The 72,089-nt window shown below is 39.6% G+C and overlaps 4 protein-coding genes, 1 long non-coding RNA gene and 1 pseudogene across 5 annotated transcripts; 4 read left to right on the forward strand and 2 right to left on the reverse strand.

The window, feature by feature from the left end:
- Nucleotides 1-9,306: 9,306 nt before the first annotated feature.
- Nucleotides 9,307-10,017, forward strand: LOC136244822 (uncharacterized). The gene has a single exon (XM_066036370.1). The coding sequence runs from the start codon at nucleotides 9,307-9,309 to the stop codon at nucleotides 10,015-10,017; it is 711 nt and encodes a 236-aa protein (XP_065892442.1).
- Nucleotides 10,018-14,703: 4,686 nt separating this feature from the next.
- LOC136244823 (uncharacterized) lies at nucleotides 14,704-17,906 on the reverse strand. The gene is made up of 2 exons (XM_066036371.1): nucleotides 17,852-17,906; nucleotides 14,704-15,902 (listed from the first exon to the last, which is right to left on the reverse strand). The coding sequence occupies exons 1-2, from the start codon at nucleotides 17,904-17,906 to the stop codon at nucleotides 14,704-14,706; spliced, it is 1,254 nt and encodes a 417-aa protein (XP_065892443.1).
- Nucleotides 17,907-32,176: 14,270 nt separating this feature from the next.
- Nucleotides 32,177-32,686, forward strand: LOC136244824 (uncharacterized). Its single transcript, XM_066036372.1, has one exon. The coding sequence runs from the start codon at nucleotides 32,177-32,179 to the stop codon at nucleotides 32,684-32,686; it is 510 nt and encodes a 169-aa protein (XP_065892444.1).
- Nucleotides 32,687-38,529: 5,843 nt separating this feature from the next.
- Nucleotides 38,530-39,871, reverse strand: LOC136244825 (uncharacterized). Its single transcript, XM_066036374.1, has 2 exons — nucleotides 39,114-39,871; nucleotides 38,530-38,996 (listed from the first exon to the last, which is right to left on the reverse strand). The coding sequence occupies exons 1-2, from the start codon at nucleotides 39,712-39,714 to the stop codon at nucleotides 38,530-38,532; spliced, it is 1,068 nt and encodes a 355-aa protein (XP_065892446.1). The 5' UTR covers nucleotides 39,715-39,871.
- A 4,010-nt stretch (nucleotides 39,872-43,881) lies between these two features.
- On the forward strand, nucleotides 43,882-46,165 carry LOC136244555 (uncharacterized). The gene is made up of 2 exons (XR_010695422.1): nucleotides 43,882-45,754; nucleotides 45,810-46,165. It is a non-coding gene; the product is annotated as an uncharacterized lncRNA (long non-coding RNA).
- Nucleotides 46,166-61,420: 15,255 nt separating this feature from the next.
- On the forward strand, nucleotides 61,421-64,658 carry LOC136244547 (zinc finger SWIM domain-containing protein 3-like; annotated as a pseudogene).
- Nucleotides 64,659-72,089: the final 7,431 nt, after the last annotated feature.

Below are 72,089 nucleotides of genomic sequence, written 5' to 3' on the forward strand. Positions count from 1 at the left end.
ATAGAAAGTCCTTGCAGTAGTACAGAAGAATTGGATTACAAACCACTGAATTATGATTTGAAAGGCAACTATGTGTAGCAAATGCGAGATCAAGATACTCTAATAGAACAGTCACCCTAATAAAGCATTCAGCTGCATTTATAACTTACTCAATTATATTACATTGCAAGTTATTCTGTAGGGAATTCAACTACAAGCAAGTCACTCTGTAGTCAGATCAGCCAGAAGAAGGTACCTAATAGAGAGTTCAGCTACAAAGAAACCATCATGTAGAGAGTTCAGCTCAAACAAATTGCCCTGTAGAGAGATCAGCTAGAAGAAGTTACCTTGTAAAGAGTTCAGTTACAAAGAAACAATCATGCAAAGAGTTCAGCTGCAAACAAATCACCCAGTAGAAAGTTCCGCTATGAACAGATCACACTGTAGAGAGTTCAGTTAGAAACAAGTCATCTTGTAGAAAGATCAGCTAGAAGTCACCTTGTAGAGAGTTCAGCTACAAAAAAAACCACCATGTAAGAGAGTTCTGCTGCAAACAAATCACCTGTAGAGAGTTCAACTAGGAACAAGTCACTCTGTACAGAGATCAGCTAGAAACAAGTCACCCTGTAGAGAATTCAGCTACAAACAAATCGCCCTGTAGAGAGTTCAGTTACAAAGAAACCACCATGTAGAGAGTTCAGCTGCAAAAAATCAATCACTCTGTAGAGAATTCAGCTAGAAGAAGTCACCTTGTAGAGAGTTCAGCTGCAAATAAATCACCCTGTAGAGAATTCAGCTACAAACAAATCACCCTGTAGAAAGATCAGCTAGAAGAAGTTACCTTGTAGAGAGTTCAGCTACAAAGAAACCACCATGTAGAGAGTTCAGCTACAAACAAATCACCTGTAGAGAGTTCAGGTAAAAACAAGTCACCCTGTAGAGAGATCAGCCAGAAACAAGTCACCCTGTAGAGATTTCAGCTAGAAGAAGTCACATTGTAGAGAGTTCAGCTACAAAGAAACTACCATGTAGAGAGTTCAGCTGCAAACAAACACCCTGTAGAGAACTCAGCTACAAACAAATCGCCCTGTAAATAGATAAGCTAGAAGAAGTTACCTTGTAGGGAGTTCAGCTACAAACAAATCACCCTGTAGAGAGTTCAGCTACAAAGAAATCATCATGTAGAGAGTTCAGCTGCAAACAAATCATCCTGTAGAGAGTTCAGTTATGAAAAGATCACCCTGTAGAGAGTTCAGCTAGAAGAAGTCACCTTTTAGAGAGTTCAGCTACAAAGCTACCACCATGTAGAGAGTTCAGCTGCAAAAAAAATCAATCATTCTGTAGAGAGTTTAGCTAGAAGAAGTTACCTTGCAGAGAGTTCAGCTGCAAATAAATCACCCTGTAGAGAATTCAGCTACAAACAAATCACCCTGTAGAAAGATCAGCTAGAAGAAGTTACCTTGTAGAGAGTTCAGCTACAAAGAAACCACGATATAGAGAGTTCAGCTGCAAACAAATCACCTGTAGAGAGTTCAGCTAGAAACAAGTCACCCTGTAGAGAGATCAGCTAGAAACAAGTCACCCTGTAGAAAGTTCAGTTAGAAGAAGTCACATTGTAGAGAGTTCAGCTACAATGAAACTCCCATGTAGAGAGTTCAGCTGCAAACAAATCACCCTGTAGACTGCAAACAAATCACCCTGTAGAGAACTCAGCTACAAACAAATATGCCCTGTAAAAAGATCAGCTAGAAGAAGTTACCTTGTAGAGAGTTCAGTTACAATGAAACCACTGTGTAGAGAGTTCAGCTACAAACAAATCACCTGTAGAGAGTTCAGCTAGAAACAAGTCACCCTGTAGAGAGTTCAGCTACAAAGAAATCATCATGTAGAGAGTTCAGCTGCAAACAAATCATCCTGTAGAGAGTTCAGCTAAGAAAAGATCACCCTGTAGAGAGTTCAGCTAGAAGAAGTCACCTTTTAGAGAGTTCAGCTACAAAGCAACCACCATGTATAGAGTTCAGCTGCAAACACATCACCCTGTAGAGAATTCAGCTACAAACAAATCGCCCTGTAGAGAGACCAGCTAGAAACAAGTCACCCTGTAGACAGATCAGCTAGAAGAAGTTACCTTGTAGAGAGTTCAGCTGCAAACAAATCATCCTGTAGAGAATTCAACTACAAACAGATAACCCTGCAGAGAGTTCAGTTAGAGTCAAGTCACCCTGTAGAGAGAATCCTGTAAAGATGTCATCTACGTACAAGCAGATCACCCTGTAGAGAGTTCAGCTACATTTCAAGTCACCCAGTAGAGAGATCAGCTGCAAATTATCCTGTGGGGATTAATTGACATGTAATAAATATATGCTCTCTTTTTATATTATGAACTCTTGATATATGCATTATATATATAATTTGTATATTTACTGATAAAATCAGAATGAGTTAAAGTATTTATAAAATCTGCTTCATCTTTTTCTTTATCCTGTGGTAAAGAAAAATATATAGGTTAAAAAGCCCCACAGCTGGCCATAGGCCGGCTTTGGGGTATACAAATACAAAAAGAAGTGAAATCTAATCAAAAACAGCCAAGCTGTAAAAAAAGGAGTGCGACCCTTGAAAAGGCTATGGTGAAAAAAGATGTGAAATCCAAGGTGGAGGCCAAGAAATGGCTGTGATGGTAGGTTAATGGTAAAAATTTTAATAACGACAATTCAGGTGAATTTGGTGCCGCTTGGTCAATTGGCACAAAATTCACCTGAATTGTCGTTATTAAAATTTTTACCATTAACCTACCATCACAGCCATTTCTTGGCCGCCACCTTGGATTTCACATCTTTTTTCACCATAGCCTTTTCAAGGGCCGCACTCCTTTTTTTACAGCTTGGCTGTTTTTGATTAGATAGTACTGTACAAAAAATTCCTAAAACGTGTTCAGACATTGATAAAAAAAATGCCAGATGTCTGACCATTATTTCAGGCTCTGGTACTGTACACATAGGAGCTCGCATGCACACACGCATGAACACACACTCACACATATGTACACGTAGTTAGGCGTGTGCACACACACGCTCACTCACACGTAGATGTGTGCACACACACCTCACTCACTGATTAAATAGAAACTCAATCAATTCTGTACTTCAGTACATTTTGAAGATTAAGTGATTGTATGAGCCTGTGCTATCACTAACATGCGAGCTAGCAAATTGCGATCTGCTTTTAAGGTTACCTGTTTCCCAGTTTTTGTGCTAACAACTGACTTTGATGCTAATGATGAAAAATTGCCCAGATTCAACTTTTTGATAGGTTCAAACAGGCCAGTTTTGGGTTGCACAATTCGTTCTGGGATGGAAGTTTTAAACCGTTCATCGCCCACAGTGTATGCATTAAGCAAATGATCAGTAACAGTTTCAGTGGCAACTGTGCCTGATGAAATCATTATGTCATTGCTGCAGTGGGTTGTGCCTGAACCACTAAGGGTCTCTTCATTGATGTCACTATTGTCAAAACACAAACTTACTCTGGATGATGTGTACTAGCTAGCAATGCATGTTATTATTTTCAAAGGGCTATATACATGACTAGCTAAACTTAAGTTTTTTCGTAATTTTACAACAGTGGGTTTTGACCAACCTTTTTTGCCACCTAAGGTTTTTACTATACGGTAGCTTGGGATGGGTCAAAAGCTACAAGTTTGAAAATTTTTACCATAATTTATATTAACATGTCTAGTGGCATGTAAGTTTCTCCTAGCCACTTTGGATGGAACTACGATCAGTAATGGGTCTAAGAATTGATCTCGGAATTGATGGTGTAAAAGGTGTCCTTATCCCAAAAGATTCCACAACTAGTGGAATGAAATGATCTCCTCTTAAAAGCTATTACTCTAAACACTGAGTTCAGGAGCAGAGACTTGTTCACAAATGATCTGTAGCCGAATCTGCAAGAATCCTACATGTTAGTATAAACCTAATTTTGCAGTAGCTACCTATAGAATGCAGGAGTTATATTTGATCATGATTATCAACATGGCTATCCTGCCTATTTTGGTGTCTCTGTCTGCAGTACTACTCAGTCTGCATATAATTTCCTTTTCTGCTTCCTGTGCTGCCCATGGGGTGGTTGCTACAGCTGGATAGGTGGCTAAGGATACTCCTGAAGCATCTAACTCCTATGGAAAAGCAGCTAAAGAAAATTCTGAAATTTTAACTAGCAAACTGATGTGGACATGGTGTGGCCGGCTAATAGTTTTACTCAATAGTGCCTCACTCTGCTGCTGGCATTTACACCAGATACCTATCAGTTACAAGCTTTCTTGCACCTTTTCATTTGGAAACAACTGGCCTAGTGCCTGTCTATAAGATGCTAAAAGACATACTGCAATTTATAGTTGATTTTATTCTGCAAAGTTACAGGGAAAGTGTTAGCTAAGACTTCTTAGTATATTGATAATTGGAAAGCTGTTTTTCAAAGTGATAGCATTGTACACAGTTCTCCTTCACTATACCAGCAACAAAGAAAAGCTGCACATTACATACATAGGTAATCAACAAATGCTAGCAAACCAACCGATAGCAGCAGACCAACAAGCATCAACATCATCACCACCTGCTTACATCGAGATACCAATATCCAACAATGCTCGTAAATATGGTATGGTTTCATCAAGTGAAATCAATAGACGTGGGTTAGTGGATCCAGACATCATTGTTGCCAAATATAAACATTACCATGTTGAAAGTAAAGTGTCAATACTTGCACAACTACTGGCCCAGAAGTCCTACTTTGGCGATGCTATACTAGGTAGATACACTGTTGGGGGATGTAAAGAAGACCTTGCTCTTCCCATAGTGGAATTAAATCAATTGAAGGGAGGATTTTTCAATTGTTTCCTGAGTATTGGCTGGACCCCATCAAGTTTAAGAAGACATGGACTGCTTGCTCATACTCCATTGGCCAACGCTGCAAACGGAAGTGAAACCACGTGTAAAACTATATATGTCACTACAATATTCAATAAGTTATTTATCATTGTATGTATTAATGTTTAAATCGTTAACGTTTATTATCATTGTATGTATTAATGTTTAATACACAATTACTGCATTATTGTTTATGTATGGCGGTGATTCTGCTTAACTTACCATTTGATGTTCTTTCGCTCTTCACAAATAGTGGTCTCTTTAATGGCCGCTGTAAAGCCATAATCTCACTTTTGACATCCGTTGTTTTCCAAACTCACCAGGTGCTCACAAAAACTATTCCTTCCCGTTAATTAGAAAAGTTCACGTAAGCTCTTTTAGAATGTTCTTTAGCGTGTGAAATGTTTCAACTGCCTGGTGTCAACACACGTTAAGCCTGCCATTTCTGTGATGCCTGCCAGTTTGGTTGTAATGACAATGCCTGCTAGTTTACCAGGGACAATGCCAGTCAGTATTTTTAGCAGCAACTGTCGAGAACTAGTAACTATGACATCAATATAATTATTATTAGATATTATGTAATGTGGTATCATGTGTATGTATGTTCTTGTTAGTGCGCTTCATGATAAGTGAGAACATGTGTAACGGCACATTGTAGTTCGCGAGTGGAGTATTCCATACACCTAACCTCTCAGCCCAACATCAACAGGAACTACAGCAAGAGGAGCAAATTGCTGGAAACACTGATGCCAGCGAACAGCAAGTAGTACTGCAAAGCAATCTAGAGACTGAAGAGCACACAGAACCTGATGATGGTGTCACCACTCCAACCCTAGTGAGTAATGATGTATTGTCGTACACACATGTTGTACATAATGTGGGTCTGTCTGTGACTCGGTTACCCAAGCTAACTCTTCCTACCTTTAGCGGGGATCCCCTTCACTTTCAAACATTTTGGGACTCGTTTGAAGCAGCTGTACATAATAACAATGAGGGGTTGACTGGGGTACAGAAATTTCACTATTTAAAGGCACATTTGTTGGGTGATGCAGCACAAGTCATTGACAACTTCCCTTTGACTGACATGAATTACCTTCACTCTATGGCTTTGCTGAAGACAGGTTTGGGCAGCCATATAAGTTAGTCAATGCACACATGGATGCGTTAATGAACCTTCCCAAGCCTGTCAATAACTTGGCTAGTCTTCAAGGGTTCTGTCTCCTGAAGACTGCCATTTCTACTGTCTTGGCAGGTCCAATCAGTGTTGAAGGAAATATTCCACAGCAAAAATAGTGTTCCAATACTACATATTCTAACCCCATCTTTATTCAGTATTGGAACAACTATTTAAAAAAACTCCCTATAACAAAACAAAATGAACCTGAAATCTATAAATGACTCTAATGTTATTCACTATTGGGGACTGTGGTCTGTTTTTGTTTGAGCCAAGGTAGAATTTTTGGACTATTAGTTCCAACACCAAAACATAGACGGAATAAATACAGTCAGTATTTGTGTATGAATTATGCTGCGTTCTCTTCGATGAAGGTGCACAGTGCTCCTTCATCTCTCAGGACCTGGCAGACATACTTTGCCTAAAGGCAACCTATACAGAACGGATCTCCCTGTCCTCCTTCGGAAACACCGTATCTGCTACTAGATCCTTACAAGTAGCCAGTATTTCAGTGCACACACAAGACCAGAGTGCCATACCAATGTCAGTCTTGGTAGTACCCAAACTTGCAGCCCCACTACAGAACTCTGTACGTATGGAAAAAGGAACATGCCTTACTTGAAAGACCTGAAACTAGCCCACCCTGTTACCGAGGATGACAACTTTGAGATCAATATTCTTGTGGGGACTGACTACTATTGGACGTTCGTCCAAGACCACATCATTCGTGGCAATTAGGCATGAGGCTATTATGCTCCAAAAATTGAGCATTATGCTTTTGAGCAGTGCTCAAAAAATCACCTATTATGCTTTTGAGAATTGCCCATTATTCCCAAAATTATGCCACCATAATTGGCTAATAATGCCAGTTTATTGCTGTATCAGACCATTTTCATTGATGTTTAAGCTTCAAATAGTCTTGAATTCTTTAGCTGGTTGCTGTATTAGAGAATTTCATTTCAATATGACTGCTTTATTAGAGTAAATAATATTCAATGACTGTTCTATTAGAGTTTCTGACTGCTCTATTAGAGTATCTCGATGCAATCTGCAGATTTTCCTATTGTTAAAGCTTTATAATCACCTCAAAATGCTAGCATAATTCCTGATTTCCACACATACCTATTATGCCCGAAATTATGCCAGCATAATCGCCGCATCCCTAGTGGCAATGGCCCTACTGCAGTCCAGTCTCGCTTGGGTCACTTACTCTCTGCCCCTCTGTTACATTCATCTGCAGCGGTATCCCTTGTTCATGTCAACTTTACTGCTATGGACAAACAGGACCTGGACGCTTTCTGGACGACTGAAGCAGGTGGAATCTCCTCCAGCACAATGGATACTGATGATTCCTTCATGAAGGCCTACATGCAGAGCAGTATTAAACGCCAGCCTGATGGAGCCTTATCACTTAAGTTCCCATGGAAAGAGGATCATCCTCCTCTGTCCTCGAACTTCTCCATCTGTGCAAAGTGCACCAGATGTTTGGCTCAGCGGTTAGCCAAAACCCCAGAATTGCTGCAAATGTATGGCAAAATTCTTTCTGACCAGGAAAAGAAAGGGTTTATTGAAAAGGTGAATGACTTCAAAACTCACCTGGCACACTACATACCTCATAGACCGGTTAGGAAAGATTCAGATACCACACCTATCAGAATCGTTTACGACTGCAGTTGCAAACAGTCATCCCAGCATCCTAGTTTAAACGATTGCCTTCTCATTGGCCCGCCTTTCCTTAACCACCTCTGTGCCATACTTTTGCACTTTCGTCTTTATGTGCATGCTGTCTCTGCTGACATCGAGAAAGTATTTCTCCATGTTCAACTCGATGAATCAGACAGAGATTGCACTCGCTTCCTTTGGCTTTCTAACCCACAAGATCCGAGTAGCCCTTTCCAGCCTTACCATTTCAAGGTTGTCTTATTTGGTGCTAGCTGTTCACCATTCATGCCCAATGCAGCAATCACATTTCACTTACAGCAGCATCCATCACCAGTATCCACCAGCATCTTGAGGAGACTATATGTTGACAATGTTGTCTCAGGCTGTGACACCGAGCAAGAGCCCCTCCAATTCTTCCTAGAGTCCTGATCACTGATGAACATATCTAAATTTAATCTACGTACTTGGGCTTCTAACAGTCAATCTTTGAGGGACTTAGCTAAACAGCACAATGTTGCTGATGAGAAGAGATTGTTAAAGTTCTTGGATTGTGCTGGAATGTCAAACTCGATCGACTAGCTATGTAAACAGCAGCGCCATATGCCTTTGGGCTGGCATCAGCAAAGACATGTAAGATAGTAGGGGAAGGTTCTCCCATTCAGAGCATAGGAATATACAGTCGTGGGAAATGCTGTTGTAAGGCAACTGAGATGTCCGCTACAACGGAAGCCCACTTGAGCTGGTAGGTTTCGTTCAATTCAGTGTCCCAAGCTGCATACATTGTCTTGCCAAAAATCTTGAAGTAGTAGCTTGGCTGTTATAGTCACTGGAGTGATTAGGCCTAGAGGGTCAAAGATTGATGAGATGTAGTGGAGAATATCACGCTTTGTTACTGGAGTGGTGGTAGTAGTCTCAGGCTTGGAGCAGAAATCTCGTGTAGCTCCACTAAAACAACACACTCTACCCAGGCTGGAGCTCATGGCCGCAGTCATAGCAGCTCGCCTAAGTTCCTTTGTGGTGGACTCACTCACCCACAACACCGTCATTCACTAATGGTCAGATCCCCTATTTAAGCAGCATCAGGACAAGTCAAATTCATCAGATGATGGTGACCAGACACTACAAACCCAAAGTGGAGAGAAGACCTGCTCGTAAAGCGGCAATCCGGGGGAGACAAGTAAAAGAATGGACACAAACCTTAGGTGCCCCCCCCCCCCCCCCGAGGATGTTGAGAACTAGTAACTATGACATCAATATAATTATTATTAGATATTATGTAATGTGATATCACATGTATGTTCTTGTTAGTGCGCTTCATGATAACTGAGAACACAATTGTAGTTCGCGAGTGGAGTAGTCCATACCAAATCGTTCATAGCGGAACCTAGCTAGTGCTTCGAACTATCTATCACAGCAACATCTATGTAGAGACAGCTCACGTGAACTAAGGACTTCCTGAACTGCATTAATTAGTACTTTGGACACTGATTGTGTTGTATGATTTTGTGTATTGACTATTGTGGTCAGCCTGAAGATTCCGCCATTTTGGCCAGGTGACCCACAGATATGGTTTTGTCAAGTAGAGGCTCAGTTTTCTATCGTGGAATCAACCAACAGAGAACAATGTTTGATTACATCGTAGAATCACTTTCGCCTAAAGTCGCCACTGAAGTACTTGATTTGCTACTGAATTTACCTATGATAAATCCATTAACCGTGTTGAAAGAGCAACTTATTAAGCGTACGGCAGCATCAGAGCAATGCTGGATGCAACAGTTACTCAGCTTGGAGGACCTTGGAGACTGTAAGCCCACGCAAGTGTTACGTAGAATGCAGCAATTACTCGGAGATACACCTGGACTCATTGATAGTTCTTTTCTCCGCGAATTATTCCTGCAATACCTTCCAGCTAATGTGCGAATGGTCCTCGCCAATGCTAGTGATACTGTTCCACTCAATGAATTAGCCCAACTGGCTGATAGAATTGTGGAGGTAGCCACTCCTTCTGTCTCTGCAGTCAAGGTATCCCCAAACATCAATGAACTGGAAAAACTTCATCAAGATGTTGCTGAACTCAAACAGTTACTAACCTCACAGCATGGCGGTCGTTATTGCTCACCCAGCCCAGCTCCTCGCCAATCCTCTGGTGATAACATATGTTTGGAAACAAAGCACAGAAATGTAGACCACCTTGCACCTATTCGGGAAACAGCTCGGCCGGTCACTAGTGGTGACGAGTGCCGGCCCACAACCAAGTCACCTATTTTATGTTGTTGACAGTTCTTCAGGCTTACACTTTCTAGTGGATACAGGAGCAGAAGTCAGTGTCATTCCGCCGTCAAACACTGAACGCCGACATCCACAGGCTGGTTTTTTCCTACAAGCAGTTAACAACATTACGACTTACGGTTACCAATCACTCACCCTAGATTTAGGATTACAGTGAACATTCAGATGGATTTTTATTGTTGCTAATGTCAAGAACCCAATACTGGGTGAGATTTTTTTGCGAAACTACAGTTTACTTGTTGACCTGAAGCACCATAGACTTTCTGATGGCTTGACATTACTGAAAGTCCAAGTCAGGATTCATCACCAAGTCCTACAGTTTTCTCTACCCAACCTACTAACGAATTTCAGGATTCATCGCCAAGTCCTACAGTTTTCTCTACCCAACCCACTAACGAATTTGAAGCCATTCTTTCTGCATTTCCTATGGTAACGCAACCTTGCAATGGAGACTGTCCATCAAGCATGATGTCACCCATCACATCATGACCACTGGACCACCAGTCAGTGCACGTCCTAGGAGACTTTCCCCAGAGAAGCTCAAGATTGCTCGCCAAGAGTTCGAACACATGTTACAAGATGGCGTAGTTCGCCCATCTTCAAGCAGTTGGTCTTCACCCTTACATATGGTCCCCAAAAGTTGAATTTCTTCGGATGCCTTTCGATTACATCTGACCAGATTCGCGAAAAGGGGTCTTCCACACACATCCATTTCAATAGAAGACCATGTTCAAAAATCACAAAGACCTGAAATTTTCTGCATTCATTAACCTATATTGGTACTCGCTATACTGACCATCGATACATAGCTCTTACTAATCGTAAGTTATGAATTGTCTAAGTTGGTAAATTGCATGTGTCAGGAAGACCCCTCTTTGTAAATCCAGTCACATATATTTCAAAGGTACAATGGTACAGGATGAATACTTCAGGTTGATGTTACAATGGGATTATCCTGGGATGTACCACCTCCTACCAAATTGTACAATGGTACAGGATGGACACATGGGATTAAACCCTACTTGGTGGTATAATGGGATCATTCCGAGATGTCTCACCTGTACCAAATCGTACAATGGTACAGGATGGGAACTTGGAATTAAACCCCTCTTGGTGGTACAATGGGATTATCCCGGGATGTCCCACCTATACCAAATGGTACAATGGTACAGGATGGACACATGGGAATAAACCCCACTTGGTGGTACAATGGGATTATCCCAGGATGGACACTTGGGATAAACCCCTGTTGTTGGTACAATGGGATTATCCCAGGATGTCGATGGAAACTTTAGTACAATGGGATTATCCCGGGATGTCGATGGACAGTTTAGTACAATGGGATTATCCCGGGCTATAAGAAACAAATACAAGAAAAAAATTTGGAATTTTCAACTAGAGTAGGGCCATAACAATTGGAATTTTCAACTAGAGCCATAACAATTGTTGTATAGCATTACAGATGCTTGAATATAATCTTGAAGTGACTGTTCCTGTTGGTCTCCTAATCCAGAGTTTAGCAAGGAAAAGACTTATTCTACAGCTGCTGAGGATGGCTGCACAAGTCAATTTTTTTACTACAGTACACCAGTTTGGCAGACTTGTTTCCTGACTTTTCCACCATGACAGTTTGCCAACTGTGTCATCAAGATCCTCAACCTTAGCAAGACAAGCCGGAAGCTCAGCCTTCAAGTTGCATATTTCTTCAGTAGAAAGAAATGGAAAGGATTTTAAAAGATCTACTGATGAAGCATCAGGGTTAAGATTCCTTATCATTGTTGGGTTTGGCAACTGTGAAGCTTTAAAAGCCATTAAGGGAATTTTCAAGCTAGTATTAAGCTGTAGATTAAAATATTCTAAAACTGGCTGAAGATGGTGTAACTAATGCACATCTACAAAAGATGAAGAGACTAGGCCTGGTGTGTGGACCAATGTCACTGTTTTGATCAGAAATGATTTTATGCCTCTAAATTGTAGCAATAACTGTTGCATGACCTCCCAATTGCTCCACCATCTAGTATGGTTTTACATTGCAATAGCTTTGCCAGTTTGTTCTTTTCACAAACACTTTGTTTTAGTGCTATGTGAAAACAGTGTCAACCATGCACTAACAAATTCAGTAAGATTTGAAAGTTTAAAGTGATCACCCACTGGCAATGCTGCAGAACAATAAAAATTTGCTGCAAGAAGAGATAGAGTTCTGGCTAATATTGTTTTGTTTGTGGATACTTCGCTCCTGTATCTCATAAGTGATCCAACTGATCCTGTTGTTGTTTGGGGGAAGGTAGCAGGACACTTTGAGAAGAAAACTTGGGCAACAATGCCGCAAACAGTGATGTGTGTGGAAAAATGAATGAGAAATCACTAGGTGGTGCGGAATATTTTCTGACGTTTCTTGATGATAAGACACAATATGTGTGAGTATATTGTCTACAGTGTAAAGACCAGGTATTTGAAAAATTTTGTGGATGGCAAGTAATGGTAAAGAGATCCACTAGTCAAACGTTGAAAGCTATATGCACAGACAATAGAGGAGAGCTTACCTCCACTGAGTTTGAAGCACACCTACGAGCAGAAGGAGTAAAACATGAACTTACAATACCGAAAAACCCAGAACAAAATGGTGTGGCTGAACGTATGAACAGAACCCTTGTTGAGACCGTTAGGTCAATGCTGTCTTGTACCAACTTACCACACAAAGTTTGGGGTGAAGCTCTCTCCACTGAAGCTTATCTGCGTAACCGAAGCCTTACCAAAGCAGTAAAAGGGCAGACCCCATATGTGGCCTGGACTGGGAAAAAACCCAAAGTTGATCACCTGAGAATTTTAGGGTGCCAAACTTTTGTATATGTTCCTAAAGATGAGAGAATGAAACTAGATTCAAAATCTAAGAAGTGTTTTCTGTATTCAAGCCTTTTTGTACAAGTATCGCTGGTTTTCTAAAGCGACTATAATTCTACCATTATTGGCAGCGATTTACGAGATTTAGCAAACTGCAGTATGTTATATTAACAGTGCTTACAAAAAATAGGTTAACAGCTTAGCTAAATGATCGTTGTTCAGCTTAGACGATTGTACAACACATTCTTGCAGTGGGCATTAAATAGATCCGTCAAGCAAATGTTTTCTAGTGTGTCTATAGCAGAAGCGAACTAATTTCTAGCACAATTCTAGTTATTGTGTGAAAGTTGGAAACAGTGCACAATCTGTTTAAAACGAGATTTTAACTTGGCGCACGCCCCTATTGGTTCCATTCCGGCTTTCATTAGTACCCTTTCACCACCAATTATTCCCAAAATTATGCCGGCATAATAGACGTATGCCTACATCTGGTCCAGTTGAACTTTGCAATAGTATGTTTTTATGCCAAACCACACAGCTGCAACAGTTTATTGACGACATAAATGCAAATATAGAATGCTACACACAAGAGTGCACTGGAAAACTTATGTAAACTTGACTTGGTAGGTATGCAGTGATTAATTTTAAGTGTGGTAGTTATAGTGAGTGATTGGTTGATTTAACAAGCTCTGTTAATGTTGAATTTTTCATTGCCTGGCTTGCATTTTGGTTGTACAAGTTACTCTTATAGCCAGTGTCGCAAACGAAGAAGAACGGACGAATTGCAACCGCTGATCATTTCTCTCAAGTGATTTTATGATTTGAAAAGACATATTTATACAACAAATATTGTGACGTAATTTCCATTATTATGTAATAATATAATATGATGTAATAATAATAATGATAAAATCATTCAGTTCATGACACTCCCAGGGGAGACGCAAAAGAAGACTCCAGTAATTTCATCATCATCACGTAATAGTCTAGATATTCTGTTTCTTGCTTCAACAGCTGCAGCTCTCTTTATTGGGGTTGATAAATCTTCTACGTTACTGTCAGATAATTCTTCCTTGTTAGGGGTGATTGATTTAATTTTAAGGGGATATAAAAAATTAATCGATCTTTCTAAAATGTTCTTGTTGGGTAACTTGACTTTTGCTGTTTGAATTTGAGAGTCTCTGCCTCGAATCAACTCAGCACATAAACCGATATTCTTAACAATTTTCTTAAAGAAGAACAATTCAGTATGTTTGAGCCAAACAAAAACACTTTGTCAGTTCTATTAATTCCAGCCACACCAATAACTTCAACACTAGGTTTGGATTTTCTTGCTTCCTCCAAGCTTTCTGATGTAATTTCAGGTAAGTTCCAAGCCGGTCATAATTGATTGTCTCCCAACCATGGACATTTGTCAATCTCACCAACTGATAATCCACGGGTTGCCAAATCAGCTGGATTATCATTTGAAGCAATAAAATGAATTTTGAATTCTCTGTTTAGTTTGATTTCCTTCAGTCAGTTCTCAACAAACACTGACAATTGTTTTGGTGTTTTTAACCAATGTAGCACACACTGGGAGTCAGTCCAAATTATCCTCTCAGATATAGCCATTCTTAGTTCAGCAGCAACAAAATTTGCAGCTCTAGTACCAATCAAAACAGCTAATAACTCAAGACGAGGTATAGTAAATTTCTTTAACTTCTTAGACTTTCCTGTTGGAACAAGTCGTACCTTTGAGAATATAAGGTTTGTTTGAATATTACTACCATCTACAATTCTCAAATAAACCGTTGTAGCATAGCAAACCATAGACGCATCACAAAATACCAATTACTGACAAACTCCTCCATTCTGATTACCCACAAACCAGGGAATGCTTAAACAAGGGATAGAGGTAAGCACACTAAGAACTCGATTCCAATCCTTAACAAGATTATCAGGTAAGGGATCATCCCATGATATGTCTAACTTCCACAACGTTTGTAAGAATACTCTACCATAGTATGTAACAGGGGTGATAAGCCCAAGTGGGTCAAATATCCCTGCAACAGTATGTAAGACATCTCTTTTTGTCACAAAATTACTAGATGGTGCCTTACCCACTCCTGACATATGTAGTACATCACTTATCTTATTCCACTTTAATCCAAACACCTTTAGTTCATCACTCACAGCATTTACCCGTTCCTCAACTGGCAGTCCATTCAAGAATTCATTGGAATTAGAATTCCATTCTCTAAGATTCATGGAGGCTCTCCTAAATATCGACTTTGCTTCCTGATACACAATAAAGGCTTCTTCACTAGATTTAATCCCGATTAACAAATTGTCTACATAAATATTGTTCATTATCTTCATAGCAAGTGGTGTCCCCTCTTTCTGTAAATGATACTTCAATGTAGCAGCAAGTAGAAATGGGCTACAGGTTAGTCCAAATGGTACTCCACAGAAACGATACACAATTAAATTGTCATCGTTAACAGGTCTATCTAAATGTTTCAACCACAAAAAACGTATAACATCACGCTCAAATTCTTGTATACCAATCTGCAAAAATGCCTTTTCTATATCTGCAAGAACGACAATCCAATGTAATCTGAATCTTATTAGTAACCCAATCAAGTCAGGTAGTATAGTGGGACCACGGTGTAAACATTCATTTAAGCTGCTTGAATTTCTCTGAACCTTGGCTGAAGCATCATAAACAATGCGAACTTTTGTGGTAGATTTTGATGGCGTCAGGACTGGGTGGTGGGGCAAGTAATGGCTCCTTGTACCACTTGAGGTGAAATTATCAGCTGTTTCTATAATTCCTTTGTGTACTTGTCGATTGATTATGTTGCTATATTTCTGTAGGAGCTCTGGGTCATGCTGAAGACGATTGACCAATGACTTCAACCGCTTTAACGCCAAGATATAGTTGGCATCCAAACAGAATTGCTGTTGTTTCCATGGCCACACAACTTGGTATCTTCCATCACTAAACTTAATATTCTCACAAAACTTATGAAGAGTCTCATCATCGTTATCTAATCATTCAGTTCATGACAGCCAGTGGCTTAATGCATTCACAGTAAAATAAAGCTTTGGAATAAAGCTTAGGTATGGCAGCAGTTAACAGTTAAACTGTTGCATCCCATTGTGAATATATATTCAAAATTGTACATTCACAATTAGAAACTTTGTCAACAATTCTTAGTTTTATTTGGCATTTGTGCATGCAAGGAAAACATTTCTATCATCTTCTTTAGTGTGCCCAAAAGCTGCATGCCCTCACAGTACCATGATACAGTTGATCCTGTTGCAGTGGTAGAATGGAGACTCATCTTCAGCAAAAAATGTTGATACACAAAAATCTAAAGTAATGCTGTGTGGTGGTCATGTTCCACACCCTCACACTAAACCTCTTGGGGAAATTGTAATGCAAATTTAAACTAAACCTCTTGGGGAAATTGTAACGCAAATCAAAAAAAATTTCTGGAGTTACCACAATAAAATGTCACTATGTAAAATGACACAAAAAGAAATCTGGCTGTCTACCCAAGTCTTTTTGCGTGGCATTCAAACCAACTTTTTTGTTGTTGTTAGTTATTAAAAGTAGAAATGATCCACAGTTTTTGTAACTCGTCTTCTTAGGGAAGTATCGTGTCTGTGACATTCATACTTGGGAAAGGGGCATTTATGATTTACATAGTATCAGAGCCTGCTCTTGTGGCAATTGCAAAGGTGACACTATAGAGTGTGAGGGTGAAGATTACCACTCCAAGAACCCTCTCAGGGGCGGATCCAGGGGGGAGCTTTGGGGGCTGAAGCCCCTTCATATTTAGGCTTTACTTGATCAATATGCTGAGGATTACAATGAAATTTGTCTTAGCATAATTATATGATCACTAATAATACAAATACTCATAAAACCACCTTATAAACATCTTTCCAAGGTATTATCAGTGGATTTATGCTAAAGTTTATGCAACAAGGACCTGGATCAGCATTGGAGGTGTACAAGATCGAGATACTCTAATAGAGCAGTCAGCTAACTACTCTAATAGAACATTCACTGGAAACATGTAGTTGGCTCTGTTATGGAATTTTTCCTGCACCCATACATACAATGAAGTGGATTGGTCTGTTTAAAAGGTTTCATTCATCTACTTGTGTAGTTAATATGTATGGTAATACTTAATTCAAGTACACAATTTTCAGTGAAAATGCTCTCAGATTCAACCTTGTATTGTTCAAATTTCAAAATTTTCCACTTTCAACATTATTATTCTAACATGCACCTGTTCAGTGTTGTGCAATTGTGAGAGGGGTGCATCATGTACTTGGTTGTCTGTACCTACCCAAACTTTTCCATAACAAAATGCTTCAGAGAGCCATACCTATAATCTAAAGGCAGTATATAAAATATCTACAGGCAGAAAATATTATGAATTTTATGTGAAAATGTCTCCAAATTGCAATATTTTAGCATCTATTTTTCAAAATTTTCCTGGGGGGGCATGCCCCCAGACCCCCCTAGTTCCAGCATGCTTCACATGCTGGGAAGTGCGCTTTGCACACCTCTACCCAAGAGATTAGTACCTTGAGTTAGCCCCCCCCTTTCATAAATCCTAGATCTGCCCCTGCCTCTGACATTCCCATTTTATGCTCGCTAGGTTGAGTGTTCTAATTGTTCATCACAAGCCCCTCAAATCATACAAGCTGGAAGAAAGCTCGTGTTTAAGAGAAAGAAAGGAAGCAGTGGATTTGCAGACATGGCTCAGATGATGAAGATGGCGACAATGACTTGAGTGATAACACTCACAATGAACAACATAGTACCTTTTCAAGGACACATGGGAAATGTAAGTGCACCCACAGAATAACCAGCCATCATGATTGTCCATTGAATAATAAAAGGTGACAAGTTATTTTGAAGATGAGTGTACAGTTATAGCCTCTGAAGAGGAGATGAGGGTTAGATAGAGTAACTCACAGTAGAGGCTGTCTGCTAAATCCTTGAAACTGTAGACTGTAACTTGATCTTTCATTTTATCGAACTTAACTTTTGAATTGTTTTCCTTTCCTATGACTACAATCTTCAAAATATTTTGTGCTTGTGTTTGATTTTTTTCTTTGTACGCATATAAACATAGCATTGTATCTCTATTAATTGACTATCACTGTGTCATTAAGCTGAAGGCAGCCATTGACCAATCTATTGAAGGGCTGCACTGCTGTAGTGTCATGCATTATGTTCAGCACTGCCCATGCCACTAGTTTGTAAACCAAAGATACAACTGATTGCAGGTTAGCACAAATTGTGTTCAGTAATGTTGAGTAATCTTCTGAATGTATTAGTGAAGCAATGTTAAAAGGGATGTTTAGCACATCCTTTTCAGAAGAAAGCAGCCACTCAGAGTGACAGAGGAGCAATCATATATATTTTTGTTGACTTCTTGGACAGATGTGAAGGTGAATGTGTATAATAAGTTATATAACCATTGTTTATGTACATGTACATACACTGATTGCAGCTGGTGAAGGCATATGTAAGCTGGAGGAAGTGTTGATCTTCTGTACTGATGCGGATTGTGTTCCACCATGATTTGATTCAATATTATTGTAAATTACATCAATAATAACCATACTCACTATAAGTTTGGAAAAATGCAACAGGTGTAATGACCTACTTAATTATACTAGAATGTCCAAGAGGTGGTGATTCATGCATCTCAGCATAATGGTTACATTTGATCATCACATGTACTACAGTTAAAATTAGTTTGCATGTTGTTTTTTACAAAATATAAAAATAATAGTGCTAATGTACAGTAATATGTGACCGGATTTGACAAAACCAGGCTTCCACACACATCCAATTCTTCGACTTTAATTGCTAGTAACTTGACAATGCAGTATGCTATTGCCCTCAATTTTCACACAATGCTTTCATTGCTTTATGTAATAACAAGTCCAAATTGGAAACTGATAGCTCACTTTCATACTGAATTATGGTCCTTCAAAGTCGTAAATTTGGATGTGTGTGGAAGCCTGGTTTTGTCAAATCCGGTCACATATATTATGTAAATTCATGTGTACCACATATTCAGAAGATTATGATGATGCATTAACACAGTATTGCTCATTGTGTTGCTTGCTAAATATGTTGTAAAGCTACAGTAGCAAAGTAGAATTTGCATAATTACTACTGAAGACTTCAACAAACTGCCAGTATAATATATATGATTTGTATGCCAATTTTCAGTCAAAGTTGCCACCAAATTCAATCTTGGGAAGTAATTTTTTTAAATTTCCTGGGGAGGCGTGCCCCCATACCCCTGTAGAGGGCTCATGTTTTGCATTTTGCAGAGTATGCTTCGCACACTGTGTGCCGCATCACTTCTATGTGTGTTTGGTATAAAATTATCATTAACTCTTTATATAGATGTCAATCCTGTCCAAACATTTTAGCAAAATCCTTCTTGGAGTGGGGCTGAAAACCGCGATAAAGATCTAGATACTCTAATAGAGCAGTCACTCTCTAGGAGGGGGGGCTTAGCCTCCCTCAGAATGATATCACACGGAAATTATCCTTCTTTGAGTGGGGTTGAATATTGAAAAGACTGATGAACTTCAATAGAACCTTCAAATATAACAGAGTAGTCAAAACACTTCATAAAATACATTCCTATACAAAAGTAGTCTATACATAAACAAACAAAAAAATACTACTGACCTCCTACTTGAGAGTTGACTGCACCAAGTGTTTACAGGTGTCTAAATGCTTTATGATTAATAATCTGGTCAACATTGCCTAGAAGAGTTTGTACTAACTGCAAATAGCCATACTTTTGACTTAAAAAGTTGGTGCTTTAGTTGAAATGCTTGTATTATATACTTATAAATTAATTCTGGTTAATTTTGAGACATTGTAAAAATAGCTACAGGTTTAGGGGGCTGTGTCCCCCAGACCCACTGCTGCTAGATATCTATAGTCTGGTTAGCCTTGTAGTAGTTGCCGATACCACGATTAACAAAGATTCATCTCATTTACAAACACACCAGCATGTACAATACACTAATACACATGATCTATTTGGCCAGGTGGAGCTACAATAGGAAGTAAGTTGTTGGCAGACTTCATCAGACCTCTGGTGATGCAGGAAGTTTGCTGAGACTATTGTATCTAGATTGGGATCAAACAAAGCAAGAACACGGTCAGTACTAAGAATATGCTGTACCTTTGCAAAGGCCTCTTCCTGAGCAGGTCCCCAGATGTTTAGAGCTTAGCAGGTCTCCTGGTGGCTTGGTTACTTTAGCCAGATTGGGTTGGTCATCTGATTGGCCATGCCCAGGAAATGGAGGATATCACCAACATTGGTAGGCCTTGGAGTCTGTTGGATGGCTTTGATTTTGTCAGGATCAGGGTGAATTCCTTTGTCATCAATGGTGTGGCCCAGGAAGCGAATGTAGTTCTAAGAAAATTAGCACTTCTCTGCATTTAGAGTGAGAGAGATTGGATCCTTGTAAACAACTCAACACTTTCTCTAGACAGCTGTAATGTTCAGATTGAGTTTCCCATGAATAAGAATATCGTCCATGAGTCAGACGACTCCTCTAAGGCCACTGAGAATTGTAGACATTCATCTTTGGAAGTGCTCAGGCACTGAGGAAATGCCAAATGGCAGACGTTTGAAACAGTATCGCCCATACGGGGAAATTGAAGGTAGTTAGTAAAGCGGACTCATGTGAGACCAAAATCCTGAATTGGCATCCAAGGTAGAAAACACAGTAACACCAGCAAGTTGGGCCAGTGTCTGTTTTACTACTAACCCAGCACACCAATCAGTTGGTTGTTCTATCTTCTCTATAACTCCCAGCGTTTCCATCCTTGCCAATAGGCCTTTCATTTTTGGTAGAAGTATTCATTAACTTTGTAGGGTTTCTTAACTGACTGCTGGAGTACATTATGTCAACCAAAATACCACAACCTCAATAGGCTCCTGTACATTTTAGCCCTTTATTAAAAATTCTGCGGTTGTGTAACCATACCGTATATCCTAATAAATAGTATGCTAGTAAATAGACCAAAGCCTGCTCGACACACTGGTGGTGGTCTGGGATTAATCTGTCAAGGCAATCCTGAATAGTGAAGCGACAACGCTGACATGGTTTTGTGGTCAAAATTCGCTATTGATATACGTGATTGGTGCAAAGAGATAGGTTTAACAATACAATAAACTGGTAAGGACTCTTCTTTGTAATGTAAAGTAACACTTTAGGTAGTAGCGAACTTACTAATCAAGGTTTTTAACAATATCGCTAGCATTATTAGCCCAAAAAAACAATTAACTTTATTGCTTCACTACACCAGATTTCCTTGACAGATTAATCCCAGACCATCACCAGTGTGTAGGGCAGGCTTTGGTCTATTTAACAGTACACTGTTTATTGGAATATACAGTATGGTTACACCACAGAATTTTAAAAAAAGGTCAAAAATATGTATTGAGCCTATTGAGGATTGGAGTATTTTCACAGAAGAATGTACTCCAGTGCTTACATCATCAGTAATTAGTCTGATTGCATACCTTAGGCCCAAAAATGAAATGGCCTATTCTTCCTTAAGTAATAACCTGTGGGAGAAGAGGGATCGTGGGAGAAGAGGGATAGCTGTACAGAGGGAGAACAGCTTTGCTCCCTCAATGTGGTAATTCCCTTCCAGTTTCCCTAGTCCTGTAAACAGATTTGGAAATTGTCGCTTCACTGAGGATTCTGTGAATTGAATGATATTAGCATGTTTAACCAATCCAATTTCTTCAATTGTGACCCAATTTGTGAAAAGGTACCTTTTCCGAACATTTTTAAAAAACTGTTTTTTTCTGTTAAAATTCTAGCGATATACACCCAACTGTTATTGAGATAGTGATTTTTGACTTCAGTACATTACAAACTAACTTTAATAAATTGATCAGACTTGTAGTACAGAAGATTCCATACATTCTCCGTAACAAATCAAGATGACAAATCTTCTGCAGGCTTCTCCTTAATCGGTAACAAATCACCGTTCTTATAAATGGAACGAAATTACAAAGTTAAGCGGAATTGCTTTACGTGTCAATAAGCTTACAAGAAAACTACCTCAATCAAGAAATTAGTAATCCACAATGATGTTTATCATGTTTAGCTGTTATACAATGAATACTTTAAAACTTGATTGAACTGAGATCAATCAATTACTGTGATATTTTAATAGCTAGCTATGTATCACAACAATGAAATTTCTATAATAAACTTGTCTAGGCTTCAATGTATAGTATCGGTATCGGCATTGGTATCGGCAAATAATTTCAGTACAAATACTCGTATCGGAAATATCGGTAAAAAGTAGTATCGGTCCATCTCTATCAAAATAATCAGCCCAATTGTACATTGGAACAGTGTTGCTGTCATCCTGTGCTCCCACTAGTTGAGCCCAGTTAGGTTTAGCTGACTGATTTACCACTTTGACGATGTCATCAAGGCACCCAACAAAAGTCTTCTTGTACTTTTGTTTTAGTAGCCCAAACCCACAGTCTGATGAGAACTTTGTGTGACCAACAGGAAGAAAAGAGATAGTGATCTCATCATGTAGACCAGTGAGTATACGCCACATAAAGTAGTACATAAGAAATCTATTTTTGTTCTGCCCACAGCAGTTGTCAGCATGGAAATGGGCAGATGTTTCAATGCATGATGGAGGAAGTGATGTAGCATGGAGATGATGGTATTTCCTCCTTTGCCAACATTGAAAGCCTCATCTATCAAGCAGTTGATCTGAAATTATAGAACATTAAGGATGCAACTGTATGTGCTATACTGTCACCATTACCTGGCGTGGAACTGCTTCACAGCAGACCCCAAATATTGCATTTGCGTAGGGTTAAAAAATAGATTGGCCCAGGCTGAAAGGGGTTGCTTGGATATTAGTGGGGACAAACTATGCATTCTAAACGTTTTGTTAGTAAACTAAATATTGTATGCTTTTTCAGTTTTGTTGGTGACATATTACTTTATTACTACAGTAAATATAGTTATGATGTATCGGATCGGCTAGTGACATCGGCACTAAAAGATTCTCATTTATTGGCTATCGGAACATCGGCTAATATCTTACATCGGTGCAACTCTACTTAGTACTTTGTGGGGACTTCAACCTTCCCACTATTGATTGGTCCACTGTTTCACCGATGGTATCTTCACATGCTGCCACTACAATGTGTGATTTAGTACGAGACAACTTTTTGTATCAGCTTGTCTCATCTCCCACTCATAATCAAACATACTTGATCTCATTTTAACTAATGCTCATGAGGATGTAGTTGATAATGTGCCATCTACTGATCATGATGCTGTTCAGTTTAGTTTACGTTTGACGCTTCCAGGCCCTTGTACGACCTTGTTTAGAATATGGCTGTTCCGTCTGGTCTCCCCACATACATCCAAAGATATTAATGCACTTGAAAGTGTTCAGCGTAGGGCAGCACGTTGGATTCAGAGTAAGTATGATCCTAATGTTCATAGGTGAACCAAGTTTGTTTAAAAGAGCTCAGATGGCCTACATTAGCACTTCATAGACAGTATTATGCTATACTAATTTTATATTCTATTCTTCATAATTTGACACCTATATTACATTTACCAGACACTTTGAACTTAATACTATTCCTACCAGATCCCATCCTTTGACACTGATATCCAAAGCCTCAACAATAAACGCTTACAGGTATTCATTCTTTGTCAACACACCTTTTCTCTGGAACAGAATCCCTTATGACATCATATCTACTTCCTCGGCCATGTCTTTTAAATTAAAACTTAGTCGATTCTTATTTTCTATGTAATTGTACTGCTTTGTCTTGTTTTTGTATTTATGTTTATTGTATGGTTTTTGGTGTATTAGTGCTTATTGTACGGTTTTTTTTGTTTTGTTGGGGACCACCTTGTACAGGCACTTAGCCTTTTGTGTACCCTGTCAGTGACGAAATTGATAATAATAATAATATAAGCTGTTTAAAAGTAGCTTTAAATCTAGCACATATCCTAATTGGTTCCAGTTTTTATGCCTTCTCTGTTCATTTGTAGTTTTGCAGTTTTGCTCACAAATACTGTATTTTAGCTGCCAAGGGGAAGAAGGAGCAGATAATAACAATAAGTGAAGGAATGTATAATACTTGTCAGCACAATTAATTTTTAACATAAATTGTTAATTTGCTATTTTAGTGCTAAGCCAAAGCAGTGAAGAGGTTGATGACCCACGTGTTCCATTTGACTATGACTATGACCCTCTTGAATTGGATTGTTATGGTTAGCTTAATTTATAACAGTTAAACCTGTCTAAACTGGCCCACTGTATATTTGCTGAGGTCAGGCCCTAACAGATAGGATTATCTGTGCAAGAAATGTTTTCATCATCAGTTTTCAATACAGTGTTGTTTCAGTTGATGAGGAGGTACATCTATAACTGCAGTTCATGTCACTCAAGGACAATCGTGCAAGTAAGAACAGATGAACCACTTTCAATGGAAGTCCATCGCAGGAATATATCTGGATCAGTTAGCAGAAAATGAAATGCCACACATTCCAATATGGAGCAAACATCCTGTCCAACACTAGACAGAAGAGATGAGGCAATGTCATTGGAAACCCATCATAGGCATCTGGATCTGCAAACAGAGAATGATATACCATCTGCATCAGTACTTGAAAAATGAAGCAAACCTTGGAGATATGTGCAACATCGTTGGTGACCTCAACAAATATGTACCTTCAAATAGTCATGAAAATGCTAGAATAATGCCATGTAATGCAGCTGTTACTTTTTGGAGACCAGCTAACAGTGGAGCAAGCCAGAGGTACAATGGTTTTGAGGTCTCTTCATGAAAATTCCGTTGATAGGCTAGAAGGGTTTGTTCCTGTGGTAGCAGACTGGCATGCATACTCATATGTTTTCATTGTTGTATTTACAGAGAACCCTTTACCAGCTTAGGAATTTAGTCCATAGATCATCAGTAGGAGCAGACTTCCAGCAAGAACATGAAAGCATTTGAAGATTTTTTGCTGGCTGTGATAAGTGGCTGCAACAAGCAAATGCTGAATCCTTTAATAATGTCAATTACATTGAAATGGCAAAGAAAATTGTTACAAATTGAGTCAAGGTTAGCGCTTACAGTCATCCTGTTATAGACAGCAGTCCCAATAACTAACCCACCACCTCTCATCACCACCTACCATGTACACCACCTCATCACATTTTGCTGGTTTTGTGGCTATGTATTGTGCAAATATAATTGTTTATGGCTTCAATGAATCTTATTCCGTGGCTTACTTCAGTTTCCACTGCTAATAATGTTAGTAGCTGGCTTCCTTTAAGGAATTCATAGCTTATATCAAGCTTTTGCTCAACTCCATTGGATGCGCTATGTATGCCGCTATCTCGAAAAGTAATTAAATAACGTCATTTAAAGTATCGGTTGGCATCGGGCATTTATAGCTTTACCAATACAAGTCCGATACCACGAAAATAGGGCCAATACCGATATAATGTCAGTATTGGTGCATCACTAGCCAAAGGCAATTGAATGTGTTGCTAGGTCACTTGGCCCCGTCAGCCATGTTTGTACACAATTTGCAAAAAGAACGGGAGTTAACAGAAATCAAGGACTATCACACTTACCTTCTTTCAAAACGGACCTGAATAGTTACTAATTTTGTTAGTTTGTGTGATTTTCAACAATTTCAACAACATAGTAATTAGCACATAATTTCAATAACATAGTAATTAGTACATAATTTCAATAACATAGTAATTAGCACATAATATTTACACACAATTGCAACTGTCACAATTACAAAGTGGAGAGCAAACATCACAACAGCGGCATGCAGTTAGAGCTTCAGTAAACATTGCTTTACGACGACAGATTTTAGTATTTTCCCCATAGGTCTTCATGGACTTTTGTTGTAGTGTAAAATAGCCTCTAAAGGGCAACTATTCCTGCTCACCAGTTGCCTGGGCCAACTCTTCCAAGGTGATAGGTGATCCCCAGTGTATAACTCTTGAGATATCAGCACTGTCTATACCAGGTCCAAAAGCAGTGATGTAAATATATCAACCAGTCTGTGATTGATGTCGGTTACAGGCTTACCAGGTGGTTCACTAATATTTTCCTTCAAGTGCCTTTTCAGTGATGCTAACTGTTACAAGCTAACATGTAATTGTACAAGTTCAGCAGCACGCAGAGATGCTAGTTCATCAGCTACAATCAATGCTTTGACAACATAATTGATTTTTGGTCAAAATCCTATCAGTGTAACATCTTTCATAGTAAGACGATCTTCAGCATATCTCAAAAGTTTCTTTGGTGGCAGTGGGCAAGTACATTAACATGGTTAGGGAGTAAGCTGCGTAGAGTACTTAGCTTTGAAAATTTTATACGAAATTCGTCACCCCTGATGATCAAGACACACGATAGTGTGTCGTGCGGCCCAAGAAGCCGGCACGCCACACCGTGAGTATATTAACAGGAAGAAAGAAAACGCAATTTTCACACCTATGTAGCTCTGTGATCCCTTATCCGATTGGAACCAAATTTGCTGGAGACATGCCGCCCAGCTAGGGGAGTCTACATACCAAATTTGAAGAAAATCGCTCTAGCCATTTCCGAGATACGAGCGAACAAAATTTCATTTTAATTTCTTCGTTTTTTTCTTCTTCTTCTTCTAATCGGATTACAAATCACTGAGTTATGATTCGAAAGGCAACTAGGTGCAGCAAATGGGAGATCGAGATACTCTAATAGAACAGTCACCCTAATAAAGCATTCAGCTGCATTTATAATTTACTCAGTTATATTACATTGTAAGTTATCCTGTAGGAAATTCAGCTACAAACAAGTCACCCTGTAGTCAGATCAGCTAGAAGAAGGTACCAAATAGACATTTCAGCTACAAATAAGCCATCATGTAGAGAGTTCAGCTCAAATAAATCACCCTGTAGAGAATTCAGCTACAAACAAATTGCCCTGTAGAGAGATCAGCTAGAAGAAGTTACCTTGTAGAGAGTTCAGTTACAAAGAAACAATCATGCAAAGAGTTTAGCTACAAACAAATCACCCAGTAAAAAGTTCTGCTACGAACAGATCACACTGTAGAGAGTTCAGTTAGAAACAAGTCATCCTGTAGAGAGATCAGCTAGAAGAAGTCACCTTGTAGAGAGTTCAGTTACAAAGAAACAATCATGCAAAGAGTTTAGCTGCAAACAAATCACCTAGTAGAAAGTTCTGCTATTAACAGATCACACTGTAGAGAGTTCAGTTAGAAACAAGTCATCCTGTAGATAGATCAGCTAGAAGAAGTCACTTTGTAGAGAGTTCAGCTACAAAGAAACCACCATGTAAAAGAGTTCAGCTGCAAACAAATCACCTGTAGAGAATTCAACTACAAACAAATCACCCTGTAGAAAGATCAGCTAGAAGAAGTTACCTTGTAGAGAGTTCAGCTACAAACAAATCACCCTGTAGAAAGTTCAGTTACAAACAAGTCACCCTGTAGAGAGATCAGCTAGAAACAAGTCATCCTGTAGAGAGTTCAGCTAGAAGAAGTTACGTTGTACAGAGTTCAGCTACAAAGAAACTACCATGTAGAGAGTTCAGCTGCAAATAAATCGCCCTGTAGAGAGTTCAGCTACAAACAAATCACCCTGTAGAAAGATCAGCTAGAAGAAGTTACCTTGTAGAGAGTTCAGCTACAAACAAATCACCCTGTAGAAAGGTCAGCTAGAAGAAGTTACCTTGTAGAGAGTTCAGCTACAAACAAATCACCCTGTAGAGAGTTCAGCTAGAAACAAGTCACCCTGTAGAGAGATCAGCTAGAAACAAGCCACCCGTAGAGAGTTCAGCTAGAAGAAGCTACATTGTAGAGAGTTCAGCTAGAAAAAAGTCACCATGTAGAGAGTTCAGCTAGAAAAAGTTACCTTGTAGAGAGTTCAGCTACAAACAAATCACCCTGTAGAGAGTTCAGCTACAAACAAGTCACCCTGTAGAGAGATCAGCTAGAAACAAGTCATCCTGTAGAGAGTTCAGCTAGAAGAAGTTACCTTGTAGAGAGTTCAGCTACAAACAAATCACCCTGTAGACAGTTCAGCTACAAACAAGTCACCCTGTAGAGAGATCAGCTAGAAACAAGTCATCCTGTAGAGAGTTCAGCTAGAAGAAGTTACATTGTAGAGTTCAGCTACAAAGAAACTACCATGTAGAGGATTCAGCTACAAACAAATCACCCTGTAGAAAGGTCAGCTAGAAGAAGTTACCTTGTAGAGAGTTCAGCTACAAACAAATCACCCTGTAGAGAGTTCAGCTAGAAACAAGTCACCCTGTAGAGAGATCAGCTAGAAACAAGCCACCCGTAGAGAATTCAGCTAGAAGAAGTTACATTGTAGAGAGTTCAGCTACAAAGAAGCTACCTTGTAGAGAGTTCAGCTGCAAACAAATCGCCCTGTAGAGAGTTCAGCTAGAAACAAGTCACCCTGTAGAGAGATCAGCTTGAGGTTCGTTTGGTCTCGTTATAGGGAGTTTTTAAAAATAGTTGTTCCAATACTGAATAAAGACGGGGTTAGAATATGTAGTATTGGAACACTATTTTTGCTGTGATAATCTCAATGGATTACGTCATTTTTATGATTCTGTTGAGTCACAAGTAAGGGGACTGAAGGTGTTAGATGTCACCGCTGAATTTCATGGGAGCCTGCTATCACCTATCATCATGAGCAAGTTACCACAGGAATTCCGACTCACTGTTAGTCGAGCAGTCATTGGCAGCTAGATGAACTGATGCAGTTGATAGATGCCGATATCAAGGCAAGAGAAAGGGCCTCAAGTATTGCCAATCAAGGGGGTAACAGTAACTCTCCTAGACCTGCAGGCAAGGGATTTCCTACTTCGGCTACCTTGATGGCAAATAATTCCTTACCTCCAAAGTGCTCCTACTGTAGACAGGTTCATCCAGTTAATGCAAAACTGTTGTTGATCCAGCAAATCGCAAACAAGTTCTAAGAAATCTGGCAGGTGCTTTGTGTGCCTGAGGGGAAATGACACTAGTAATGAGTGCCATTCAACTTTTAAATGTTCTGTTTGTGGTGGTAGACATCATGTAAGCATCTGTACTAGAGAAGTAATGAGGAATTTTACAAAGGGAACCAACTCCAGGACCCATGATTAGCTAATGACGTAGGCTCAACAATTGCCTCCAGGGTTTACTTATATGGTGGTGTGTGTAACCATTGATTGTGGGTTTGAGTTTCCATTTTTGGAAAATACATTTTGCCAAGTTTGGTGTACCTAATTTATGCCAATAATGATGAATTTGTTATCATGGCCAATTTTGAAAAACCTAAGTTTTCCCATAATAGCAAATTTGTTATATGGCCAATTTTGGCAGACCTACTTTTGCCCATAATGGCAAGTTTGTTTTAAGGCTAATATTGTTAGGCTGTGATTTGCCGGATCAGTTTTTTCTATTCAATCTTAAACTAGTGTAATATGTATGCCACAAATTGCAAGGACAAAATGTTACAGATGGTTTAGTAAATGAACAAGCCAATGCCGGTTTACAACGTACTAAAAGTCAAAAGTTCATGCATACATTATCCTTGTTCCTAGCAATAAAGAAATTGACATGAAACTTCTGCAACAACAGCAACATTGAAACTTAATTGTATTATTTATCATCTGTTTATTTTACTGAAATGGATGCTTTGTAACTGCATTCTGGTGATATTGGGTAATCAACAGAATGGTTAACAACATGAGTTGGGTTCAAACCTGGAGTGATGTCAATTACGGTTGCTTGGAGGTCAGTATTCTCATAGTCAGAGGAAGTTGAGTCCACGGCACTCATATTTATCGGCTCTAGTGGTAAAACATCTAAAAAGCATTGACTCATGGTTCTGTCAGATGGTTTACTTCAAGCCATGCAGAGTATCTAGGATCAGTTAGATCATATCCTTCCCTATACCTTTTGCAAAGCGAGACTCTTATACATTACAAAACCGATCCAAATCGCACATCAGGCAAAATCAAACTAACACCACCAGTGGATAGCTACACTATCGTACTACTAGTTCTGACCCTCAGTACTACTCAAACCACACGAGGCTGGTTTTAACAGACGTCTTTTCTGGGCGGTGTGGAGTGCTCAAATGGCGGTTTCAGGCCTTGTGAAGGACCTGGCTTGGCAAGAATCAGTGGTTTACTGGTGGACAGCGTTATAATGTTGGCCAGACGTGTTCCCTGTTGATTTTGCTACATATCAGCCACTAAGGAGCCAGCACAGCCCTGTAATCTCGTGTCTGGACTCCAATCGTGGTCTGCCTCCATTTTGAGGTCTATCTCTTGCCCTCCCCACCACCCTCCACCCCTTTGTGAGCACTCGTGATACTACTTCGCTCGTCCAACTGCTCAGATTTCCATCTTATTAGGCGGGAAACTCTACAAGCAACTACAAGTACTGGAAGTGGCCTGAAAGGTAACAGATTGATGCATCTTTTGTGCAAATTTCATGTATGCTTGCCATCCTTGGAGAGTTATGCTGGCTTCAATTCTTTAAAACCGTTTATCTCGAACGTCTAATGTGCGATTTGGATCGTTTTTCCAAAATCCAGTCACAAATTCTCTATGACTACTGCTGCTGGCATTGGATGAATTGCCATTCGATGTACTTCGCCCACTAGATGAAGTTGAGTCCATGGCACTCATATCTATCGGCAACAACTGTAACTTGTATACTTGGGTCAGAACTTTTATACAAGCAACAACTGTAACTTGGTGATTTATTTCCAGATATGCAGTATTGTACTTTATGTTGTCCTCTTTTAGCTATCACTAAGGATGAACAATGCTCCAAGGGCACACCAGATTCATCAACATTGTAGATGCACTCAGGTTTATCCAATAAATTATTATCAACCAATGCACTTGTCAGGGTGATGAAATAATTGTCCAGTTCTTCCTTTTTTTCAGTGCATTCATACGGACAAATTCTGTACAGTCACCCTTTCTTAAGGTAAGCTGTGGTTGGCATTCAATAAACCACCCTTGACTGATTTTCTTTTTAAACCTGGTTTACTGAAATTGTTTTCGTAAAATTGTGTGTGTGTACCTATCTATGTTTGTCCGTACGCACCCACGTGAGCAAAATCGTTTAATAATGGTAAAAGCAGCTTTTACGTAAGAAGTAAAAGTGAAATGAAGTCTGTATTGAACTTCTGCACAGGTGAACTTTGCACTGAGGTGGTTTCTTTTCGGCGGACTGAAATACAGGTGTGGCGACTTTCCTCAGACTACCTTCCCCTTGAGGTTTTCAGGCGTTAGCAACTGAGAAACAACGGTGCAGGCCTCGTACACTACCAGAAATAGCCTATCGCTTCGTGTTGAAAGGGGGCGTATCCCTTACGTACGCGAACGAAAATGAAGAGCAGCTTTGAGGCTTTGTAGAGAGAATTTGTGGAAAAAAACACTATAGACAAACCATAAAACATTTGAGAAGATACTTCTGTGCATAATAAGTTGTTGAAAGCGATTTATTCGAAATGTGTTACTTAGCAGTGCATAGCAACGTATTAATAATTGTGTACATGTGACGTTCTAAGGTAACCAAGGCGACTCGGTTCATGGAGTTGTCAGTGATAATGGAGTTTCATCGTGGTTATTTAAGTTAATAGACAAGGTTAACTTAATTCTCAATGTTGGTTTATGACTCTTATTTCTAAAGGCTATATTGTGACTTTTGTCTTATGCAGGTTTGTATTCAGTCTCTAGTGCTGAAAACATAAACTGTGTGGCCACGCAAGACTAATGTATTGTTGGCAGTATATGAGGTCAGTCAAAGTGTAATTGTGTAGAGGAAATGCAATGCCTTATAGATAGTATATCAGTTCTCTATGTTTTGAATATTAAGTTATATGTTTATTTATATTAAGTTGTATGTTTCTGTGAATGTATGTATGCACTATATGTATGTATGTACGTGTGCTTTACATGTATGAATGGATGAATGTATACTATTGCAGAACTCATCATCAATATATTTTCCTGTATTTATCTACATGTTTATCTATCTACCTTTAAATTATTTATTGTAAAATTCTGGTTAATTACTTCGTGTGGAAGAGTTGAATTTGTCACAGCCAAATGATAGGTTAGCTAGAGAGCGTGAGCGTCAGCGGAAAAGAAGGGCCGTGGAAAGCTCAGATGAAAATACTCATAGGAAGCTTTCTGATAAAATGCGGAAAGCTTCACAGAGAGCTATTGAGACACCAGCACAAAGAGAGAGTAGATTAGCCAAACAGCGTGAGAGAATTGCTAGACAGCGAGTTTCTGAAACACAAACTCAGAAATTTGAAAGGCTTAAAAGTATGCGACAAAGGGAGGCTAATAATCGTGCCAGTGAGGCAGAGAGTGAAAGGGAGCACAGACTGGCGGTTATGAGAGAGAGAGAGGTTAACCAACGTGCCAGTGAGACAGAGAATGAAAGGGAGCATAAACTGGCAGCTACGAGAGAGAGAGAAGCTAACTGGCGTGCTAGTGAGACAGACAATGAAAGAGAGCACAGACTGGCAGTTATGAGAGAGAGAGAGGCTAACCAACGTGCCAGTGAGACAGAGAATGAAAAGGAGTATAGAGTGGCAGCTACAAGAGAGAGAGAAGCTATCTGGCGAGCTAGTGAGACAGACCATGAAAGAGAGCACAGACTAGCAGTTATGAGAGAGAGAGGCTACCCAATGTGCCAGTGAGACAGAGAATGAAAGGGAACATAGACTGGCAGCTACGAGAGAGAGAGAAGCTAACTGGCGTGCTAGTGAGGCAGATAATGAAAGAGAGCACAGACTGGAAGCTATGAGAGAGAGAGAGAGGCTAACCAACGTGCCAGTGAGACAGAGAATGAAAGGGAGTATAGAGTGGCAGCTATAAGAGAGACAGAAGCTAACTGGCGTGCTAGTGAGACAGACCATGAAAGAGAGCACAGACTAGCAGTTATGAGAGAGAGAGGCTACCCAATGTGCCAGTGAGACAGAGAATGAAAGGGAACATAGACTGGCTGCTATGAGAGAGAGAGAAGCTAACTGGTGTGCTAGTGAGGCAGATAATGAAAGAGAGCACAGACTGGAAGCTATGAGAGAGAGAGAGGCTAACTAACGTGCTAGTGAGACAGACAATGCAAGGGAAGAACGGCTCACAAGTATGAGAGAGAGGGTAACAAATCTGCGAGCTGGTGAGACAGATCACCATATAGAACAGCGGCAACATTCAAATAGAGTTAGGACTGCATCCAGGAGAGCCCTTCAGAGTGCAGAGCAAGTACAAAGTAGGCGCGACATCAACCGAATAAACCAGAGTATGAGAAGAAATGCATCCCGTCAAGCCACTCATGACCGTAACAGAGTGGCTGTAGAACAATTTAAGTGTTCAGTGTATGTAGGTCCATTTAACCTCTGTTATTGTTGCACTCGCTTGTGCTACAATAATGGTGGATCATACATAAATAGTGCTGACCCTCTCCTCCTCCCAGTCCACAACAGGGAGTTGAGTAGTGCTGGTGTGGGTATGTTCACGATGCAAACCTTTCTTACAAAAGCAAAAATTGCCACCCTTTGCATTAGTGAACAACATGCGAGTTAGTGCCATCCCCCCAGAGCTCAGCTGTTTAAATAACATGGAAAAAAGGTTGATTTCACGTGTGCAAGCTTTCATGAAGCTGGTAGTGCTTCCTTATGGCCAGCGTGCACTCAAGGGTCAGACTATCAATTTTCCTGTTAACACTAGTGAAATATGTCAGTCATTGCCTAAGACCCTTGATAATGCTGGGATCGTACTCATTGCACCTCCAAGAGCAAGCAGGTCAGAACAATCTGAAATCCCAGCACGTCAAACATACTTTAGTGTTCGGTGACCATTGTTTATAAGGGCTCTCCATTGGTTGAAAGACAATAATATGTTATATAGAGATATAGAGATTGAAGGTGATACAGATGACAATGAGATCAGCCGTCAAGAGGAACCAGGTGATTTGTTGGAAGAGGAAGAAACATTTGTAATCCGAAGAGATCACCAGGTTCCTAATGTTGAAGTTTCCGATGTTTTGAACACGGATGGCCCACCGGTTCATGAACTCAATCGTGTTCAAGGTGCCACTATTAGCTTATTTACATCCACTACTGCAGAGCAAATGGCCTTTCCAACCAGATGGGAGAAGACTTCTAGGGATCCACCAGTCAGTACATTAAATTATTTTCAGTCACGCCTTCTTAGTGAGGACAATAGATGGGCTAGTCATATACCCTATCTCTTTTGGGGACTAAACGTATATGAGCAGCGCCGTTTAAGTGAAAACATATCAGTAGCTGTACGTCTAAGGTCAGAAGGGAGCAATGCCCGTGGTAGTCGTCAACATAGAAGAGAGCCAGTGGATGGATCATCTGGATAGACAACCACCAAAATCTAGAGAACGCCTCACTGCTGGACAACTCAGGGACCTTGCGAGCAACCCAGAGTTGTCTGACAGTTGTTATGGCTTTCTGCATAACATGAGGTCAACCATAGTCTATTGGCAAAGAGCAAAAATGGACTTACTCTCTATGGTTAAGACTCCAGGTGCTCCAACATATTTTATAACATTGACTGCTGATGATATGAACTGGCCAGATTTGCTCTTTGTCTTGGCAACACGAGCAGGAATGGAAGTGACGGAAGAAAGTGTGTGTGATTTGACAGCAGAACAGAAACACCAGCTCCTGCTCAGCGATCCTGTTACTACAGCTAGACATTTTTCTCTGAGATTTCAAAAGTTTCTGAAAGGTCCATCAAAACGCATTGTGGAAATAGTAGACTACTTTTGGCGCATTGAGTTTCAGCTAAGGGGCAGCCCCCACGTTCATTCACTGTTTTGGGTGAAGAATGCTCCTGACCTTCAAACAGTTGAAGGTCTGCGAGACATCCCCAGCTTCATTGACCAGTATATCACCACAAGAATACCACAAGAAGGTGAGGATGATGAACTACGTGAACTGGTCTTGAGGTTGCAAAAGCACAAACACACACACACACGTGTAAGAAAAACAGCGGAATTGGTTGTCGATTTGATTACCCCAAACAACGTAGTCCTGTTACCCGTCTCAAAACTCATGCAGATGGAAGTAACAAAGCTAGGTTCTACATAAACAAACGTGAAGAAGGTGCAGAAATGGTAAATCCCTATAACCCATATCTCCTGTTAGCCTGGAGGGCTAACATGGATATACAGGTGGTTGGTTCTGTGTATGGTGCTGCCATGTATGTGACCCATTATATTTGTAAGGATGAGTCACAAGTACTGAAGCAAGCTATTGCTGAACAGCTGGCAAATTTGCCTGCAAATGCAACAACACGCAATAGACTTAGGAAAATTGGGAATACACTTTTAAGTCATTGTCAGCTCAGTCAACAAGAAGCTGCTTTTCTGTTGGCAGGTCTGTACCTAAAGGGCTCATCACATGCAACAGTGTTTATCCCTGCTATTCCTAAACGGCGTCGTACTAGACTTGTGAGACCTTCACACCAATTGCGTGAACTGGATGATGGTGATACTAATGTTTTCATGCATGGTCTCATTGATCGCTATGCTGCACGCCCAGCAGGTCAACCATTCGACAATATGACACTAGCTCATTTTGCTGTGTGGTACAATACAGTCAGTGGTACATACAACGAAGGTGAAAACTCTGATGAGAGTGCTAGTCGACTACCATGTTTTCAACTTCAGAATAACCTGGGAACTATTGTACAAAGAAGGCACCAAGCTTGCTTGAGAGTTCCAATAATGACACCAGAATCCCATGGAGATGATTATTATTACCATCTTTTGTTGTATTTCCCATGGCGTTAGGTGACACAAGACCTGCTTGGAGAGCATGCAACTGCTCAGGAAGCATTGGGGAGTTTGTAAAAGACGGAATAAGGAATAGCGGAATAACTCGCATCACAACGAACGGGTATTTATATGGCTTATGCAATGGGGTGATTGTACTGTTACAGCTGTGAACTCATCCCTCGTAGATATCCTTACAATGTAGGGTGATTGCGTGTACTGATACAGCTGTGAACTACACTGCTTCGTCACTCATAGATGTCCTAGCGAAATGATTACTATCGAATAGTTCACTGACCATGGCTGCTGCTAACATCCTCCTTGACTTGTGTTTCATTATCATTGGGACAAGCTTGCTGGGGGGGAATCAACTCATCTTACCACCCTCAGACCTTGCCCCCTCCAAAACCGGACCAGTGGCCTTAACAATTTCGTGAAGGCATAGCAAGCAGTAGCCAACCCGAAAGGCAGGACAGTAAAAACGAAATACCTGGGGATCCGGTTAACCGGCCATGAAAAACCTAAGTAGGTCTGATGAGCCTCAAATATGTCCAGGTGATGGTACCCAGATTTCAGATTGAATTTCATGCGGGAGCTTATTTTCTGTCTAATTCATTGCATTCAACTGACAGAAAATACACCTGAGGTACTGCCACATATTTTGTAAATATTCTAATGAATTAGTGCATGCCCACGATGTTCATGACTTGAAAGGAAGAGTAAAGCCGGAATGCAACGGAACGGAATGGGGCACGCGCTAAGTAGAAAAATCGTTTTTGGCAGATTGTACACCGTTTCCAACTGTCACACAGTAACTAGAATTGTGCTAGAGTTAGTTTACTTCTACTTATAGGCATGCTAGAAATCGTTCCTCGAAGTTTTCTATTTAATGCCCACTACAAGTATCCATTACACAATCATCTATGCTGAAAAGCTATTATTTAGCTGCTATAAACTATTTTTAAAGCACTGTTTACAGCTACTGTCGTAAATCGCTGCCAACACTGGTAGAATTATAGTCACCAGCCTTACTGTTATTAAAGGCTTGGATACTACTACAACATGAAAATACTACAGTAGTTTACTTTTTAGAATATGTACTAATACATCAGGATTGAACTGGATTTTACAGATTTTATACACAACAGTTAAACACGTAACGGGCATTAAATAGAAAACATCAAGCGAACGTTTCTAGCATAATACATTATTTTATTTAGTGTTTATAGTATAACATAGAGAGAGACCATTGCATATGTTTTTGCTACTTAAGTGAAAGAGAATACCAATTGTTAAAATAAATGTTTCAGGATACTCTAAATGTGGAAATGATGACACAAGTATAAAAAAAATAAACGCAAGCATTTCGAAATACCCATTGTATTTCTGGGGTACACGTGCAATGAAAATTTAGGCTTGCACAACTGTGTTGGGTTTTCAAAGATCTGGTCACAAATGTCCACTAGCATATCTCCAGGTATTGGTAACCTCCCTTGCTTCATCACTATATGGGCCATAAGCATGATGGCTAGTCAACACAGCCAGGGGAAGCCCTATTACAAATTGATGCCTTGCTTTGTCAGCAAAATGGATTGGTCCATTGTATAAACTGTGGTTGGCAGTAAAGAAAATGTAGCCATATCCATTGTTGAGTTATGCTTGGATAGAAGCATCAGGACAGCAGTCAGTCAAGTTAGCAGAACAAAAAATAAGATAATAAACCATATAAACTTGTTGGAAGGGTTTGGGGTCAGTCTGAAGACATTTTTTGGCTAGGTTACATATATTCAAGAAGGAAAAGTGAGGCTGGTTTCTGGGTAACATTTTGCCTAACTCTAGAGTGAATACTGTTTAAGGAGCGGTGTAAAAAATACAATATTGACTGTTTGATGTAACAATATCATACAGTGCTATCACACTGTACGAAACTGTGGCATCATTGTTTTGTTAGAATAAACGTAATATTTGTCTAGTACTACAATTGCTACATACCAACAGTGTTGGGAATAACGCGTTACTTATGTAACGCGTTACGTAATATTATTACTTTTATAGTAACAAAGTAATATAACGAAATACACTATAAAAACAGGTAATATAACGCAAGCTACTTTACTTACAAATGTAACGCGTTACCTAAGTAATATAGTTACTGTAACGAGCCTAATATCACGTAATATTATTACTACAAGTAACGAAGTTACTAATCTCGTTAGTTATCCTCTGAGTAACGGCTAGCCACAACGAAGTAACGAGGCCTACTGAATGAAGCTTATTCACCAGCTTCTTACTTACAACCAAAATTTGCATATTGTCCAACAACGCAATCATGTCACGTGATAAGGTGGTAGTTTCATACGTGACAGCTTAAGGCTGTGGACACAAAGTAATATAATATGTACTATTATTACAGTTACTTTATTTTATGGGTAATATGTAACTGTAACTAAATAGTTCAGTTGCAAGTAATATGTAATATGTAACTAGTTACATTTACAAAGTAACTTGCCCAACACTGCATACCAAATATTATTGCGTTTCATCAGATTTGCATCTAGAACCACAAAAGAAAGTAGTATTGTTTAATCCTTACACAAACTGTAATTGGGGTTGCAAACAATTAAACTTTTTAAAATATCACCTAAATTACCTCTACACTCAAGTCACCTTATGAATGAGATAGTTAGAACACAAACATGTGTACATAGAGATACAATACCTGGTGATAGGTATCTAGTTGACGGCTGGCAGAAGCAGATTTGCACCTTTCTGATAGGTTGATTGAAAGGCTCCATGTAGATTCACATATCGCTGGGAGGCTGATGAGTAGACCCCTGGTTGATTCATACTTTGCTGGTAGCCTGACTGGGTTCCTAGCTGATCTACATTTTGCAGGTAGCCTGAATGGGCCTCTCGTTGATCTATACTTTGTTGGTAGCCTGACTGAGCCCCTAATTGATTCATACTTCGCTGATAACCTGGCTGGGTCCTTAGTTGATCCATACTTTGCTGGTAGCCTGACTGAGCCCAAGGTTGATCCATACTTCGCTGGTAACCAGACTGCATCTCTGGTTGATCCAAAATTTGCTGGTAGCCTGAATGAGCCCCTGGTTGATCCTTACTTCGCTGGTAGCCTGACTGAGCCCTTGGTTGATCTACACTTCGTTGGTAGCCTGACTGAGTCTCTGGTTGCTGGTAGCCTGACTGAGTCTCTGGTTCATGTATACTTTGCTGGTAGACTGACTGAGCTGCTGGTTGATCCATACTTCGCTGGTAGCCTGACTGAACCCTTGGTTGATCCACACTTCGCTGGTAGCCTGACTGAGTCTCTGGTTGCTGGTAGCCTGACTGGGCATCTGGTTCATCTATACTTTGCTGGTAGACTGACTGAGCTGCTGGTTGATCCATACTTTGCTGGTAGCCTGACTGAGCCCTTGGTTGATCCATATTTCGCTGGTAGCCTGACTGAGCCCTTGGTTGATCCACACTTCGCTGGTAGCCTGACTGAGTCTCTGGTTGCTGGTAGCCTGACTGGGCATCTGGTTCATGTATACTTTGCTGGTAGACTGACTGAGCTGCTGGTTGATCCATACTTCGCTGGTAGCCTGACTGAACCCTTGGTTGATCCACACTTCGCTGGTAGCCTGACTGAGTCTCTGGTTGCTGGTAGCCTGACTGGGCATCTGGTTCATCTATACTTTGCTGGTAGACTGACTGAGCTGCTGGTTGATCCATACTTTGCTGGTAGCCTGACTGAGCCCTTGGTTGATCCATATTTCGCTGGTAGCCTGACTGAGCCCTTGGTTGATCCACACTTCGCTGGTAGCCTGACTGAGTCTCTGGTTGCTGGTAGCCTGACTGGGCATCTGGTTCATCTATACTTTGCTGGTAGACTGACTGAGCTGCTGGTTGATCCATACTTCGCTGGTAGCCTGACTGAGCCCTTGGTTGATCCACACTTCACTGGTAGCCTGACTGAGCCCTTGGCTGATCCACACTTCGCTGGTAGCCTGACTGAGTCTCTGGTTGCTGGTAGTCTGACTGGGCATCTGGTTCATCTATACTTTGCTGGTAGCCTGACTGAGCCATACTTTGATGGTAGACTGACTGAGCTGCTGGTTGATCCATACTTCGCTGGTACCATGACTGCTGGTAGCCTGATTCAGCATCTAGTTGATCCATACTTTGCTGGTAGCCTGACTGAGCTCCTGTGTCTTGCTGGTATGCAGAATTGTTTCCTTTCATAACAACAGGTTTATGTCCTAAGGCCTTCAGAATGCCAGAGCTACATAGCAGCTTAATACTATCATCAACACTTTGAAGATATACAGTAATTTGGTCAAATCTGTATTCCTAGCAAGAATAAAACATTAGATTAGTTTACATACATAAATGAAATACATCCATGTGTATGTGATTTACACAATAAATACACTTATACAGTTTGACTTTGTATCGATACAGTATCATTGTTTTAAAACGATACGATACATGATATTGCAGCTCTCTCACTGTATGCAAGGTACAGGACTCCATGTGAAGGACACTAACTGTGCCTTATAAAGGACAGTTTCTGAGGTCACCAAAAGACTCCTACCAATTAGGGCTAGGCAACATTATCATTTTAGCGATATATTGTGATGCTTTGAAAGTATCGATATCACGATATTTAGTTATTAACTATCATGATACCACGCCTGTACATTGCTGTCATTGAAAAAACCATTTATTTGTTATGCAGTACTTGGCTTGAAGTGATAACCTGGTTACGCAGAGAGGTGTGAACACACCTCAAAGCAAAGCATGATTTACAATATGCTACATTTGAATACAATTAAACATAATTCTTAACTACGTATATACTTACCTTAATGTTATCTTCTGTTCAACCACGATCTGCGACCTTAAAAAGTTATAAACCATATCATAACACGTACATGTAAAATGAAGCACGTAACCATGACTGCCCTAAGGCACATTGTATTGTTCATGAAGCCACTCAATTTTCATTGATGTTCTTTATACAGATATGATGACAAAATCGCATAAAACTAGAATACAATTTCAACATGCATATACTGTACGTATGGAAATAGGTGTGGTGGTTAAGTGCAGCCATACAGTACAACTCATAAGCAAAATGAGCTTACAATACATGATATACATTGAACCGTCAAAGGAAAATCTGATGCACTGCTACTTCTAAAAACCAGGCACTGTGTGCAGCTAGCTGGATGCTACTTATTTTGTTTTTGCAATACTACACACAGTATTATCAATAATAATTGAGTTTTTGTATTTTGTAATATATGCACTGCTTAAAGGAAGCGTACCTCCAACAAACCGCTTTAAACCAGGTCGTAGGCGGTACCAGCACAGTCATTGGCGGTACCAGCACAATCACCCTTCCTGACAGGATGGATGCTGTTTACAGTGATACAGGTGTACGCGTCTGTTACAAGAAAGTCACGACTGATAGGAATTGAAATTTGTGTCCTGTGTACTGTATGAGGTTGTGCAAACCATGATGGATTAGTGGCTGTATAGTGACAGTCATTATGAATCGTTTCTGTGGATGAAGAAGATGGAAAAAAGTGCTGCGGTATTTAGAGCTACCTTGAAAGAAATATATCACAAAGCAAGGTGAATCATAGCACAGTGTTATAAGGCTATGGAGAATTGACTACATAAGCAATAGTAAGCTGGAAGAGTGTTTGTAATTTAAGTTACGCTACTTTCAGGTACCATCAACTCACGTACACTTAGATTTTAGTAGTTTGAAGGTTTGTAACAGGCTGTCAACAGTTGAAGATGTGTTATACTGCTCAGGAGCAAGCTCTAGAATAGTGGATAAGAATCCACTCACAGTGGATAGAAGATGTTGGTTGTTATTTGTGGATAAAGAGCATTCGTCTTTGGTTCCATGGCTGGTCGGAAGAAAACAAAGTAGCTACATCTCTTCTCAGTGGCACCAGGAGTACTGTGCTAACCTTTGTAGCATTTCTGATGAACTGTTTATTTTATTTCGATGTGTTAAAAAGCAATAAAGTATCAAGTGTTTGTTTTATTAAAATTAATTCGAGTATATTTCGAAAATCGCACATAAGACTTTCTTGAAATTTGACTGGTAGACTGTTTTGTACTATTAGCAAGATTTAGTTTTGGGAATGCCTAGTGAAATAACTCAAACCGGATGATAATTTATGATCGAGTGGACGATAAACGACGTCGACTGATGCCTTACACCACTGCCTTTGGCTGGATGCTGCTGAGGAGCGCCACTGCCTTGGAAGATGGTACGTTGTGTACACCTAGAGTATTAAATTGCCTATAGCTAGGTATAAAAAGTTTGTGTATATCTTGCTTTAAGGTTATGGGATATCACATTTCGTGGGACATGGAAGTGTGATGTACGGGCGTCTATTTCAGTTCTACGAAGCTAAGACAGATAAAGGGAAATCTATTATCCTGTAGCATTTGTTTAAACTGATGCACCCTCTTACATTGTCCAAAATTTCAACAACTGCAGGTATAGTTAAAAGGTAACAAAGGACACTGAAATATTAAGGATTTCATGCTGAAATGCTACCAAATTGCAGTATTTTGGCATCAATTTTCAAAATTTTTCTGCAGGGCATGCCCCCAGAAAATCTACCAATTTCCAACAATACATATAGGTAGGACAATGATATAATCAAAAGGACACTGAAATGCTTACAAACAGTAAGGATTTTATGTTGAAATGTTACCAAATAGCAGTATTTTGGCATGATATTGTTCAAATTTTTCCTGGGAGGGCATGCCCCCAGACCTCCCTAGCTTCAACATGCATGCATGCTGGCTGGTGTGCTTTGCACACCACAACACATATACTTCAAGTTAGCCCCCCCCCCCATTTAGAAATCCTGGATCCGCCCCTGAGCTGTACCTATCCACCTGAGGCATTGCTTTTGACCAAAGCTAGCATGCTATGGGCTATATAGCACTAAAACCTGCATTTGTTATTTGGTTCTCATCATGTAGTGCTCAGCATATATGTGACCACTTGATAGTCAGTGAATCTCTCGAGCGAAAAACAACAGCAAACAGATGATTTGAGTAAACAAAACCGAACTACTAGTCTAATTCTAACTATCTACTCTAGCTAAACTCGAATCTAGGGGCAAGACAAAAACTGACTGCCACAATCAAACATAATGGTGAACACTACTTAGAATAAAATAGTTTTATTGGCTCATTGTAGAAGATGGACCATATGGTTTAATCTGGCATCAGACTAGTTAGGTTGAATGTCTACTTATATTAAGTAGACTTGAGTTGCATGGTTACAGGACACTAACACCTGTTGTGGCATTAATAGGCAGTTCAAATGTAAAACACTGACATGTACGTAACCCTACTATCAATATACACGTTTATGTCTCATTCATATACAAAGTGCCCCATATATAATACACAATGACTATGCAAAACCTCACTTTTGATCTAGGTGAGCAGGGAGGAAACTCACTAACATCAAGTATAAATCCTCCCTAAAGTAAATTATAAGAAAATACGATTTAGTGAATTATGGTGTACCTTGTTACTCTCTTATCTTTGCCACCCTTATCTTCACTGTCTTCCTTCTTTTCTCCATCATTCTTGGCACTATCTTTCTTACTTTCTTCCATCACCTATGTAATGTTCATAATCGTAAATGTGAGAGAAACACTACACTACACACACACACACACACACACACACACACACACACACACACACACACACACACACACACACACACACACACACACACACACACACACACACACACACACACACAGAGCTTCTGGCAATCATAAAAACACAGCTATTAGTGGGCCACCACAGGACACCTGTACACTTGGCCAAAGCATTGTGATTTAAGTTTTGTAAGAGTACAATTTAAATGGCATACCTTTATACCGTCTTTCCCTTTATTGCCATCCGTTGCATTGCCAGTCTTTGGAGTCTACATTTGCAAAAGAGAGATCATTAACCCTTTAGGGACCAGCATCATACTTGTACGTCATAATATTGACTCACGCGAAAGCCCGCAGTCGTACATGTACGTCCAACTTTCTCCAAGCTGCTAGATCGTTTTCTTCACCTTGAAGGGCTCTAAATCGAATATATATTATTAGACGCGCTTATTGGTAACCAAGTTCAGTTGTTAAGACTTACAAATGGCGACTGGTGGGGAAGATTTTGAACGCTTGAGTGGGGCGGTCGTTCTTTCGCGGCTATCCGATTCTAGCGAAGAAATGGACGATACTGATGATTCCTTGGAAGTTGTCTATACTGGAATGGATGCAGGTGAGTTAGAAGAGGTGAGTTCTTGTGATAATTTGTCTGATAGCGATGAATCTGGGAGGGGAAACGAAGGCGTGATCGATCCTACACTGCCTGGGCCTTCTAGCGGTTCTGTAGGCATTTCTCTCCGTTCTAGTCGATTGCAGCGAGCTGAAAACGAAAAGGAAAGCAGTGAGGATAGTGAGGAAACTGAGTCTTGTGAATCTGATGGCGATGAGAGCGAAAGTGAAGAGAGTAGCCCACGTGGGAAAGAACCTAAGCGTGCCAAAACTTCACAAAAGTCTGCGCAAACGGAATGGAGAAGTGCTTCGAATTTTTCACCACTCCCTCTGAAGAATTTTGATGACAGCAATTCAGGTATTCAAGCACCTTTTAAATTGCCTGCTGATGCAAAGGAAGTGGACTATTTCAAGCTGTTCTTTGATCATGAGCTGGTAGGTGAAATTTGTGAAGAAACCAATAGCTATGCAAACCAGCTTTTAGCTAGTTCCTCAGCAAGACGAAAACACTACAAGACTGGGTAAGGACAACTCGTGATGAAATGTATACGTTTCTTGGATTGGTTATTTTGATGAGTATTATTGTTAAAAAATCATTCAAGGAATATTGGTCGACTAATCCACTCATTCATACGCCAATTTTCAGTGCGATTTCTACTAGGAAACGTTTTCTTCAGATAAAACGATGTCTTCATTTCTCAAGTGACACTGGAGGTGCTTCAGCAGACAGACAGACTGATAGATTGAGAAATATTAGGCCTGTAGTTAGTTTTTTGACACAACGGTTTTCTGAAGTGTTTGTGCCATTGTGTAACCTTTGTATTGATGAGAGTCTTCTTTTATGGAAAGGAAGACTCTTGTTCAAGCAATATATACCAAAAAAATGCAACCGTCTTGGAGTAAAACTATTTGTCCTGTGTGATTGTAAAACCCGCTACATCCTTGATTTTATTGTTTACACTGGTGATAGGAGCGACATTACCTTCGAGAAGGAGTTTGGCTACACTGGATCTGTAGTTAGGACTTTACTATCACCATATTTAGGTAAGGGTCACATCTTGTATGTAGATAATTGGTATAGTAGCCCAACCTTGTTTGCCAATCTTTTCCAAAATCATACAGGCGCATGTGGGACTGTTGGTGGTAGGCGTACAAAACTGCCATGTTTTAGGAAAATGTTACGTAAAGGGCAAATAGAAGCTTACCGAAATGATGCACTTTTGGCTATGAAGTGGAAGGCTAAACAGGATGTACGCATGCTTACGACTGTGCATAAGCCGGATATTGTAGATACAGATAAAACTCACCATGCAACAGGAGAAACTATACGTAAGCCTGCCTGTGTAGTTGACTATTCTAAACACATGGGGGAGTGGATAAAACCGACATGCAAATTAGTCTTACTGAATGCACACGTAAAACCCGTAAATGGTACATAAAATTGTTTTTTCATCTTGTTGATATGTCTCTGTATAATGCGTATTCACTGTATAAAGTAAATAGTGGTAAGAAATTACAATTTGTCGAGTTTCGTAAGCGTGTTGTAGAGCACATATTTGAGCAGCACTGTACACAAGTGGACAGGACAGCATCCTCCAGTACTGTGGACAACCCTACTCGTCTTGTTGGTAAGAATGTATATTAAAAATTATTACAATATATTATTGTACATAAAAATTTCAGGTCGGCATTTTCCATCGCTGGTTCCAGAGACTCCAAGAAAAGGGCAGAAGACAAGAAGAAGATGCCATGTTTGTGCGACAACAACTCGGCAAACTAGAAGAAGACAAGAAACAAGGTTTATGTGTACTAACTGTAACGTAGCATTGTGTGTACACCCATGTTTTAAGGACTACCATACATTGCGTGACTATTGATATTATGTGTAATATGTATATTATATCATTTGCTTATATTGTTGACTTCAACTATTATAGACATGCAACTCCCATGCCTTGCATATGTTCCTATACATCATATGCACCAATTGTACCATGTATATGTACCCTTATAATTTTTATGAATATTTATCCCCCCTCCCCAATAACCTAATTATTCAAAATGGTATGTAGAGAAATATACTGGTTTGTGTTACATGATGTGCATTGACGCATGTGTGTGAGCATACGTATCCTCATGTACATTCATGCAAGTAGGTGTGTGTGTTAGTGCTTGCGTACTTGTATGAGTGTACGTGTGTATGTTAGTGCTTACGTACTTGCATAAGTGTAGTGTATGTGTGAGTTAGTGAGTGCGTGTGTGTGTGTGTGTGTGTGTCCCCCAATGTGTGCATTCTTGTGGGTGCATGTTTGCATGCATGTGTTCATCCTATATCCATTCATACATTTAGTGAGGTTTGGTAATAGCACAGTGGGATGGATTTTAAGTAAGGGAGCATGTATTAAAATATTTGTGTTGCCTAATTGTCTGGATTGTGTAATAGAGGCCACACCACCATAGGTAGTTGTGCAATATAGTAAAGTTACATCACTTCTGTTCTCTCAGTGCTACAAATTGGAGAATATCTGTAAAGCATAACAACATGGTATGCATTATAGCATCAAAATTGATTAAAATAACTGCAAATATAGACAAAGTAGTTGGTGAAGCCATCTGTGAAGCATAACAACATGGTATGCATTATATGGAAAAAAGTTGCATCAAAATTGATTAAAATAACTGCAAATATAGACAAAGTAGTTGGTGAAGCCATACAATTTTATTTTGTGTTGGTCGTATACTCATAATCCTTCAATCATGGAGTGTGGTGGTTGTCATGACAACACAGTCATGGAGACATTAGAAGTGTATTACAATGTACAAAACTGTACTACTATGTATTAGTGGACTATGTATATAGAGCCACATATTATATGATCATATAGTGGCAGCCACTACACTATCACATTACAAAGCTCCCTTTCTGGACACCATAATGGTCAACCACTGTTCAAGGGACATCCAAGTTTATGGACCACACTTTGGCTAAAATCTTAGTTAGAAGCTACCAGACCTCTCACTTCATTGTTAACAAAGACAAGCCTAACATTTTAATCAGCCAAAATTGTTAAAATTCCCAAATGGTTTAGGATCTCTGATGACCAATGCTACCACACTGGCAATACTGTATGAAAACGAAGTGAGGCTGAGTTTGATAAGAGAATCAAACCATACAGTAAAAGTGATAATGTGCAGCACATGCAGGCTGACTATAAACACTTTTAAAGTGTCAATAGGCCTAGTGCCTATCAATGCTTTGGCATTCTTTAAGAGGGCAAAAGTGTTTGCAATACTGATTTGTTTGAATTCATATGAAGCAATGGTGAGGATCTACAGTAGCTGGGAAGGTAATGATACCAAACATTCCAAAAATGAAGTTTTTAAACATCCCAAAAATGAAGTTTTTAAACATCCCAAAAATGAAGTTTTTACATTAGTCGTTTCCAGCTTCCACCTGCTTGATGTTATTTCATGGACTGGACTCGCAGGCTGAATTTGAAACAGCTTCTTAGTATTTTCTATCTCTTGTAATGCTGAAGATACCATTTATAGAGCCACAACTGCTGGTGCTGCTCTTCCATACATACAAGTCAAGGTCGCACTAAACTATTAAAATATTTGTATTAGTAGTAGAGCTATGGTATGTAGGGTTCACTACAAATCAGTAGAAACTTACTATTCGACATTAAGCCTGGGCGGTATGAGACTACATGGCTATCACAACTATAAGAATACTGAATAGCTAATCACTGAAGCCTAAACACTAGTGCTAAACACTGGAGCGATAAAGGAATAAATCTACGCTACAATAGCCTCTATCTTTACCAGTATATAGGCATGAGTACATTATGTGAATATTCTGCACACACGACCTTTTGTAAGGATCAGTAGCAGCAGTTGTGGCTCTATGATGGTGTTACCAACAATACAGCCTGAGTGAATATGAGCAAGGATCTTCACTTGTATCACATGATTTTTAAGCTTACAGTAGTTCATATACCAGATGCGCATATAATTGTCATTAACCACAACATATAAAACAACTGACCAATTTTTTCTTCTTTTCACCATCATCGTGCTACCATTATAAAATAAATAACCACACTTGAGATATGCAAGTATTACAATAAAATTACTTTGGGTATAAGCCTCCTTTTCTTTTTCTGCTTTTGATCTTTTTCAGTTTCAGCTTGTTCGCGGACACATTCAAGATAATTGCCTAGCAATTTAATTAGCATTACAATTGTTTCACTTGATTTAGACCACAGCAAGGTAAAATACTGTATAGCAGGTTTTTAATGCGAAGACTTTAATCTTACATTTGGGGCAATTTGCAATATTAAAATTCGCAACATATTTTATCACATAGTATTTTGCTTGTTGTTTTTTTAGCACCTGTAAAATGGTTGTGACGTGTGCTGTTGGAACATTCGCCAACAAACCAGGTGCTTGTTTATGTACATGACAGCTTGTTTTTTATTTTATAACAGCATGATCAGTTGCTCCTTCTTCTGTAAGCTGAGCCCTACAATGACATGTTTCTTCACTGAGCAGCACAAACAGCTGCCCTGCTACCCTGTTTCCCAGCGAACTTCACACTAATTGTCGTGGCTACAAGGAAACACACTTATTTCACACTTTCATTGCATTCCATATAGTACGCGAACACTTATTTCAACGAGCAATACATTCGTGCGAGGAATTTAATGTCGCGGATTTGCCACCTCACGAGAACAAGTTTTGCATGGTTTTATTTTTGCACGTAAATTTATCCACCAGAAAAACCTGCTATGCAGTACTCGAATTTCATTGGCTCCTTACAGGTTCTACTTTCTGTATATACCTGGTTCACATCTTAGTAGATCCGGCCCGTCACTAGAAGCGATACAAAACATGAAATTACGTGCCTGTAACATTGGCAGCACATGGGGATGGCGTTAAATGGCATGGCCGTCGTTTAAATGGTCGTTTAAATCGTAAGCCATGGCTAATTTAAACACCAAAAAGGGGGGTGTCACTCAAGCTCTTGCTGTAGGTAGATCTGCTGCAACCGTGGTCAAACTCTCTATGTCAACGGTCAAGGCCGCAAAATAGCTCTACAGTGGGGGAGTTTACGGAATTATACATAACTTACAAGATGTGAGGATCTCCAAAAAGTTGTTCAAAGTTCAGGCAGACATTTCGCTGTCGTTGTAATGATGTTTGACATTAACACACACCAAGAAGAAGAATCACTGAAGTCACAGGTCAAACACTGATAAACACCCTGGCATAGGTCAAAGTGACATTTTGCCTGGTCAACACTTCAACCGCAGTTGCAGATCTATCTACAGCGCGAGCCTACATGACACCTCCTTGTACCACAAGGCCTGGCTTGGACTGTGAGAAGTTGGCCTAGCTGGGCCGAATTCTTAAATGAGATGCTCCAAATCTCTAATTTCAAGGTGGTGTCACGTAGGTACCCGCTGTAGGTGGATCAGCGACCGCGGTCAAAGTCTTGACCTGCCGAAAGTTTGCTTTGACCTGTGACTAATAGCCTTTTTCTATCTTTTACCGGTGACTTAGAGACATTTTTCAGTACTTTTTGATTGTGGGTTGTAAACTTTGACCCTTGAATTGGCATGAATTTAGAGGCCTTGACCTTGGCTTACACTTTGACCGCGGTCGCAGATCTACCTGCAGTGAGTGCCTGCGTGTCACCCCCTTGTAATTTCTTTACACAATAATTACTGCCCCTAATAAACACTCGTTACGATACAAGGTTTACTGCACCTTTAAACAATATATCCGCTCCGTATTCCTTGTCGTCGGACCAAAGAACTTTGCATTTTCCGTTTTCTTTGCTCCCCTCGACAATCTTTTCGCTTCGTATGACGGAAGTTCCCTCTTCACCAAAATCGACAAGTGCATTTGGTTTAGTTCCTGTCAGGTCAGAACAATAAGCATTAGCTTCAAACATTCACTGAGGCTTAGAGCTTACCTTCAGAGGCCTTCGTCGCATATCTGTCTGAGGTTCTGACCATCTCAGCAACACAAAGGTCGAAGTGTTGCGAATTTACCGTACACGTGGTGAATGTGGTTACGCGATCACGTGAATTGTGGCTCCAAATATATTGGCATGCAGCTTAGTGTTTTCTATTTATTTATTTAATACAACAATCACAAAGGATGAAGCATATTCTACGTAGGTTACGTATTGTATTAAGCTACTACTTCTAGAAGGTGTACGCGTATCTTACAAGGTTTGCTTTTTCACTGCGTGATTTTCCATTGTAGGTAAGTGACTGGCTTCAGGCACCGTGTGGCTACACGATGAATGCATGGAATATTGCGTGATATTGCGTGGTTCCATGGAAAATTGCGTGATTCCACGAGATGGTGTGTTTCCACAACACTGTGTGGTTCCACGACACGCGTTTCCATTGCAAATAAGGTGAGTGTACCACGCACACACTTTAACTAAATCATAACTTGACGTGGCGTGAAACCATGCGTGATCACGCGTGGTATGGTGAAGTTGTAGTTGAGCTGTACCGTATGGAACAAAACATACCTTCCCCCTCCTCTACCATGATGCCATCTGCAAATGCATGGTAGAAACCAAGAATTATTGTGGTAATTCTGCACAAACCATACCTTCCTCTTCTGGGACGTCTATGTCCCCTACCCCTTCTAGGAGGACCACCTCCCCCTCTTCTAGGTGGCCCCCCACCTTCTCCACCTGGTGCCCCTACTGCTCCCCTCCCATCTGGGCCTCTTCTCCATCTGCAAACAGAACAGGACATGAACGAATTTTACAATAACATTAAACTACCTAGCTAACTAAATTACAAACACATGCATGCACACAAGCTAAATTTAAACCAAATAAAGTTAGAGCACACATACCTTCCACCACCTCTTCTCCCCCTAGGTGGATAAGGGGCAGGGTACCTCCCACGCCGCCTCCTCCTTCGTCCTCTTCCTTCACTTTCACCCCTTTCTGGATGGGGAGAACAAGGAGGAGAGCTCTCAGGCTGAGAGTCATCGCCCTGTGGAGGAGAAGAATGGAGAGAAGAATATGAAGCTTTGTCCATCTCCTCCTCCTCCACAAGCTCGTACTCTATCGTACTTGCAGTTGCAGACATGTTAAAAAATACTAAATGTACAGCTTCTACTCTGACACTAAAACAGAAACTCACTTCTCTCTGTTGCTAAGTAGAATGAGAAGAATGATAAACAAAGCCATGGAAACAATAATATAACCAATCGTAAGGATTGATAGTTTGTTGCAGAGAAGCGGGAACTTGTACCCAATCACAGAAGAGGATCAGAGTATTAAGCGCCTTTTCATGCCAAATCAAAAATTAAGCGCCCATATCTGAATAGTTTGGTAACGAATATCTTTTGATGTGAATGCTACAATTCATTGTAGTACAGACGTTTAATAAAGTTAGATGGGAAGAAGACAGATGTTTCAAAACGCTCTTGGATCAGACCATTGACACTGGAGCTCACAGTTGCGCTATATAAATGGTTGCAATCACTGAGCGTGAGTACATGGAGGTAGAATATTGTTGTGCCTATTTGAAAGAAACATTGTGTGTGTCCAATACTATAATATAACCCTATAGCCGGGAGTTTCCTTGGGTGTCCACTGAATGCAGCTGCTTAAGTTCGACCATAATATCAAGAGTATGTATTCAGTGCTGATATTATGAATTCAAGATACACCCTTAGCAGGCCTCACTTGGTGTTGGTTCCAATAAATCCATCTGTTTGTTTGAACTAACTATCCCTGCCAATACCCAACAACATCTTTCGACTACTAGAGTTCAGAAGGAAGATTGGTATAGCTGTTTGCAACATGACCTTCACCTTTCTCTGGCTTATATATTCATTACATTTCCATCAAGATTGGCTGTTTAGGCCATTTTATGCCAAACACAATCACCCAAGTGGCCAATGCTTGTAAAGTGACAAAGAAGATTATAAGATTCCTGTTGGAGCAGGCTGCTCTCATTGCTGTCTCCTGCTCATACAATACTCTTAATTCTAGAGCCTCCCCGGCTGGGACCTATTGGTTTGCCTAAACTAAACTTTTCTGCATACTATAATTATTATTGTTGTATTACTGTAAGTCTTGCTAGGGCTCCTGTACTGTCCACCCGTACTCCTGATCCTGTACTTGTGTAGTATATTGTCTTGACAAAACAAGACTTCTCTCTCCATATTACAACCTACTATGATAGTGAACAGATAGTTTCATTACACAGTTGCATGAATTTAACGCATAAAGCTAACTACACAAATACAGTAATTGTCAACTTCTTGTGCTTGCACTCCATACAGCATTGCTCATTCTTCTCTAATCGTAATCGCCTCAGTAAGATATACAGTAACAAATATCTGCAAAAAGGAAAGGTAGACTACATGTACCATTATAATGTGATGCATTGTTAGCGCCTGGTTTTTAGATGGTCAAACATCAATTTGTTTTTCAGTAATGCTTTCTCTTGAGCAGTTGCTTCAACTATACCCATTACTTCTTTTCGGGTCTTACCATACCCCACAGAGGATGTGACCTCAAGAAATTCTGCTAACTCACTTTCTTCAGTAAGGCTTAGGTCCTGGCTTTATTCCGTGAACAACTCTTCCACTTATGCAGTCTTGAAGTGTGGCTCGGCACGTCATATTCTCTGGCAGCTTCTTTTATGTTGCGTCATCCTTCTTTCGATAGCCACCTCCATACTCATTGCTCCATTTCAAACATTTTTTTTGGCGACTGCATAACCGGAGGTGCAGACGATGATCGCTTCTTTCTTGAAATACTTTCTTCTTGGGTCTCCCACGTGGAATTGCACTAAAATGAAGACCACATGTTAATACGATTATAATAGTGGTGTAGTTGTGTAAATACATGACTTATAAGGATGGGGTAGTGCAGTGAATCAAGGTTAATGCCTCTGTTTACACACTGTGTTGTGATAAAACTAAACACTCACTTCTTGCTCAATAATGAAATTTCTCCGTTAACTCACGTAAAACTTCAGTGCCGATAATAAGGCATGAAACTGCTGATAATAAGTACATGCCAATAGCTTACGCTATATATCAAGATACACAGTAGTGTGTTGTGCGGCCAAAGAAGCCGGCGCACCACGCTGTGAGTATATTAGTAGGAAGAAAGTAAACACGATTTTCATTGTAGCTTCGTGATCCCTTATCCGATTGAAACCAAATTTGTTACAGAAGTGCCAGCTACGTAGAGGAGTCCACATTCCAAATGTGAAGAAAATTGCTCCAACCTTTTCCGAGATATGAGCGGCCAAATTTGGGGTTTTTTCTTCTACATCTTTTCACACACTTTACAAAATCCACAATAAATGCAAACACGTACTCCAATCAATCTGAAATTTGGTATAGGCGAATCTCAGTACCTAGTTAGTCTCACGTGGCCAGACCCTACTCTCCGCACAGCGCTTATCAATTAGAGATTATAAGCCTGCTGCGAGAGGGTCTGGTACAATTTGAATGGCCGACTTGTTGACGCTTTGCAAGGTTTTGTAGTGAATCAAATTATAGCGGTCAGATTCATGACCGACGTCATACCGGTGTGGTCAACACTTTCAGGCTTCATGGTAGTTACTGAAGGAGTTGGGCCAGCTTGTAGCTATTCACCATGCAGGTAGGTAGCTTTAATTACTAAGTTTTATAGCTAGAATATAATATATGACTTTGTCTCTACAAATGTGTATTAACATAATAACTACCAAATTATCTTTATCAAATTATCTACAACCTATAAGCAGACAATCTCACTCTCACCATTTCCATCAATGGCTAAAAGTATATAAAGTGGCATGTACAAATCATTCAGCTTGTATGTTGCATCAACGAACAATACTTCGGGGTAAACACTGAACATATGTTTCATTTCTGCTGTTTGAAAGTAAATAGCTTGTAGTGTCTTTCCTTCATCAATAAAACTTCTGATTTCGGCCCCTGCATTCCAACATTGCATAATAATGATCCACAAACCACAATACCGTACCTTTCACTTTTCTCATCTCTGTAAGTAACTCCTGAAAATTGTTTTCATAATTTGCACACTTAGAAGAAAGATTGTGTATATCTTTCAATATTACAAGCTTTCCGGTTAAACACACTAAAATATGATTTTGCAGTAGCTTTTTGTTAGGTTTCAATTGCAACATCTCAGCTACTTCTTTCTGAGTTTCGGAATCAAGTCGACGTTGTTTAGGCATGTGCATATAAGTTTCCTATAGCATTCCATGGTAATGTTAAACCAGAATAATATATGTAAAATCAGCTAACCTTCAATAGCTCATGGCTGTGTTGGCTATTCATCTCTTTTACAAATAATTTAGTACCATCTGGTGTTGTTCTCAGTTTGATGTAAAAAGGACACTCCTTCAAAAATGTGCTATATAAAAGCAATTGTATGCAGGTGATATGCCTAAAGAGCTTTGTGCTACACATACATTGATCTGTGCACGTTGCTCACAGAACAAGTGGCTAACACTGATTGGAGACATCATTTGCAAGCTGCCTAAAACATTACAACTTTATCCACTACAAATAAGCTCTGCTTCCTTCTATTCACCCAGGCACGAGGTGGGTGGCCCACTTCATTAAGGGAGAAACTTTTCAAGTCATTAGTATACACAAAGCATTCTTTTACAAAGAGGTAAGTTCAATATGTCATTTACCATCAACAAAAATTGTGAAATTTCTTTGTACTGAGCTTGCAGCTATAGTACGCAAGAAAGCGAATAATACAGAATACTTGAATAAACATTACAGTGCTGACAGCAAACAGAAGTAGATGATGGACACTGTACTATACAGAGAATTTATATGAAATGGCCTTTTCTATGTGTTTAGGTCTAGGGGAGTGTATATAACAGAAGAGCAATGTGTAGTAATAAGTACAAAATTACTATACACTAGATGTATGCATGGAACCAATACTACCAACAACTACTATTATGTGGTTAGCATACCTCTGCTGCTTTCGCTTCCCTTTCGACTTAGAAACATACTCCCTACCACCATGAACGCAGGCCAAGTCCATTTCGTAATATAACAGCTTCTCCGAAAAGTGGCGGTTTGGAGCTCGCTTCTTAGCTGCCTCTATGGTCCTAGAGCTCCGCCTGTACAATGTGACGTAATTCATTTCCTCATATCTTTTAATGGCTGTTTCTAGCTGTTCAAAAGAACCATATTTTGCTCCAAAGTTTAAAGTCGCCACCCCCTCAGTGTCTCCCTCACTCTGATGTTCACCCGGATGCTCACTATCAGCCATTTTGAACACGTGTGTAACTGCACTCGCATATTGTGCAGTGCCGTAAAAATAGCTATAGAATTACAATTTACGGGCCCGTAAAAATAGCCACTGTGATAAGATTATTAATGAACACATTTTAACAACAAATAAAAACAATTGTTCTAATCAGTAAGAATAGGGCTCTCCACTAAGCGCAGCTAAGTGGAGACAGCGCGGAGCTCGGTTGACTGCAGCTTTCTGCTCCCACGAATGGCCAGTACAGCGGAACGTAATAGGGAAAATAATAAAGCACAGCGCATCCAGGAGAGTGTCTGGTTGTAAGACGTATTGTGCTTCTGTGATAAAAGATCTGCCAAATGGTTGTAGAAAATAGTAGCCTCCTTGCCCAAACCACCAAAAGTTGAAAAAACTAGTGGGGTGAAAGATTCACAGTCAACACTGCGTATACGATCCCCATATTCTCGAGCTCATGTCGACGAAAAAGGGAAGCAACCCGGGTCTGACGATAACTTGGTGCGTTGGGATGGAAAACCCTGACGTCAAAGAATGCACCTTGTCGTCTGCCCCAGAAGCCCCTTGCATGGATGTCAGCTCTTGCGGTATTACTGCAGTTAGCTGAAGATGGTGTAATTAGTTCCCCATTAAGTGGCAGTAATGGAGGTTCAACAGTAACATCATGACACACTTCTTGTAACCATTCTGCTGTTAAGTCTCGAAGTTCATTATGGCGGATGAAAGTCAAGCCACCATGTCGACAAATCATGGCATGATCAACACTAAATGAAGTTCCACAAACACAGTGACTTGGAATATTTGCTAGTTGCCAGCCATACCTCAAACACAGTGCATCTCTAAATTCTTGTTTGTTCAAATGAAACCTCTGCTCTTGAAGTGGAAGAGCAGTTAACCAAAGTGAAGAGCATTTAACACTGATTAATTATTAATTCAATGGTTCGTTGAAGTGGAGGATCTACACGAGACTTGATATTGGCTAAGCTAGAAGTCATTATTTGTTGTCTGGACTGACGGATGGTAGAGCGAGCCTGTTGAAGGCATGGGATATGAAAGTTCTCAGTTTGCTGTTGTATCATAGCAACTAAACTAGCACTCAGCAGCCTAGATGATGAAAACTGGGAATCACTACAGCAGGCGGGGTTGGTAATGTTCAGTCCACCAAAGCAACAAGGAAGTGAAAGTAGTTCCCTCAGAACTGGGAATTTGACCTGTTAAAGCAGGAAGAAAGTGTTGGTGAATAGCTTCTTCAAGTGGTTGAAAGAATGCACCCACTGATTCGATGGTACGCATTACATAATTCCAGCGATGCTTGATACTGTGGGTAACAGCACTGTACGCACTATGAGGATAAGTTTCAGCAATGTTTGATAAAGATAAAATCTCCTCAGACCACATATTTACTTTGTTAGAGACATAGCTTTCTGTAAATGATCTAGTTCCAATAGCAGCACCCAAGTGATGTTGCCCCTTGCAAGAAATCTGTATATTAGTGCCATTAAACAGTGTTTGAGCAAAATTGAGTTGATCTGGCTACACTATGAGGCATGTTTTAGCAGCATTTGGAAAGTAGCCATACATAGGGCCATAAGCCAAAAGATGTTTCCACCAATGCAATAAAGAAGCAAGTTGTCCTCCCGCAGTGGCATCATCAGCGTACCACACCTGTGAAACATCCAGCTGAGACTGACGAAGAGAACGTATTAAGGGGGTAACGGCCAGAGCATACATGGCCATAGCAAGGGGATCACCTTGAGTTGTGCCTTCTGTCAAAGCTATCTCTCCCTCTCCAGTAATGCCCATAAGTATTCTTAAGAATATTTCCGCTTATTATTTATAGGCGAATCTGCACTACAGTTTGTATTATCCCTTCCTTGCTTACCCCTTCCTCCCTTCCTTGTTATCCCTTCCTTTAAACTTGTAAGTAATAGAATGCACAAATTTCATAAAACTTACGGGTTTTCAAGGTAGGCACTGCGTAAATTACTGTGGTCCTTAAAGGGTTAACACTCAGCGGTAGAACCTTGACTGATGGCCATGGTAAAGAAGGATAAAAGGTAAGACAATAGCGCAAGCATTGTATGTTTATCAATATACCAAAGTTTTTTTCTTAAGCAATCTAGAAACGTTTCTGCGAAAGAATTAGGGCTGTAGCTGTAGCCAGTTTTGCGCTACGCTTGACTGAAGGCGTCAGGCAGGCAGGCAGTAGAAAATTCCATTGACTATAATTTTTTTTTTAAATTCTGTAGCAACTTGATGGAAACGTTTCGGGTCGATCTGAAGACACTTTTGGGCTTGGTTTTACCCAACCAATACTGTCATATCGTTGTGAGGAAAAATCGCGGCAGGTTTTTGGGTTATATTATATTATGGATCGCCCCCACACCTTCGATGTCCCTAATATACAGTACTATCGTACTGTATGATAGGTAAACACGGGTAAACATAGGTAAACATGGGTATACACACAGGTAAACATGGGTATACACACAAGTAAACATGGGTAAACAAGGGTAAACACATGGGTGTACACAGATAAACACGGGTAATAAACACCATTAAACACGGGTATACACAGGTAAAACATGAGTATACACTAGGGTAAGCAAGGGTAAATAAACACAGGTAAGCAACAGGTATTATAAGGCTAACCATGAGTGAGCAGTGTTTACCATAACATTTTCTACACCTTATCCCATTATATCCTGTTCAATTTTTTTCATTAATTAACCTTTGCCCTCCAGTTGCCCCCACCACCACCCATTGTAGACTTGCCTGATACTGTCTATTATGGAAAATTAGAGCTGTAAACGTGTAAACTAAATTTTGTTCGTATAACTACAACATTCAACTGACACTCTGAATACAAGTAAATAGGTAATTATAGCTGTAAACTGCAGGTAGAGAAAGGCATGGGCTTTTGGCTTATGTTTGAATGTTATACTTTTCTATTATAAGAAACCATGTTCGTCTACAGTTTAAGTGCAACTTCGTATACTATCGTAATTGACTCCGTGTACTCCGTAGGAAAAATGGCCGGTGTTGTAAAAGAACTAGGAAATTGAAAGGAAACATTGCTACTTACAGAGATTTGTTGAAAGTAGATGTACCAAAGCAAAGAAGAACCAGGGTAGCAGGAACTGACATCAATAAGTTGTATCCAATACAGATTACGGAGATGTCTCAAGACCAGCGTAGGGTGAAGGTGCACTATATTGGCTACGCCACAAGATATGACGAGTGGAAAGATATTGCGGAAGTTGAAGACATTGCACCTACTACTACAGCAACAAGAAGTACGGAATCATTACAACCTTGTCATAGCGAAGAGCAACCGCCGACTGAGGTTTACCGTCCGTATTCCTTTTATGATAACCTAAGGATCCAATTCAAAAAAATCTTTGATTTGCAACCGAACCATATCCCCCAAGATTAAGATAAAGATACCAATTGACATTTAATGGGGAATTGAAGGTAGCTGGATATCCAAAGAGCAGAGTTGGTGGAGTTCAGTACTATAGGATTCACCACTACAGAGATTTAATCCTAGATTTATTCACTGCTAGGTAAAAATTGGCATTTTCGTGGACTAAATAGCCAAGGTGATTACGGGTACGTTATTCTAAACTCTGTGGTGTTCTATGTCAAGAAGGGCAGACCACTAATAGAACATGTGCCTACTTCTAGTGGCAATAGTGATGATACAATAACCATCTCTAAGTTGAAGATTGATACAGGTTACTATCTTCACTTCAATTTTACAGCGGGATATGGTAACAGTACAACATTTGGTAAAGATAGTGACATATTTAACTGTTAAATTTGTGTACACACGTTTTATGTTCTCTGCTCTAAATTTACATGACGAAAAATGTACAGGTATGACCTGGTCTTTTTTACATACACTTGTCCATACTGTTATATAATATAAAATGTACGCTTCCATCCTGATCTCATGCAGGTGGGTTCTTACAAGTCCTCTTATTGTGGCCGGGCAATTTACAATTACTGCACACCTGTTCTACTACTTGTCGTTCCAGTCCTTGGTCTAACTAGACATGGTACATTTCTAGTCTACTTCGCTTCTCTAGGATTTGTTTCAATGCAGATATGCCTCGGTGATTTGTAGAACGTTGGAACTGTTTAGTGGTTACATCATTCAGCTTCTCAAGTCCTTGTTTTGTAAAAGTAACAATATTACCATAAAGCCGAACAAATTCACACGTGTGCATTGCAAAACAATGCATGTAGGGAGTAACGTCTTTTTTTTGATATAAGGATGTAAATGAAGACACCCAAGATTTTGTTTCAACATCAATTTTATCGGCATCACAATCCTTTTTATCAATCTCTTTCATAAGATCAAAGAAAGTAACCCATAGTGCTTGAAGTTTCTCTTTATTAGGTAGCATTGGAAATAACAAAGGAATGTTGATATTTTCAAAAACACAGATTTTTTCTGGACCGGTTAAATCACGATACTGGGATTCTTTATTATCCTTGGATTGCTTCCATTAGAAACAAACTTTGCATTTTAAAACTTCTCATACGTCTCCTCAAATGTATTCTCTGTGTCATGGATTCTTAAATCGCGTATCAGCAAGTGGTCGGATATGCGAAGAAACATATGGAGTGAGTCTACAACCACTCTTTCGATGGGTATAAATGGAATAAGGGCTCGTGGCTACAGTTATGTCGGTTTTTATTCCTTTTTCCTAGTTTAGATCACCTTCTTTAACCTCTAAGTGCTTCAAAATTCCAAAAAGAACAGGAAGAATGGATGATATAGATGATGTAGACTCAGAACACAGATGAGTTGTTCCTATTTCTAGTGGGTGAAGAATTTTCACCAAATCACCAAGTAGCTCCCACTGTGCATTTGACAAACCTAGCCTTCTATGCTCCACCCTAGTAACAGATTCATCTGCTATAACAGCTGAAACTGGCCACCTGTTTTGAAGAAGGGACCGACACATGTAAAATGTACTATTCCATCGTGTTTTACATTCATTGACCAGTTTGTGTGTAGGTTGATTCATACTTTCTTGTTTCTTCCTTAACTCTTCAGTAGCCCGTGCACTGTGATGGAAATGCTTGACCAATAACGCTTTTGCAGCAGCTAAAGCTTGTGCTATAGCATTTATGCCAAGTCCTTCAATAACACACAATTGTTTCGGCTTCGGCCCTTCGCTGCCTGCAGAAATACTTTCTGTTTCACTCTCTTCAGTCTCTCGATTGTCTTCAGTGATTTCCTCAGTCTGAGATTCACTTATAAGGCTTGTGCTTGAACCACGTGTAAAACGCACACTTCCTCCAGATGTGGACGCCATGTTTTAAGCTACGGAAATTATTGTACACCTTTCCGTATACTATTTAATTGCATAATTCGAAATGGTTCGTTAGTTCGAACGAATGTTTGAATTCAGCTAAGTTCATTTGGGCCCTAGTATGCATATACATACATACATACATACAAATTTTTCATAGCTTACGATAACATCCCTATTCCGGACACTCAACAAAAATCCGGTCAAATTGCATAGATTTCTAACCATAATACAATTGTCCAGACATGATGTAAAAGTACCAAGAGGGAGCCAAAGGGCTGAGTTGACACAATTACTGCATGGGTTGCTAGAAATGTCAGCATCAGTCCTTATTTCATAAACACTTTCTTATGAAGGTGTTATTATGCTGTAAGTGCATACTCGCAAGCTTCTAATCAAAGTTACATGTATCAGCTCTGTTGGATGCATTATAACAAACACATGTGAGTTGTCATAAAATAAACATTCATTACTTGATTATGTGTAAAAACAGCTAGAGGCAGTCTAAAACCAGCCTGTATAGCTATAACCTGTGCTGAACTCTTGCTCCAATTACAAAATTATTGGTTTTTAAAAATTAGCATGATCTGTTAAATTTTACATATTATGTCTGAGCTATTTGTGTAATTTTACTGCACATGTATTGAAATTATGTATAGGTGCTACAGTGGAGGTACTACTAGTAAATGACAGCAATATTCTCTGTGGTCTATACTTTCAACATAAAGAAATGAAACAAGTTTTTACAGCTTATCCAGAACTTTTGTGCATAGATGCTACCTATAAATTGGTAAACTTACGGTTTCCATTTTATATACTACTTGCAGAGGATGGCAATGGTCAGAGTGAAGTAGTTGCTGCATTTTTTGCTGCTTGAAGAGACTGAAGCAGCAATCTCCAGTGTCATGAATATTTTTAAGAAGCATAACCCCGCATGGAAATCAGTGCAGGTATTGATGTCTGATAAAGATTTCACAGAGAGAGAGGTTCTCTCTAAAAGCTTTCCATTAGCTCAACTTTTGATTTGCCTTTACCACACATTTCGATCTTTTCGACGTGAAATCACCATGGAGAAAACGGGCATAACTTCAGGCCAAAGAAATTGTTGCCTAGATTTGCTACAGAGTATGGCGTATGCGACGAGCGAAGAAAAGTACCTTGAGCTTTACGCTACATTTAAATCAACTGTCCCATTACCTGTGTTAAATTATTTCAATGAGCAGTGGCATCAAATCCGACATCAGTGGGTAATGGGAATGAAGTACAGTAGTGGCAATTTCCTTAATAGTACCAACAACAGATTAGAATCACTAAATGCCAAGTTGAAATCAGTTATAGATCGTTATTCTACACTGGAGGAGTTTGTTGAGAAGTTTTTTTTAATATTAAGAGTGCTGCATTCTGAGCGTGACTACAAAGCAAGCACAACTGTCCAAAAAGTACCTGTTGCATTTCATTCTACAACTAACAAAGCATCACTCAGTTACATGCAGTATTTGACACCATATGCATATGACTTTGTGGCAAAGCAGATGGCACTGAAAGATAAGATCAGGTTTACAGAGGATGGGCCAAAACTGTATCACCATTCTACAGCTGAAGGAAAGATTGAAGTCACTGCTGTGTCGTGTCAATGTATGTCATGGAAATCTATGTGAGTTCCTTGTTGACACATTCTTGCTGCAAGAGCGAATGCCAAATTAGATATGTTCAGTGAGTCCCTCTGTGACAAGCGATGGTCGCTTCCCTATTACAAGTCGCAACAGCGTGTGTTTTTAGCAGATGACCATGTCACTACTGAAGCTGACATCTCTGTGGTAACATTTTCATCTCCAAAAAAGAGGATATTGTCTCAGGTAAAGGTGTATTTAAATATTTTGCATTATTACTATTTCTCTGCAGTCAGAGAAGTTTCAGCGTGCTTCAAAAGTTACCACAAAGCTAGCTGCTTTAGCCTCTGAGACTTCAAGTATAATTTTACAAGAAGGCTAGAACTCTTACAACAGTTAGTCAATGCTTGGGAAAATAACCAAAAAGTTAAGATCAATGAAGGTAAATTGCTATGAATGATCGTGAGCCTTAGTGTGTGGTGTGATTAATATTCACACAGATTTTCCATCGACTGAAGAAGTATCAGAATCAGATGAAGTTGTTGAAGCAACAGAGGATGAAAGTTGTAAGTAAATCTGTAGTTATACTATAAAGAGAGGTTCCAGGCAGCACTTACTTGATCAGAACAATTACAGAATCTTATAGTCTATTAATTTTTTAATAGTCTGTTAGTGCTCACCTAAGAGTTATATGAATCACTTTAAATGGCTGAACTATGAATCAAAAGGATATGGGCAAGATCAAGCCAGGATATATATATATATGTGCAGAAGGAAAACAATGAAATATAGTTTCCTCTAGCTAAGGGTGGAACACATAATTACCAGCCTGTTAATAATTAGTTAAGAATTTGTTTACACATTGATGTAGTCACCATTATGTTAGAAATTAATAGCTTGAACTTATTGATGATAAATTGTGTTACATAGCTGAAGTGCAAAGCACTGATGCCATGATGACAGGTACATCTGAAGCTCATAAATCCATCGTAGATCCAACTGAGCAAGAACCTACTACTTCAATGGAGGAACACACTAATGTAACCATAACTTCAGTAAATCACCCAGTGCTCATCTTTAAAAGGTATACATACTGTACAGTGTAGCTGAACATGCTGAATGGTTGGTTATACATAGATATTTCATTGCGTCCAGTAATTTGTAAGTGAGGTCGACCAAAAGGTAATGAGGTTACAGTAATTGGACTTCCGAAGAAGAAGAAATTATCCTTGACAACTGGTTCTAGGTTGAAACCATTTCTTACATTACACACATCTATTAAACAAAAGGGTAAGTCATAACACTTATATTCCAGTTATAATGAATGGAATAAATATGCCATTTAATTATGGCCTATATCATGCTAACTTCAGTCCTCAATGAATGCATGTGAAAAGATAGCATCTTACTGTAGATAAATATAGCACAAGCTATAACGCTCATGCAGGCTTGGAAGGAAGAGGATATATGTGTGAGTTATACAAGTTTTTACATACCCACCATAGCTAGGATCTAATACTTTTAAGCATTAGTCATTGATTAAAGTATGCACATAATTGGTGTCAGTTGATTTATTGCTTTTCTCTCCAAATTATCTTCACACAGGTTCTTTAATTTCACTCATAATTTTATTTCTATGCCTAACAGGACTTTGTGCTTCACCATGCACATCAAATTTATCTTATTCCTTTGCATGTAGCTACACAGTATTTAAAGATAGTCAATTTGGACTGTAAACAAACAATATGCCAGACTGAGGGGTACTATAAATTCTCTGTCCTTTCTTCTAGATCTATCATTAACTAATATCATGCATCAACTAGCTATTGGGCTACTCAATATGTATGCAGGGTTGTAAAGTGTATCATTTACTTTTCTGTAGTGATGTTGAAATGGTTTGTGGAACATGAAATTGCAGAAAGGGCAATAAAACAACAAGTCATGATTGAGGAAGATCAAGTGGAAGTGATGCCAAAGGAAGTGCCTGATGCAGTGCTTGATGACAACGTTGACATACATTTAATTAGGAAACACTTTACTGCCGATGCCTGGCTTCTTGATAAGAATGTTCTTGACAGAAAAAAAGCAAATGCTGTATACACATGTGGGAGCTGTTACCATGAAATTTCAGAATCTCCATCGCTGATTTGTGAGCACTGCTTACAGTGGTACATAGAGTGCTGTATCATGCAACCGTTGGAATTAATTAAGTGACTAATAACTTTGTACGTATGTTTATAGGAACTGGTGTATGTGTCTATATGGTTCATTGTGTGCTAAAATCTGAGAATTCACAGCAATATGAAAACATCTATAAAAGTTGTGAGAGTCACTTGCATGAAACATTCTTTGAGTCAATATTCTTAATTTCCAGGTAATACACTTAATTATATACACACATATATTTATATATATATACACTGTATATCTGCCTTCCCTATTCAGGGATTAGGCAATTTGCAAAATCCAGGAGATGAAATTTTTTTGAAGGCTTAAGAAATGCACCAATTATTTGTCTTGCATACAGATTTGCTAACCAGTTGGATCTTTCCGGTTTCATGCATGCAGGCTAAAATGTTAAATCACCTAGCTGCCTATAGTCTATAAACAGGAACCATGTTCATTAACTGGTGATAAAACCGGCTTCTCGCTAGTAGCAACTGTTCTCAGAGTAGTAGTGTATTGCTCATTCCGAGTCAATCAACATAGCTACCTTCTATTAAGGTATATAGTGGATAGCTAGTATGCAGCCATACCCTTTGCGCGCAGGCGCTGGCTATCGGCTCTTTAAGGAATTTATTTTGAGCGCCGGTACCGGCTCTCTAGTCACTTCGATTATCGTTCTTTATTATCCTTGGATTGCTTCCATTTGAAACAAACTTTGCACTCTTCGTTTAAAAACTTCTCATACATCTCCTCAAATATATTCTCTGTGTCATGGATTCTTAAATCGCGTATCAGCAAGTTGGTTAAGTGGTCGGATATGCGAAGAAACATATGGAGTGAGTCTACAACCACTCTTTCGATGGGTATAAATGGAATAAGGGCTCGTGGCTACAGTTATGTCGGTTTTTATTCCTTTTTCCTAGTTTAGATTTTTCTGTTATCCTCCTCTGTTTTCACTATTGTAACACTATAATTACCATTAACCGATTGTGCATTTTCACCTTCATCAAGAATAGTGAAAGCAGACACGCTCACCAGGTGACCATCAAAGCTCTTCAAAAACTTCCAACAATAAGCTTACTTACAATCAAACACTGACATTCCATTTTTAGCATGGAGACATAAAATGTGTGGAAGTAGTGCTATTGTTCCGGGACTTCATTATAACATATGAAATTTTAATCCCTACATTAACCTGGCAGGTTAAAAGTAGGGATTAAAATGCAATCATTCAGTTGTGTTTTGTCTCAGCGGCTTGTTTCAGTACTTTTTTATTACGTTAAAGTAGGGATTAAAATGCAATCATTCAGTTGTGTTTTGTCTCAGTGGCTTGTTTCAGTGCTTTTTATTGCTTCAGTCCCTACTCATATAGAAAATCTAATCCAAAACAGCCAAGCTGTAAAAAAAGTGTGCGGCCCTCAGAAAGGCTATGGTGAAAAAAGATGTGAAATCCAAGGTGGCGGCCAAGAAATGGCTGTGATGGTAGGTTAATGGTAAAAATTTTAATAACGACAATTCAGGTGAATTTTTGTGCCGCTTCACAAAATTTACCTGAATTGTCATTATTAAAATTTTTACCATTAACCTACCATCACAGCCATTTCTTGGCCGCCACCTTGGATTTCACATCTTTTTTCACCATAGCCTTTCTGAGGGCCGCACACTTTTTTTACAGCTTGGCTGTTTTGGATTAGATTTCATTTCTTTTTGTATTTGTATACCAGCTTTGGGACTTTTTTAACCTACGTTTTTTTCTTTACTACAGGAAGAAGAAAAGATGAAGTAGATGTACTTTAAATATTTTATCAGAAAATGTACAAATTATATATACTGTATAATACATATTTGACCGCATTTGCGAAAAGGGGTCTTCCACACACATCCAATTTGCCAACTTTGACAATTGATAACTTCGGATTGGAAAGAGCTATTGCCTTGATATTTGGGCAGTGGTGAGCACCACTATAGTTGAATACATGGTGAAATTTTCAGGTTAATATGTTACTTGAACACTGAGTTATGGTCTCCAACGTTTACAGAATTGGATGTGTGTGGAAGACCCCTTTTTGCAAATCCGGTCACATATATTGATTACAGAAATCTCCATGGTGGTTTCTTTGTAACTGGACACTCTACAAGGTGACTTCTTCTAATTACTCTCTCTACAGGGTGAATTGTTTGTAGCTGAACGATCTACAAGGTAACTTCTTCTAGCTGATCTCTCTACAGGGTGACGTGTTTGTAGCTGAATTTTGTATATATAGGTGATTTGTTTGCAGCTGAGCTCTTTACAGAATGGTTTCTTTGTAGCTGAACTCTCTAAAAGTTAACTTCTTCTAACTGATCTTTCTACAGGGCAATTTGTTTCTGGCAGAATTTTCTACAGGGTGATTTCTTTGCAGCTGAACTCTCTACATGGTGGTTTCTTTGTAGCTGAACTCTCTACAAGGTAATTTCTTCTAGCTGATCTCTCTACAGGGAGATTTGTTCGTAGTTGAATTCTGTACAGGTGATTTGTTTGCAGCTGAGCTCTTTACAAAATGGTTTCTTTGTAGCTGAACTTTCTCCAAGGTAACTTCTTCTAACTGATCTTTCTACAGGGTGATTTGTTTGTAACTGAACTATCTACAAGGTAATTTCTTCTTGCTGATCTCTCTACAGGGTGATTTGTTTGTAGCTGAATTCTGTACAAGTGATTTGTTTGCAGCTGAGCTCTTTACAGAATGGTTTCTTTGTAGCTGAACTCTCTACAGGGTGATTTGTTTGTAGCTGAAATCCCTACAAGGTAACTTCTTCTAGCTGATCTCTCTACAGGGTGATTTGTTTGTAGCTGAACTCTCTACAGGTGGTTTCTTTGTAGCTGAACTCTCTACAATGTGACTTCTTATAGCTGAACTCTCTACAAGGTGACTTGTTTCTAGCTGATCTCTCTACAGGGTGACTTGTTTGTAGCTGAACTCTCTACAGGTGGTTTGTTTGTAGCTGAACTCTCTACATGGTGGTTTCGTTGTAGCTGAACTCTCTACAAGGTAACTTATTCCAGCTGATCTTTTTACACTGCATATTTGTTTGTAGCTGAGTTCTCTACAGGGTGATTTGTTTGCAGCTGAACTCTCTACATGGAAGTTTCATTGTAGCTGAACTCTCTACAATGTGACTTCTTCTAGCTGAACTCTCTACAGGGTGACTTGTTTCTAGCTGAACTCTCTACAGGTGATTTGTTTGCAGCTGAACTCTCTACATGGTGGTTTCTTTGTAGCTGAACTCTCTACAAGGTAACTTCTTCTAGCCGATCTTTCTACAAGGTGATTGAGTTTTTTGCAGCTGAACTCTTTACATGGTGGTTGCTTTGTAGCTGAACTCTCTAAAAGGTGACTTCTTCTAGCTGAACTCTCTACAGGATGATTTGTTTGCAGCTGAACTCTCTACATGGTGGTTTATCTTTCTACAGGGTGATTTGTTTGTAGCTGAATTCTCTACAGGGTGATTTATTTACAGCTTAACTCTCTACAAGGTGACTTCTTCTAGCTGAACTCTCTACAGAGTGATTGATTTTTTTTGCAGCTGAACTCTCTACATGGTGGTTTCTTTGTAACTGAACTCTCTACAGGGTGATTTGTTTGTAGCTGAACTCTCTACAGGGTGATCTGTTCATAGCTGAACTCCCTATAAGGTAACTTCTTCTAGCTGATCTCTCTACAGGGTGATTTGTTTGCAGCTGGACTCTACATGGTAGTTTCTTTGTAGCTCTACAATGTGACTTCTTCTAGCTGAACTCTCTATAAGGTGACTTGTTTCTAGCTGATCTCTCTACAGGGTGACTTGTTTCTAGCTGAACTCTCTACAGGTGATTTGTTTGCAGCTGAACTCTCTACATGGTTTATTTCTTTGTAACTGAACTCCCTGCAAGGTGACTTCTTCTAGCTGATCTCTCTACAGGGAGATTTGTTTGTAGCTTAACTCTCTACAGGTGATTTGTTTGCAGCTGAACTCTCTACATAATGGTTTCTTTGTAGCTGAACTCTCTACAAGGTAATTTCTTCTAGCTGATCTCTCTACAGGCCGATTTGTTTGTAGCTGAACTCTCTACATGATGGTTTCTTTGTAGCTGAACTCTCTACAAGGTGATTTCTTCTATAGCTGATCTTTCTACATGGTGATTTGTTTGTAGTTGAACTCTCTACATGATAGATTCTTTGTAGCTGAACTCTCTACAAGGTGATTTCTTCTATAGCTGATCTTTCTACAGGGTGATTTGTTTGTACCTGAACTATCTACATGATGGTTTCTTTGTAGCTGAACTCTCTACAAGGTAACTTCTTCTAGCTGATCTCTCTACAGGACAATTTGTTTGTACCTGAACTCTCACATGATTGTTTCTTTGAAGCTGAACTCTCTACAAGGTGATTTCTTCTAGCTGATCTTTCTACAGGGTGATTTGTTTGTAGCAGAACTCTCTACAAGGAAACTTCTTCTAGCTAATCTCTCTACACTCAGGGAGATTTATTTGTAGCTGAACTCTCTATACATGATTTGTTTGCAGCTGAATTCTCTACATGATGGTTTCTTTGTAGCTGAACTCTTTACAAGGTAACTTCTTCTAGCTGATCTCTTTACAGGGTGAATTGTTTGTAGCTGAACGATCTACAAGGTAACTTCTTCTTACTTATTTCTCTACAGGGTGATTTGTTTGTAGCTGAACTTTCTACAAGGAAACCTCTTTTAACTGAGCTCTGTACAGGGTGAATTGTTTGTAGCTGAACTATCTACAAGGTAACTTCTTCTAGCTGATCTCTCTACAGGATGATTTGTTTGTAGCTGAACTATCTACAAGGTAACTTCTTCTAGCTGATCTCTCTACAGGGTGATTTGTTTGTAGCTGAATTCTGTATAAGTGATTTGTTTGCAGCTGAGCTCTTTACAGAATGGTTTCTTTGTAGCTGAACTCTCTACAAGGTAACTTCTTCTAGCTGATGTATCTACAGGGTCACTAGTTTGTAGCTGAATTCTCTACATGGTGGTTTCTTTGTAACTGAACTATCTACAAGGTGACATCTTCTAGCTGATCTTTCAACAGGGTGATTTGTTTGTAACTGAACTCTCTACAAGAAAACTTCTTCTAACTGATGTCTGAACAGGGTGAATTGTTTGTAGCTGAACTCTCTACAGGGTGATTTGTTTGTAGCTGATCTCTATACAGGTTACTTATTTCTAACTGATCTCTTGAATTCTGTTCAGGGTGACTGCTCTATTAGGATGACTGCTCTATTAGAGTATCTCGATCTCACACTTGCTACACCAAGTTGGATTTCGTGTTATAACTCCGTGGCTTTAAGTCTGATTTTTCTACACCATTGAAGAGCCTTTCTAAGATGATAACTCCATCTGTACAGCGATTTTCAAAGCATTACCCCAAGTGGTTTATCTGGTAGGCGTGGCAAGCATAATAATAATAATAAAATAGAAAAACTAAAAATTAGCTAATCTCGATTGCATAATTGTTACACACTGTTGATTTTTTCGCTGTATCTTCCTGGTTTTTAGCTCGATTTCTTTCAAACCACAAAAGGTTTGAGGTTCAATAGTTAACCTATTCACCCACCGATTTTCAGCTTCTTCCCATACGCGGTTTACCCTGTAGGCGTGACAACATATTGGTGTTATTTTTCGTGCATAATCGCTCATAACTCTTTGCCTGTTTATGGTATTCCAGCCAAAGTTGGTACCGAGATGCGCCTTTATACCCCCCTTCTGTGTGCCAAATTTCAAGGCAATCGGATAACGTGTTTGCGTTTTATAGCAGTTTTTGTAAGTGTGCGAAAAGAGGAAGAAAAATAAGAAGAAAAAAAAACGAAGAAACTAAGCCAATTTTTGAAGTCGCATATCTCAGGAATGCCTGAAGCGATTTCGCTCAAATTTGGAATGTTTAGTGGTGAAGGTGGAGGGAATCTACACAGCAAAATTTGTCTTGTTTCATCAAGGCAGCACAGAGCTACGGAGGTGCGAAAATTGCGTTTTCTTTCTTCCTGTCAATATACTCACGGGGTTGCGCGCCGGCTTCTTGGGCCGCACGACACACTACCGTGTGTCTTGATTCATAATTTTTTCTTGCACTTGTTTGTGTACTTTTTTTGTAAATTTTATAGAATAACATATCAAAAATAGTTTGTACATTTATGACCTTTTTTATTTTTCCAACAATAACCAGTTATCCGCGCATTTTCTCGTAGTCATATTACTGCAACTGGACTGGAAATGTCACTGAGGCCAAAGCGTTGTGTGTCTAGGCCAAACTACACTACACTAGTTGATGTAAAAAGATCCCTAAGAGGACGAGGATGAACTATGTCCATCGCGAGAGGGAAGTGGGGCATGACCTAGGGCATGACCGGCTGTACAGGCTTGAAATTGTAGAAGAGGATGTTGACGACCCATCTCGTGTAAAGGTATTGCCGATTGTTGAGAGTTTAAACAATAAATTAATGTAGACTCGGTATAAAAGTCTTGTGTGGAAAATACATATAGCGGACGTGGTATTGCAAATATTCAGAAATATCCGACTTGTCCTTAGTGTTAATGGCTTGTAAAAGACTTATTTCAATGGACATTAAATTATTGTTGCTTGCAGTGTGTATCTGTTTGTAACGACGATGAAGCATTTCGCATAGAGCACCTCCTCCAAAGCAGTAGTATACACCGTCTTCTTCAGCAATAGGAGCTACAGGGACATCATGACTGGTTTACTAGCTGCAACAGAACTACAGTGCTCCTTACAAAAGTGTATCCATTTTTGCTTGAGCTCCGTTAACACTGGGTGAACACTCTCTTCGAGATTGATATCTGTCAACAAGTACTGTTCTTCCAGCAAAAACGCGCTACAAAAGGATAACCATCTTAGTTGAAACTCAAGCTGGGAATTTTTCTCTTTCTTGCATTCAATGCCACAAATTTATCACGATGAAACTCTACTAACTCCTGTAGCAACTGCTGTTCATCACACAATTCTAATTGGTAAGCTAAAATGAGTTGTGAGAATTACTGTTAACTATGCACACGCTACAGGTAATTTTACGACCACACTGGCAGAAAGCTGGATGCGTATCAGGTCAAAGTTTGACGGTGGGAAGCAAATCAATAGAGTGCAGAGCAGTTCCTGGTAAGCCTGTTGTGCTGCAATTTGGGACCATCTTGGGGACCAGAGGCATGGGAGAAAGCTATTGGCACTCAACCTGATGTTTTCATGGTTACTGGACAGAATGATGTACAACACTGTGAGAAGGATAGGAAGTGGAAGGCAAAAGAATGGAGGAAACGAGCAAAATACAGTGCAGCATCTGTTGATAACAGTATAAGCTCACAAACAGCATACTCCAAGTAATGCAAAAGTTTACAGTTATTGCAATATCCTATCCTATTGGAAGTGGAAGGCTAAAGAATGGAGGAAGTAGATGGCTAAAGAATGGAGGAAACAAGCAAAATACATTGCAGCATCTGTTGATAACAGTATAAGCTCACAAACAGCATACTCCAGGTAATGCAAAAGTTTACAGTTATTGCA

The sequence above is a fragment of the Dysidea avara genome, chromosome 14, assembly GCF_963678975.1.
Source record: "Dysidea avara chromosome 14, odDysAvar1.4, whole genome shotgun sequence".
Classification (NCBI taxonomy): Eukaryota; Metazoa; Porifera; class Demospongiae; order Dictyoceratida; family Dysideidae; genus Dysidea; species Dysidea avara.

Excerpts from the sequence above, each read along its gene's own strand:
- LOC136244825 (XM_066036374.1), bottom strand. The coding sequence starts at position 39,714 with ATGGATCAACCAGCAGCTCAGTCAGTCTACCAGCAAAGTATAGATGAA. Across the intron at positions 38,997-39,113 it reads GCAACCAGAGACTCAGTCAG|GCTACCAGCAACCAGAGACT; the intron begins GCTACCAGCGAA and ends AGACTCAGTCAG.
- LOC136244824 (XM_066036372.1), top strand. The coding sequence starts at position 32,177 with ATGCGGAAAGCTTCACAGAGAGCTATTGAGACACCAGCACAAAGAGAG.
- LOC136244823 (XM_066036371.1), bottom strand. The coding sequence starts at position 17,906 with ATGAAAGATCAAGTTACAGTCTACAGTTTCAAGGATTTAGCAGACAGC. Across the intron at positions 15,903-17,851 it reads TTTAGCAGACAGCCTCTACT|ATAACGATGATGAGACTCTT; the intron begins GTGAGTTACTCT and ends CTGAATGATTAG.
- LOC136244822 (XM_066036370.1), top strand. The coding sequence starts at position 9,307 with ATGGTTTTGTCAAGTAGAGGCTCAGTTTTCTATCGTGGAATCAACCAA.